Below are 72,089 nucleotides of genomic sequence, written 5' to 3'. Positions count from 1 at the left end.
TTATCTGTTGCGTCTCACCAACAGCGAAAACCTTTTTCAGACATTACAACCACCCGGAGACTTTGCAGTATAGGACAAACAACTAAGAGCCTTGCTATTAATTTGTTATCTGGGAAAGAACGTTTTGCCTTTAAACTTTAGCTTTTTATCGTATTCACTTAGCACTGAACAAGTAGAATTATTTTATTCGAGATGTCTAATGATAGTTCAAATGAGTTCTTCAGTCTGTCAAGTTTCACTGTTTTGTCCAATGATACGACATCAGGAAACATGGCTATGGCTCAATCTTCATGGATGATTTCTGTGTTTGGAGGATTGTCCGTGGTCATCGCCCTGGTCGCTGTCTTCGGAAACTCTTTGATCCTCGCTGCTATCTTTTATGACCGTAGACTCCTAACTTACACCAATTGTTTCATCGTTGGCCTAGCAATCTCTGACTTGTGTAACGGGATCGAGGTTGGTTTTCGTAGCGTGAATACCTTCATGGGATACTGGCCATTTGGAAAAGTTGCCTGCGAGCTGCTGATGTTCTTCGCCCACTATACTGTCAATGTAACTTACGGGCTCATTCTTGTAATCGCCGTCGATCGTTTCCGCTCCATACGGAATCCCTTCAAGCACTTACAAAACAAGACTTTAAAGTTTGCCACATGTCTTATTTCTTCTGTCTATATCACCCTACTCTTCGCAATTGCCTTCTATCTGTATCTCTTGCCAATAATGTTAGGGATGGAACTCACCCTAGGGGACGAGATATGTCTGAGCCGCTATCAGGGCACGAATTTAAAGATTTCGATCTACTTCATGTTGGTTACTCGATACATACCCATTATTTTCACCGGTGTGCTTTACATCGTAATCTACGCCATCATCATCCATCGCAGAATCCTTAAGAAATCGTCAGCCTCTGCTCTCTCCACGGCAGTGGGAGGTAAGACATCTGTAAAGCCTTGTTGTCAGACTAATGTCGATATTGGTGACATGTACTCCAGCTACTACGAATTGTTAGAGTCTTAGAGGACAAGTCCATCTCCATATCATACATGAGGATTGAGTGAACGCAGAAATATTAGTAAAACACTTTATTGTGAAACTTTGAGGGAATCCGTTCAAAAGTTAGGAGTTGATAAAGTATCTGGGCAGTCACTGCTGGGTGAGAAGACTACTACAGTGTATGATGTCACATGCTTAGAACGATATAAGGAAAACAGAAAGAGATTTTCACAAAAGTTTGTTTTTGATTTAAAAAAAAAGTATTTCCCTGACTCAGTGACTGAACGTTGTTTAGATGTTTAATGAAATGTATTTCTCATTTGTCATATGGTTGTTTTGGTTTTGTTTTGTTTTTGTTGCAATTAATCTTTACTTCCTATCACAGGGTACATTTACTGTTTTAATATGAGATTAATGATATTATGGCATACAAGTAGTTCAGTGCTCTGGCTTTTGTTTGAGCCTTATATCTCTATCTAACTTGTCCTCACTCAGATTCGCGTAAGACGGACCTGACCACCCTTCAAAGTGACAATCAGTCCTGCACTAAGCCAGAAGGCCTGGACATTCAACAAGTACACCCAAAGGTTCGGTCTCCCATCACTGAGAAGAAAGACATAGAAAGTGGAAAGAGAGGCAACGCCCGTGCACAGCGCACTCTGACCAAGATATTCTTAGTGCTGTTCCTGTCCAGCTTGCCGGGCATTGTAATTTACGTCACTCACATCATGTGTAACTTCTGCATACCTTTCGGCACCATCGGAAATGTATGTATATCTAAAATGTTGCCTTTAATCTCTACCGGTTTTGAATCTATATAATACATAGATAGAAAGCAGCACGTTCAATGACATAAACCTGCTTACAAGGAACTCAGCTTCTTCGTCGAATACGAATCTACAAAAAGTAAATAAGAATGTGAAATATGTACCCACTGAGGGGATTGTGCTGTCATTTTCTAAAGCTAGTTTTAGAACTGAAAATTAGATATGGAGCGAAATGATATGATACATGAAGACAAACCATCTCTTTTATCAAATTCATTGTTCTATAATTCTAGTCCTTAATTCAGGATTCAGAGGTTGAAGCTAAGGAATCAGTGAACCTCCTGACCTCTTTGTACTTCATCAGAAACAATAAACTTTGAACGTACGCATATCACTAAAAACACAAAACGGACGAAAATCACATAATAATGGACTTTATGTACTTGCCCGATAAATTACGTAAACGTCAGCAATGACATGATCTCTTCTTCCACGTCTTTTTTCTTCTTTTTTTTTTGTCTCTACTCTCGCTTCACAAAAATCATAGCTAAAGCTCAGCATCTATTTCTAATGGTCCGGGGCCACTAGAGAAAGATGTTGGGCTACAATATTATCTAAGTAATGATGTTATGTTTGGTGGTTTGACAAGGCCACCGATTTGTGAGTGTGTACATTGTTTTTGTGTATTTGTAATAAAGAGAGGGGGAGAATTTAGCTTGTGGTTCAGTGCTTGCTAACTGGATGTACATGGTTTTACCGTGCGTATAAAAAGGTAGTCCAATTTGGAGGGCTGCTATTTCATAATTGCAGCTAAAGAGAGCACAATGTTATTTATGAACAAAGATGAGCTCTTCCTCTTTCCATTAGTACCTAATTATATTCACAAATGTGCATGACTGAGCAAATAGACTTTTAAAGATAGTGATAACAACTTGCACTTTTTCCAGGATTGTGTGTTATTGTGAAGGAACAATGCATGTCTGACTGCATGGATGAGATATGTCATTGAAAGTGTATATAAGCCATGTAGCCTGTACGTCAATGCAGGTTTGTGTTTAGGGTTTCCCCTAACATTGTATGGTTCATACCCTGTAACATGGCCACATGTCCGATAAATTGGTCACTCCCACAGAGCTAGGCCAACCAACACAGTCCATTTTCTCTGTTCATCATATTCAACACAGCCCGCTGCGACAAACCATGTCTTGAATATTAATTGAGAAAAATGGATAACAATTAAGCCTTTATAGGAAGGACCATGTAATCGACAACGTGGCCATGTTGAAGGTTATGAACCCTCGAAGGACAGGGTAAGGAAAAAAACCCTAAACACGAACCTGCAGTCGTGCAGGATGGCCCAATGATTTTACCGCTTCCATTGACAGATCTCATTCATGTGTTCATGTGCTCAGGCATGCATGGCGTTTGTTAATGTGATTAGATACCAGTGGAAAGAAGAAGAGTTCCCTTTTCCTTACAATCAACATTGCACTCTCCGTAGCAGACAATTTCAAAATAGTAGCCCTCCAAACTTAAGTTACATTTTGTTTTCGTTTTGATACAGATTGTATTTCAACCAACTGTTGCGACAAAAAAAAAATGCCTACACGCGACTAGTCTTCACGGTCAAATCCTGCAAAGTTATGTTTATATGACGGCCAAATACAATCCATCTATAGAAATAAAAGTAGTTTAGCTAACGAAACACGTTGTGTCAAGGAAAAAAAAAACACCTTTAAGTCTCAACTCGATATCGCGTGTGTTCGTCACAGTTATTTGAAGTCCTTGCTTATTATACCTGTCCATTTTCGCATAATGGTCACAGTTGGTAATTATTTTGATCTTTTATCAAATAATTTCGTTGTCAACTTTTCGTTCTTTCTTACTTCGTAGTTTCAATTATATACGTAGTATCTAAAGCACCTTTTCTTTTAGTAGAATAAGACATCATACTGTGCAAGGTGAGGCCCTGTACCTCACGGAGGCCCCTCTCTGAGGACTATGCATCTCATGGTACAGCCAAAGCAATGGGAAACTCTTTATTTCTAGAATGAAAGCCACCAGATTCTATGTGCAGGTGAAGAAGAAAAGCTTGAATGTTTCACCAACATTTCATATGAGAGTGATACATGATTTAAATAGAACTAAGTTGTTTGAATTATAGAGGTTCCCATTTTTTTTTCAGAAAGCATTATTCCGTATGTCTCCCCCTTCCCCCCCCCCCCCAAAAAAAAATACAATACGATAACTTTAAAAATAGTGAATCAATTCAAATAAAATTTCAGGATATAAAGATGTAATTTATTACCAAAATTTTACAGAAAACCACATCCGCTTTGTTTCAGTGGTCAAAGAGAAATGAGGATCTTTGTCATATTTTGTAGAGCATGCCAGGAATCCCTTCCCTCCCATTTCTGTCCATTGTGTTCACACATGAATATGCAATTCCAAAAGCATCCAAGTGCCATATACTTCGAAGAAATAGACATGACATGTTTTACAACGATCCACTTTCACTGTGACCACTCAACCAAATTGAATGGGGATTCCTGCAAAATATAGGTAACATGTTTTTTTAGTATAATTCAAATTTTATTTCATTTTTTTGAAAAGAACGTAGACATTTTACTTCATATTCTTAGACCCTATAGCATTTACACAGTTCAATCGTATTGAAATTTATCAATGCAAAAATTGGATTGTAAATTTTATTGGGACATACAATATAGGTCTCGATTGCCATTTCGTCTTTTCAAAAATATTTGCGGTCGGCATCTGAGGCAGTGGACATCACAGGTACAATATTCTTATGAATAAACCATCAGAAAGCACATCAAGATTTTATCGCTTTGATATGTAGTGTAGAAATGCACTTCTTGTCTACCCAATTGCCTTTATCATTCCAAAATGGGTGTCACACTCATAATTCGCAAGGTGGGTTTTGGATTTGAGGCTATGGATAGTTTTGTTCGGCCAATAAAACGTGTAACGGTATCATCACCGGTAATAGACAACGGCTTGTGCTGTATACGAAAATACACTGCAAAAAGTCCGATGTTAAATAGTGAACACCGAGCTGGTGTTAAATTTTCGGTGCTCATTTATGGTGTTAAATTAACACCTCCGGGTGTCATTTCCAAATTTTAAACTGTTTTTTGAAGAGTTTCTTAGTAACTGCACTTCTTGTTGATTTTTAATTTAAACAAGACGATCAAGAATTTTACATATAAAATACTAGATTTTTGAAAAAATGTGAAAATAAATTTACACCAAAGTAACACCAGCTGGTGTGGTCTCTTATTGAAGCTGGACGGGTGTTAAACCATTGATATTAACACCAACAAATATCAAATCAACACCATGTGGTGTCATTTTTGAATTAACACCAGTACAGTGTCAAAATAACACCAGGTACAGTGTCAAATTAACACCACTAAGTGTCAGGTGAACACTTTTCAACACCATCACAGTGCATTTTTAACACCTGTGGGTGTGGTCCTTTATTGAAGTTTGATCGGTGTTATATTTAACACCCGTGGTGTTAAATCTAACACCGATGTTTTTGCAGTGTAGATACTACGGCCTGTTATAAACACTAGTGTATTATAGTACAATCTGTGAAAAAAAATAATGCACTAGTATAGGGATCGTGTTCAGTTTAGCTGGTGGCTTGGAAACAGTAATGGGTTATCAGGCTTTAATTGCTGTGCAACTAAACGCCCACAAACCTTCGTGTTAAGGGATACGGTTTACTGTGCAGACCAATGGGGTGGGGGAAGTGGACGATCAGTCGGCAACCGGTTACCTACCTTCTTACCACCAAATGACAAAACAAAACAGCAACAATCGTTTTGCTGACAAACATGGTCGGCTTAATGTTTTTTCATTTCATGCAGAACCTATGAACCGAAGGCTGAAAAATCATTTGCCCACTTTAAAAGAAAAACTAATAGAGATAATGGTCAGCGATCAGTATCTGCCTTTGATTGTCAGGAGCGCATGACAATTGAAGAAATCGAAGTTCATTGATTAAGTTACTGTAGGTTCAGCATTTGATTATGTCACGCCTGATTTTATAGTAAAATATACTCGTATAGGTATATCTAAAGGAGAGCACATTATGTCTGTTGTGTTTTACTTTCAGGCGATAGTGATTATCATGCACCTGAGTTTCGCCATCAACCCAATCTGCTACGCGACTGGGAATCCGCTCCTCAGAGCTGGAGTCATCAACTTCTTATGCCAACGAAAAGGGGTGAAGCAACGACCATAGACCGCCATGGTTTAAATTCAGCAAAACGCTATTTGTGTGTGTGTGTGTGTGTGTGTGTGTGTGTGTGTGTGTGTGTGTGTATGTGTGTGTGTGTGTGTGTGTGTTTGAAGTAAGAGAAGTAAGAGATGCACACACCCACCACACACAAACACGCTAAATACTCCAGTACTCGCACGTTTTCATTCAGTGTTCATAGGCACGCTCAATTGGTAGCACATGTGCATTTCTTGCCTGATTTGTCAGCTGTAAGCACAGAAGTCATGGTTTTTATATATTTACATTAAACCTCAACCAACTAGTAAGTGGTACTCTCGGGCACAAGAGTTATTGATGATGCAATGTAGTTATAGATAACATTCAACGAAACTGAGGATACACGGCTTGAGCTTCATTGATCCTAGCAAAATCTTCGTTGAAGTAACTTCTGTGATGATAGTAATTGAACAATGCGTTTTATTCAATGATAATTTCTTTTGTTGGGTAATCCTAGGTTTCACTTCATTACAAAATATGGGAAAATATTGAAATTTCTAGAATAGAAAATAACTAATTTACTCTAATAATGTTTGGTAGATGACGATTGGCTTACTTTATTGTGTAACAAAGGACATTCATGACACATTTATATTGTTTTCTTGTGTTGCTCTATTTATACTTGGTGTATTTTGCATTAATTGTTTCTGTGCTTCGTGCTCCTCTAGATTAGCAGTGTAAACCTATGATGGAGTTACTAAACCTGGGTAAAGAATACTGAATACATAAACAAATGGAAAAAAATAAATGAATTATAGCAAGTGTACATCTGTTCAATAAATAAAATACGAAAGTACACGAAAAAAATATTGAACAAACCTGAACTTTAACTGAAACATACCAACAGGTAATAAAACATTCATTCTCATATCTATACATTAAGCCGACTTTGACAATTAAATGAATGACCATTTTATTGAGTGATTAATTTGTATAATTATCCATTGTAATTGACTTTCTTTGGTAAGAATAAAGTTGATTTTATGTATTATGACATTGGCTATTATCTGGCAGCGTGTATGCGATAATAGTAGGGGGAGATTGAAGTGAGTCTCTCGGATATAACATGTCATTCTCTCAGACAATCTCGGAGAATATTGATTTAAGATCTTTTTAAGATTTCATCGTGTAGTTCAAAGAGGTGAAATATATTGAGAGATTAAATCGATCAATCCAAGTCGCTGATAAAATATCTCCCTTTTCTCCTTTTTCTGAAAAAAAAAAGAATCCACAAAAACTTGTACTATTTAACACTTTACTTGGCTTTTATATAAAAAAAAAACTAGGGAAAAGGAAAAACAAATATGCTAAAACTACAACGATTTCTTTAAGAAACATAACTCAGCTTTTTCGGCGCACGGAAATCAATACCCAAGATTGACCTTCAAACTATTCATTCGGAGCTTTTAACTGCGTCATTTTGTGACCTTTTAAGTGGAAAAAATCATCACCACCACTCAGTCAACCTTTGTCATATAATGAATTCTCTTTCCTCGTAAAATGGATGCAATTAAGTGTAAATGTCTGTCCATTGAAATGAAAACTTTGCTATGATATATGCACAGGTCCTAAAAGCTCGATCGATAGCTCTGAACAACCGCAGTTCGAAATGAAGGCGTGGAGTAGAGGTAACTACATCGGCGTATGTTATGTACTTGTACGTTATGAACAAATACTGCATCTAAGCCCAGGAAATCGCCAGTCGATATCGGCGTGAGGATAACAATACACCGCTCGCTATTCTACCACGGTCGCATTGTGGGTGCTGAACTATACCTGTATCTAGACTTTACTCCGGGGCAACGATTCTTAGCGGTGGGAATGAGGAAAGCTGGAGAAATTGATCCAGCTTTAAAATCTAAATCGCGACGTCAAATCGTGAACTTATCCTTTTAACGTGTGTAACTTGGAATGTTGAAATGCAGATATAGCTAATAACAACCATAAAAGTTAATTTCATACATTTCATTTTTCCCTAACGTAGTTATTTTTTTTATCATTCCCACAATCGTATTTGTTTGAAGAAGGCTTACACTCCTCCACTAGCTGTTCCAAATAAAAGAAGTAAGAAATGTTTGTATTATCTTACGAATGATACAGATATAGTGCACTATTTGTATTATTCTAATGGACTTTCTCCTATAACCACCTTCCCACTACAGGACACCATAAAAATAATTTAGGGCAACTTCACTCCACCCATGAGTAATTCAGAGTTGTCATGGTTATATCATCATTGTTTTGTGTTGCCTAAATATGTTATTTTGATTCAATATGATCTTAAACAGTACGTGTGAAGATTGGAAGAATGAAATAAAAAAAAAAGTTTTCATTTTAAGTGCTTATATGATTATATCAACAAATCGACAAGAAATAAAGTGGTAGAGACTGATCATGGTTAAATAAAACGGTAGGTGAATGTTATTATTCGTGGGCATGATAATGTACGAGCATCCATATAAGGTCGTTTTGCCATCAGCAATCTCTCCCTCTCCCTGATCCCATGACAAGATATCCGTCTATACTCTAAATATTTATTTATCTATCTATCTATCTGTCTATCTATGTGACTATCTACCTCTCTATCTATCTATCTATCTATCTATCCATTTCTATCTATCTATCTATCTATACTATCTATCTATCTATCTATCTTTCTATCTATTTATCCATTTCTATCTGTCTATCTATCTAAATATATCTATCTATCTATCTATCTATCTATCTATCTATTTATCCATTTCTATCTATCTATCTATCTATCTATCTATCTATCTATCTATTTAATCCATTTCTATCTGTCTGTCTATCTATCTATCTATCTATCTATTTTTCTATCTATCTATTTATCTATCTCTTTCTATCAGTCTATATATATTTGTTCAAATATCAATCAATCCATCTTGTTTAGCACAGTACGAAACAACCAATGTAACGGTATGTATATGGATACATAGTATGATATAAACCTCTCCGATGTAAATGACGCAACAATCATTGTGTAGTATGTGTGTCTTCGTGTTTGCTTGTTTATTTTATGTCATGTTAGTGTGAACGTGTTTATCACGGATCCTCATTGCGATGTAGAAAACAAACCTTGTCCGCATGACCATGAAAATAGAACGAATTTGAAAATAAAAGGACATGCCAAGTCATGATGTCATCACTAAAACAAAACAAAAATTGTGTTGATGTGTTTCTCTGCACATTTTGTTAATCGTTTATTTATTTCATTTATTCATTTACTCATTGTAAATTTGGTGATACATGCAGCTTGTATAAATTTCATCTATTAGATTACTGCACACATCAATTTCCTTTCTTGGAATATACACATTGCAATCATTATTTAGATGTTTTCTGTGATATTACTGAAAAAAAAAAAAACTGGTTTCTGCATGAAATCAACAAACAAACTAACTAACTAACTAAGTAATTAACTAACTGATTCCGTTGAGGCTGGATCGAGATTTATTCTTATTGGATGAGCGTATACGAACCATTAGAACGAACTAAGAGTTCGAGGGATACCATGGCTCTCCAGACACACATCAAGATTGTAATCTGCATCACCCTTTATCCCATCTCTTTCTCTCAGAGACGTACCGCTGGCCCATGCCGCTCTATTTCAAAACATAACATTAATACGGCGCAGCATCAGCCAGCGTAGCGTTACTGGGAGACATGTCATGACATCAAGCTTGGCCACCATCTCTGAAGACAACAATGGATTGGACCCTGACATAGTGATTGTAATATAAAATACGAATATCATTATAATATGTCTTGCCAACTGATGGTAAATTGGCAAGCTTACATTTTGTAACATCATCATTTATTTCTGGATTCATCAGCAGCTGGGACTGAGGAGGCGGGCTTCTAGGAGTGCTTTCCCATAATGATCTACGTCCAAAACTTTAATATTTTGATATGTACTGTAACGTAACCACTTTCACCACTCGGGTTGGGGATTCCAATCTGGATCCCGTGTTTAAATTGTCATTGCAATTATCCCTCTCACACCTCTCCTCACTCTCTTTGATTCCACAGAGAATGATTAATGCATCCAGCACACAGATGATGTACCTTTATCGTTCCAACTTCAGCGTTTATTCCTTTCCGTCTCGTGTCCCGGCCTAGTAGCCTGACATCGCTCGCTAGACACATCCAATCCCTAGTAGACCGGGGGCCCAGAGCATTTATTCAGCTGAAAAGGGTCACACTTTTTGATGGTCTTATCGTATAAGGATGTGGCCAAGGGTCAATAAAATGAATTGCTGGCAAGTCACATCCTGTACCGTAAGCCTAGGGGCGACAAAAAGGGACCCCGAAAAATGGATTTATCCAGCCGAAGGGGGTCACGGACAAAAGTTGGTGGATATTGTTCCTTTGGGTGTACTTATCATGAAAACAGCAATGCCAGCTATTTTATCCTGTACGGGGCCCCAGACAGTAGCCCCAAAGGGCCCCACCCCCCATAGGCCCTACGTACAAACACACACAAACATTGACTCGAGTACCACGAGGTATGAGGTTACTGATATTGTATCTGGTTTGAAAAACGAAAAAAGTTCAGGTTATGATGACATAAGCAATATGATTTTGAAAGGAGTTATATCTTCTGTTGCGGGTCCTTTGGCACATATTTTTAATTTGTCAATGTTTACGGGTGTGTTTCCGGAACAAATGAAAATAGCTAAAGTCATCCCCATATATAAGAATGGAGATAAGTTAGATGTTAGTAATTATAGGCCTATTTCTTTATTATCTTGTTTTTCCAAGATTTTAGAGAAAATTATATATAAAAGGACGATGAATTTTCTAAAAATGTATGGCGTTTTTACAAATTCGCAGTTTGGGTTCCATGAAAAGCATAGTACCTGTCACGCTTTGTTGAATTTTGTTGATAAAGTAGCACATGCTTTAGACAATCACTCTCATTTGATTGGTATCTTCCTGGACTTCTCTAAGGCCTTCGACACCATAAACCACGATATCTTACTTTACAAGTTGTCTCATTATGGTATACGTGGGAAGGCCTTGGAGTGGTTCAGGAGTTAGGCCTATCTAACTAATCGCAAACAATATGTTTTTCTGAACAATTATAACTCTGATATGAGAGAACTTCAGTGTGGCGTGCCACAAGGCAGTTTATTGGGCCCGTTGTTGTTTATTATTTACATTAATGATTTTTGTGCTTCGTCCGATGTGTTATCGTTCATACTTTTTGCCGACGATTCAAATGTATTCTACTCACATGAAGACCCAAATACTCTTGTGCAGACAGTTAATTCTGAATTACAAAATTTATGCTTTTTAGTAACACTTTGGATAATTTGAATGTGGACATTTGTTTTGGTGACGCTGTCTTAGAAAGTGTTTCCCATATAAAGTTTCTCGGTATCACAGTTGATAATAAACTTTCTTGGAAATTTCATATTGATAATGTCTGCAAGAACATTTCACGTAATATAGGTGTTATTAATAGAGTAAAATTTCCCATTCCTCAACATTCTTTGTTTACATTGTATTCATCTTTGATATTGCCTTATTTAAATTATGGAATTTTGGTATGGGGAAATATGCATCAATTATTGTTGGATAGGGTTCTACTGTTACAAAAGAAGGCTCTTCGCATTATTTGTAATACCGTTCCATATTCTCATACAGATCCTTTGTTCTTTGATAATAAGATTCTGAAAATTAAAGATTTGTTTTTATTACAAATGGGGCAATTTATGTACACTTATAATAATAATTGTCTCCCGCTAATTTTTAACTCTATGTTTATGCGTAATAGGACATACCATAGATATCCAACTAGACAGTCAAATGAATTTCATTTACCTCTGTTAAGAACCTTGCTACCTCAGCAGACTTTTATCTATGTAGGTCCTAAATTCCGGAACTCCCTTCCCATGGATATAAAAAAATGCACCTTCATTAAATTCTTTTAAAAAGAGATTAAAAATGTTTCTTTTGAAGTTTTATAATGTAACCGAATGAATTTAATTTTGTAGGCACGTCATTGTCTTCTATTCTTTCACTATAGGCTGCGTTCTCTTTGAGGCATAGATATTTTTTACTGCGTGCTAGTATTCCATACGTGCTCTAGTCCCACAGTTACAAACTCTTCCGCTGGAAAGCACCTCGACAACGTATCACTTTCGAAGACGCTTGGCTAATTGTCTCTGTGGGCTTTCGCCCTTGGTGATTGCATCAAAATTATTGAGAATTTTCTTTCTTTCTCTCCCTCTCTCTCTCTCTCCCTCTTTCCCCTCTTTTTTGTTTCCTCTTTTCACACATTTGCTTTTTTTTCTCTCTATTCCCGACTTTCCCAGTTTCCCGCACTCTTTGTAGTTGTAAGCTTTTCACCCCCCCCCTTATTTCCCCTTTCCCAGAGGTACCCACATGATATAAGCCTGGTCTTTTGAGTGGGTACCTCCACTTTTTTTTTTTTCGCAGAGTGTATATAGAATGTATGTATCTTTTTTGTACTGATTATGTAGATATGAACATGTTGTTAATCCTGTCTGGTTATATATATATTATTTAGACATTCAACGTGTGTATTGGGTTTACCTGGTTGAAAAGTTATGAGAAAATCGGAAATGGTGGCTATTTCGAAGCCATTTTGGATTTGTGAAAGAGTTCAATGGGCTTTTATCAGTACTTGTGTGTTTCAAAATTGTTTATTTTTTTTTCCTTAGTTCTATATGCTTCAAAACTTATAGCTACATTTATAAATATTGTATTACCTACATGAAAAGTTATGAGAAAAAACATTAAATGACGGCTATTTCGGATTTCAGGAAGAGCCTGAGTGGTTTTTATTGGTGCTATTGGTTTCAAAATCTCTGAATAAGTATTTTTGGGTGTTCCATGTCTCTCAAAGCATATTGATAGACATTAAAAATGTGTATTTGTGATAACTATTTGCAAAGTTATGAATAAAACATTAAATGGGAGGCAAGTTTTGGATTGCAGGTGTTATGAGGACTTTCAATATGTTATTCTAGACACATTTCTCAACACATTTCTAGACATATTCTTTAAAAATCAGCTTCTTACTAAAATATTTAGGTTCAAGCCTATGTTGACATAAAGCTCTTGGCCCATTAGGCCATGGGGATAACTATAAAACCAGGAGAATTAAGCCCTGATGCCCGTCCACTATTATGACTTGAAGATACAATTATTGATTGTGAACTTGGGTCGCGATATACAGAACGATCGTGCAATAAGTTTATGTCAACATAGGCTATCATATAGGCACGTTTAGATCCACGTAGGTGTTTTAATCGTTCCCAATACCACAATGAAAAGGTAACTAAATATATAAGAATATGATATGAATGCGTAATTGAACATTAGGTGAACAAATTTCCGTTATATTTCCTGCACTTCCTTTCCGAACTGGAATAGACTGTTTTGGTAACGTATTCAAATTCTATGCATGCCTTGTGAACAAAAAGTTGCCCAACCACAAAGCTTGCCTGAGAATGGTCGGGGCTTGTCGGAGGCTTGCCGTCCTTAGTAACATCTAAGTGCATTCCTATCAAAAGAATTTAATTGGAGGGAGCAGGTGATTGATATTGTTAGAGGATGTAGAGAAAGAAACATTCATTCTTTGGATACGTAAAAAACAAAAATGTTCATTGCCTTTTCATATTTTTAATACCTCTTTTCACGGACGGCTGATTTAAGTCGAGCTTTTGCAAACTCAAACAAGCTAGTCCGAGTTCAATAAGCCACTTCAAAGTCAGCACTATATAGTCTGCACTGACTACTAGTTGTCTAGAACCTCAGACTTTACAAAGCATGGAAAATCTTTTAGAAGAGCAGTTGAAAACATCCAAGCAGAAAACGGTAATTTTCATATAAATGCCGCATGAATGTCTTTCGTTAATTTGATTGAAAAGAATACACATGCACCTATGCATTCCAATAAGCACCTGGTTCTGGACTTCATACATGAATGTTTATAAACATTTTTCATGAAGACCATGTATTCAGTTTTTAAATATGTTGGTTATAAGTCAATTTCCAGAGAAGGTCTGTAATGACCTCTATGTGTTCATGCTCAGATTGTAAATGTGAACTTATGAGCTTAATGTGACTTATTAACACTTTATAGTTTATCCGTACTCATAAACACAAGTTGATATATATATATATATATATATATATATATATATATATATTGTGACGAACTCGCCTTCTCGTCGTGAATTAAGTGAGTGTATTTGACTGTCTGTACAAATGTCTCCGCGAGCTGTGTCAGGATGGCCGAGTAGGCGGGGTTCGTTTTGTTGCAGTTTACAACGATCCCTTTAAGTTATCAAAATTACTAATCTGTACGCTACCATGTATTATGTTGTGTCAGAAGCAGCTCACCAACACAAGCGGCACACATACCAAGTTCAGCATCACTTAAAGTATGTCACTCCCAAGCGTCACTTGTAGAGGATGTTAAGTTGGTATACTTATTTTGTTACCAACTTTTGCTACCAACTCTTGCTACCAAGTTCTGCTACCAACTCACGTTACCAACTCAGTCACGCTAACGTGGAACACCTTTCACAACCATATGGTGGCACAGGCATCGTTGATGGCACGGGGTTAAGTGCTACATCGCACCGTTACCAACTTCCTCAGGCGACGACTGGAACTTGGATTGGGCACGGACTATGCGACAAGTCACATTACCAATATACCCGAAATCCAACGGCGACGACTGGAACTTGGATTGGGCACGGACTATGCGACAAGTCACATTACCATTGTACCCGAAATCCAATGACTTGCTAGTTGGTCTTCTCTGGAACGGCGCTCCAACTCAGGAAATTGTACCACCACTATCCAAGCTGTTGTATTGTGATGGAACCCTCAAGAAGACACAATGCAGTCAGCAATTCAGGAACATATGTACAGTTTATTACACATAGAAGTGAACATAAACAACACATTGGAAATGAATCATACACGGGCTGCTTGTCGCGGACGATGTCACACAACGGCCAGTTTATATGCCTCCCCTCCTATCGCGGATAAAGGAGGCAATCCCGCACAATCGTGAGCGACGCGGAAAATACCCGCAGTAGTGGTTCAAAGTATTTACAATGTTGGCGTGGTTACAAAATTCGTACAATGATTACACGTTTTAACAGTATCTCTTGTACATGGTTACTATAATTCGGCATGTATCATCGGTCTAAACCGGAGTTGGTATTGAAATAATCCAAACTTGCCCATGACAAACAAGTAACCACAAATTTAATAATAAATGTTAAAACTCATAATAATGCACTACCACATTACAGCATTTGCCCAACGTTCCCATAGTGCCCCCTTTCTATGCTATAGGCACAATCGATCATACCAAATTATAATCGAAACGGTTAAATCGAATCGGTTCCACCGAATTTCGTTACAATATATATATATATATATATCTTCATATAATTTAGCCCTCACTCGTTGATGTTTTACACGGACGCCACGGTTCAGATTCACGACTGTTATTTCGGAGCAAGTTTTTTTCGAACTGTTATAATCTAGATCTACAATCTACAATTTACACTGAAGTAATAGACCATATCACTCAGATGTTTAATTTCGAAACGGCATGTTCAAGTCAAACCGGTTTTACATGAGATTCTAACACCCCCTCCCCCCAAAAAAAACCCAACAACAACAACAGGCAGGCAGGGAGTTGATTATCAAAGGGGCCCTGTGCATTTCTCCGTTACCCCTCTTCCTTCATAGTAATTCGACGCTGCTAGCTCATTATCATCTGGGTATGGTGGGAGCTAGGGGATTACTGACTGATATTTTCAAAATTTTATACGCAATAACATTTCAATATTAGTTCATTCTTTGCGATGCTTTACGCGACATGTCTTCAAATCAGCGTATAACGAAGAAATAGAGACCTTTGCCTTTTTCACATTCCTTGTCTCAAGGAAGTCAGTTTCTCTTCTTACCATTAGTACGACAGATGTATTCTAACTTTGTACATTTTAGCATGCCTAAAAATGGATTTGAAAGAATGAATAATGTTCATTTATCGTATATGACACTGTCTTTACTGCGTTGCCACATACCAAAGTAGAAAACACGGGTTACTTTGCCGAGTATCCGTATGCTGGTTTTTTATCAATACATTTTGATACAACGAAAGTTGTTGGTTGTAGGCCCATATTGATGCGTCCGTTACTACACTTGAATCAAATATTTGAATCAAGGTTGTAAAATCAAAACAGTTTTCACTTAACTCTGCTTGTAATTGATAAAATGCCTAAGATTTAGATTTCGAAATTCGTTGCAAACATGCAACTCTCCTCTTAATCTCTAGACTTGCAATTTCATATTTTTGGCCTCTAGGTCTTTCCTGTATCGGCGTGGATCGGACAACGAAACATTGTGGTCATATAAAGGTTTTCGAACTCACGAGGTCTACTGCAGTAGAAGCAGAGTCTGCCAGTCTTCCCGCCTGAGCAATTCGTTTCACAGAAGGTATCTGAGGATGGAGATATAGAGAAGAAAAACATGTCAAGTGTGAAAATTTTGACCGTCGCAGAAAAAAAAAAAGAAATAAAGCAGCGGTGAAATTCAAGTATCCCCAGACTGTCGAGTGTCAACTGCCTTGACGGTTTCATGCCTGTCGTGTGCTCAACTTTCAATTTCGACACCTTCGTCCCTGATACGATTTCTGTGCCCGTCCTCGCACGAAGTGGCGAAAAGGGCACAATCACTGTCATGCCTATAATTCTATTTGATTATGAAATTACCTAAACGTTACTGATCGCCAAAAAAACTCCAACCCCCCCCCCAAAAAAAAAAACAACAACAACAAAAACAACAAAAAAAAAAAAAATAAAAACCGGGAGTGCTAAGTGTAGTCTTTAGCTGCAAGAGAAAAGAAAACATGAAAAATAAGGAATTGGAGACGAGACCACATAGACGTATTCAGTAACAATGCTGAGCAGTATAAATCAATGTTACCAATTTTGAATCATCTATTGATTTATGCTGTCACCAGAGCGCTGTAGAAGTTCGCATTAAAGCTTACACTTAAATGCATACAATCTCACAGTTCGTTGTATTTCAATACTTAATCATTCAATATGTGATTATTCATGTTTCTAATATGCCCTATAAAGTTTGTTAAAAGCAGCCGTAATTCGACCTCTCAATCAATGTTTAATCTCATGAATAAAGAAGATAAACTATCAGAGTTAGATGAAGAATATGGTTATTAACTCTTTATCAAACACAGATATCAAAATATTTTAATGAGCTTTGCGATACTAGTATTATGTCACACTATATTACCGAAAAGGTGACGATCAATAACCTAGAAACAACCCCTATCAGCCTAAGCTAAGGTTAGCATAGTAAACTGCCTGGGCACAACGTGAGACGTTGGGAAGTGATATGCAATGTCATCAAATGTATTGCATTATTACACGCATTTATTACATTTTTGGAGTAGAAATAATTCAGAAGCTTCGAGCAAATAAAAGCAGATTATAAAACATTGCGCACATAATACACGGAAAACTCCTAGAGGCATCGACGTTGAATTATAAAAACTGTGTTTCAAAGTGTTTCACCTCACATTCAAGTTATAGACGGCAGATAATGTTATTAAGCAGTCGACATTTAGTCTTTATCAAAAATATCTGAATATGAATATTTCTTATCCTTAATGTGACTTACTTAAAACCAGAAATTCTGCACAATTAGTTTTGGTGTAATCACAATTTTCCGGTTTGTCGCTATTGCGAACGCGACCATGATAAGGAATTGAATCAATCGGAAACGTGTCAGGTTTCCATGAGAAATGCAACCCCCAACAAACAAACAAACCCAAGGCTCTCGATACGGGTCTCACACACTTTTCTCTCTTGCAACTTCATTTATTGGACCGAAAAATCAACCTGTTACAGGCACAAACGGGTGTGGTAAAAGTGTAAGAAATGACTTGAAAACAAAAATAAGGTATTGAGACTCAATAAACTACAATTTAACTTTTAATTAGGAATATGAACCGTTTTTTAACATGAACATTTTGTGAAAAAATACAAGAAACATGCTTTAAATCGAAGAATGCTACAACAGATGGCTTTATTATGGAAAACAGAACTGACACGAACCCAGAGTGTATACTGACTGACATCACACGGAGGAAAGAGAGACAGACGGAAATATGGAGAAGGACAGATATCGATCGTAACTTGTAATAATGTCAAAAATTGATTTCAAAGAATTGTATTCAAAAGAGGTTTTTTTTAATTTTTCCCACTACAGGATATTTTAGTCAAGCAACATCACCGCGTTTTCGAGGAAGGAAATTAACCTCCTGTAAAACACGATATTTTTTTGCTGCATGAAATTTTCGAGAATTTGGGCTGACGACCTTTTTCGTGGCATTGATTTTCGCGAGTTGCCTCTAACATTCAATGCGTATAGTGTAGCTACAACAACTTTCATGTGCATTTTAATTTTGCGAATCTTTGCGCTCGAGAAATTCGTAAAATTAAAATGCACGTGAACATTCCTCCTTTTACTATAGAGAGAGGAAAGGATGATATAATTTCTGTATGCTTTTACACCTTAATACACACATTTAGTCATATGGCAAGATCGTGTGAGCATATTTTATGTGTGCGCTTGTGTGTGTGTGTGTGTGTGTGTGTGTGTGTGTGTGTGTGTGTGTGTATGTGCTTGGGTGTTAATGTGTATGTGTCGATTTGGCTGTGATTCGATATAATTTCTCCACATTGGTTGTTGGAATGCCAGTGTTTTCGTTTGTATACGAAAGATCTGTAAGATCGGAAATCCATGAATATCATGTGTCGAGTATAGTTGCCCAGAATATTATACAAGTTAAAGGATACAACGTTTTCAAACACCAAATATCCTATGACATAAAACAATGCAGAGTATGGCTCCTTCGGAAAAAATAATCAAAACCAAAATAATCCGAATTTAGTGTCTTAAATAAAGGAAACAAAAGCTAAAACATAAATATTAATTGCCTGAAAGCAGCAATATCAGTAAGGTAATATACTTATATGAATGAAAGTTTGAAAAATATAAGATAATGGATTCAAAAGTTATGAATTTCTATATTCTCGCTACCATAATCGCAATAATGAGATTACAACACTTCCTGACCTCATTATGGGCAGCATGATATAAATAAAATATAATCCGCAAATTTAATATGTTTTCATTATTCTGCTATAATGAGAGAGCATTTGACTTACCTTTTTTCTATAAGCAGGGATAATGATATTACCCTTAACCTAAGTCTGCAACGAAGCGATTGAAAGCGTACTTGTAATGAAAAACAAATTTTGAAGAATTCTGCTTTCACTTAACCAACACTTATATTTTGACATTGTTTTCCTTTGAAAGTGATAAACTGAGTTGCTCATAAAAGATTTGTGAAGTTCACAAGGTCATTACCTACAGGTCTAATCATTTCTTGTCACATGCTTATTATATACATTAATATTAGTGTAAAACACACACAACCGGTATCACCTTATCGTATAACACGAATAATGATATTTGATAATATGTGAGCATATGAAACACATTGCAACATCGAATGCCCCTTTCTTTCCCCCAGTAGGGATTCAAACACACGAGCGCACACGAGCGCGTATTATTATCATTATCATAATTACAAATACCTACATACATGTACATACGTTTATGACAAGCATACAAATTTATTCACGTATTGCCCGAGTGTGCGGTCATACGTACATGTAATGCATTGAGCATTATACATACAAGTGGAAAAAAGAACCCCTATAACTTAACAAAAATACAGTCGTCAGAAGTTCAAAATGAATACAGGTGAGTGGTATTTTGAAATGGCAGTCGGAAAATTTACTTTATACAATGCTATCTTAATTTGTAAAAGAAACATTGACAACGAATGGAAGATTACCATACCGAAAGCACTTACTCATTGTTACGAATGACCGAATTCCTCTAGTGATGTAACTCGTTTAACCACCCTGCATGGTTTCACAAAGATTTTTATCACGCAAGACATAAATTGCTTTTAACATCTATAAGTCATCGCGTCAAAGTGGTGCTGGCAGTTTCCTCCTTTCTCTCCCTCCCTCTCTCTCCCTCACACACACAAACACAGACACACACACACATACACTTTTTTGTTTTATGATATTCTTTAGTTGAGTTTCATTCAATATGAAATCCATATTAATGAAATTAATATTACCAACAACAAAAAAGCAGCTGTATTCTTCTTTCTTGTACTGCTAAATCATTTTTCAAGCATACAGTACAATATATTTGGGTCTTTTTACCAAATCATACCCTGTTTTTATAAGAAAAATGACATGAAATTCTGCATAATTCTCAGAAAAAGCTATTTTGATCAGCCTAATCAAGCCAATCCGAATGTGCCCTATCACTCACACACCCAATAAGAAATTTGTGCCAGTAATCACTTTTTTAATGTAACTTCCTTCTTCTTCTTTTTTTACAGAGCACACGCTATATACATAAATATATCAGATAAAGTATAACTCTTAAAAGGGAAAAAAATGTCTTGATCAACTTGATCAGATTGCTCAATATCCACTTCATTACAAAAATTCTCTGACACTCTCTTGAGAATACAGCATTTCCCGAAACATATCACACTCACACACACTCAAACACACACACTCACACACACATACACACACATACTCTCTCTCTCTCTTTCTTCCTTTCTCTTTTTTTTTTTGCTGATCTGTTTCGTTGAATTAAATCAATTTCTAACTTTCGTCTGGTGCTGTGAAGTATGCTTCCGCTCTGTCTACACCCGAGTTTCCACCGTCTGTAATTCAAATTGCATCGGGGTAGAGCACTGTTATCCAATGGCATCACAGACACAACTTAACCCCGCCCCCATAATCATATCGCGAAATATGTTTTGGATAACAAAAAAATCCTCACAAAAAGCAAGTTTTCATGTCGCAGATTATTGTAGCATAAATGGTACAATGAGCATTGAATGATTTGGCACATGCGCATTGCTGTAAATCGTGAAAAATAGAAACTGAACGGCACTTATGAAGCTCTATGAATGGTTTGCAATGAAATAATACTGGTGGAGTGATCGCATGAAATGTCCCCATACTCACTCGGAGCCAGCCCTTATTAGGTTTAAAATCTGAAGTATTTTCAAGAGTTTTCATTCCTTCACTTTCCCACTTACCTTATCTGTTGCGTCTCACCAACAGCGAAAACCTTTTTCAGACATTACAACCACCCGGAGACTTTGCAGTATAGGACAAGCAACTAAGAGCCTTGATATTAAATTGTTATCTGGGAAAGAACGTTTTGCCATTAAACTTTAGCTTTTTATCTTATTCACTTAGCACTGAACAAGTAGAATTATTTTATTCGAGATGTCTAATGATAGTTCAAATGAGTTCTTCAGTCTGTCAAGTTTCACTGTTTTGTCCGATGATACGACATCAGGAAACATGGCTATGGCTCAATCTTCATGGATGATTTCTGTGTTTGGAGGATTGTCCGTGGTCATCGCCCTGGTCGCTGTCTTCGGAAACTCTTTGATCCTCGCTGCTATCTTTTATGACCGTAGACTCCTGACTTACACCAATTGTTTCATCGTTGGCCTAGCAATCTCTGACTTGTGTAACGGGATCGAGGTTGGTTTTCGCAGCGTGAATACCTTCATGGGATACTGGCCGTTCGGAATAGTTGCCTGTGAGCTGCTGATGTTCTTTGCCCACTATACTGTCAATGTAACTTACGGACTCATTCTTGTAATCGCCGTCGATCGTTTCCGCTCCATATGGAATCCCTTCAAGCACTTACAAAATAAGACTTTAAGGTTTGCCACCTGTCTCATTTCTTCTGTCTATATCACCCTACTCTTCGCAATTGCCTTCTATCTGTATCTCTTGCCAATAATGTTAGGGATGGAACTCACCTTTGGGAACGAGATATGTCTGACCCGCTATCAGGGCATGGAATTAATAAATATTTCGATCTACTTCATGTTGGTTACTCGATACATACCCATTATTTTCACCGGTGTTCTTTACATCGTAATCTACGCCATCATCATCCATCGCAGAATCCTTAAGAAATCGTCAGCCTCTGCTCTCTCCATGGCAGTGGGAGGTAAGACATCTGTAAAGCCTTGTTGTCAGACTAATGTCGATATTGATGGTATACACTCCAGCTACTACGGATTGTTACAGTCTTAAAGGACAAGTCCATCTCCATATACATTAGGATTGGGTGAATGCAGTACTATATGCAAAATTACATCACAGTGAAACTTTGGGGGAAAGGTTCAATCCGTTCAAAAAATATGAATTTAAAGTATCTGCACAGTCTATGCTGGGTGAGAAGACTACTACAGTACATGACGTCACATGCGTAGAACGATATGAGGAAAATATAAAGAGACTTTCACAAAAAGTTTTTTTTTTTTGGAAAAAACCCACATTTCCCTGACTTGTCACTAACGTATGTTGAGGGGAATATTATTGTTGTCCCTGCATTCTGAGAGAGGCAAGTCAATTCTTCTTTTATAGTGGTAGAAAAGTGAAAATAAGTTGAAATCTCTTTATATTTTCTTTTTATATTTGCGATTTTTCACATGTGACATCACAAGCTGTACTAGTCTTCTCAGTGACTGAACGTTGTTTAGATGTACGTATATTTTGCAAATAACTTTTGAACTCCTAAAATTAGTCCTGCAATTAAAGTTTGACACATCATATTTCTCTTATACCAGCATTATCTTCATTAAATATGACCTCATAAGAAAGCCTGATTAATTATCTTTGAAATGACACCTCACTTGCTATTACTGGGAATTCCTGGAATGCACAGTATGACTGAGTATGAGGAAAGGTCAAATGTGAAATGTTGCAAAATAGAGCAAACGTGTTACGTCAAACAGTGTAATTCCCATTTGCTTTGTCGTTTCAAGGAAGCGATGTGCTTGAAAAGAACGCATTGTGAGATTGTCATTAGATTCCAGGCTTCATCCATGAATTAAAAACTGCAGTAGTATCTGCAGATTAAAATTGAACATGAAGGTTTACCAAACAGCCATCTAATGTTTAGGAAATGGGAGTTTTTGAAAGTGCTGCCATTTCAGCATTACTCATTCCTTTGGCCTTTTTTTCATCAAAATTAAACATTATCAATAGCAGAATTGTTGGGACTTTTCACGTTTGATCTGTCCCCATACTCAGCTGTTTTGCACATTCCAAGAACACCCAATCATGGCAAGTGAGGTATCATTTTAAAGACAATTAATCAGGTTTTCTTATAATTTCATATTTACTGGAGATAATGTGGGTATAAGACAAATGTGGTATATCAAGTTTTAATTGCAGAACTTATTTTGAGGAGTTATGCTATCACAGCGTACATTTACTGTTTTAAATGAAATAAATGGTAATATGGGGTATAAGTAGTTCAGAGCACTGTATCTTGTTTGAGCATTATATCTCCATATATAACTTGTCCTCACACAGATTCGCATAAGACGGACCTGACCACCCTTCAAAGTGACAATCAGTCCTGCACTAAGCCAGAAGGCCTGGACATCCAACAAATACACCCACAGGTTCGGTCTCCCATCACTGAGAAGAAAAACATAGAAAGTGGAAAGAGAAGCAACGCCCGTGCACAGCGCACTCTGACCAAGATATTCTTAGTGCTGTTCCTGTCTAGCTTGCCTGGCGTCGTAGTCTACACCACTCACGTCTTGTGTAACTTCTGCATACCTATCGGCACCATCGGAAACGTATGTATAAAATCTAAAACGTTGCCTGTTATCTCTACCGATTTTGAACCTATATAATACATGGGTGGAAAGCAGCACGTTCAGTGACATAAACCTGCACTCAAGGAGCTCAGCTTTTCCGTCGAGTACGGATCTACAAAAAAAAGTAAATAAGAATGTGAAATATGTACCCACTGAGGGATTGTGCTGCCATTTTCTAAAGCTGGTTTTAGAACTAAAAAATAGATATGGAGCGGAATGATGCGAACTTTGGAGGTCTACTGTTTCATAATTGCAGCTATAGAGAGCACAGTGTTGTTTATGAACAAGGACGAACCCTTCCTCTTTCCATCGGTACCTAATTATGTTCACAAACATGCATGACTGAGCACATGGACTGTAAAGATAATGATATCAACTTGCACTTTTCCCAAGTTTGTGTGTTATGGTGAAAGAACAATGCATGTGTGACGGCATGTTGGGTGAGATATGTCAATGAAAGTGGCCAAAATAAGCCATGTAGCCTGTACGAATGCAGGTTTGTGTTTAGGGTTTCTCCAAACATTCTATGGTTCATTACCTTTAGCATGGCCACATGTCCGATGAATTGGTAACTCCCACAGAGACCAAGCAACGCAGTCCATTTTCTCTGTTCATCATATTCAACACATAGCCCGCAGCGACAAACCATGTCTTGAATATGAAATGAGAAAAATGGATAACAGTTTAGCCTTTATATGAAGGACCAAGTTATCGACAACGTGGCCATGTTAAAGACTATGAACCATTAAAGGACATGGTAAGAAAAAACCCTAAACACGAACCTGCAGTCGTGCAGGATGGCCTAATGATTTTACCCCTTTCATTGACAGATCCCATCCATGTGTTCATGTGCTCAGACATGCATGAAGTTTGTCAACGTAATTAGGTACCAGTGGAAAGAAGAAGAGTTCCCCTTTCCTTACAATCAACATTGCACTCTTCGTAGCTGACAATTATAGAATAGTAGTCCTCCAAAATTAAACAACCTTTTGTTTTCTTTTTAGATACACATTGTATTTCAACCAACTGTTGCGACAAAAAAAAAAGATGCCAACACGCGACTAGTCTTCACGGTCAAATCCTGCAAAGTTATGTTCATATCACGGCTAAATACAATCCATCTAGCAATACAAGTAGCCTAGCTAATGAATACGTTGTGTCAAGGAAAAAAAACCACCTTCAAGTCTCAACTCGATATTGCGTGTGTTTGTCGCAGTTATTTGAAATCCTTGCTTATCATACTTGTCTATTTTCGCATAAAAGTCACAGTTAGTAATTATTTCGATCTTTTATCAAATAATTTCGTTGTCAACTGTTCGTTTTTTCTTACTTCGTAGTTTCAATTATATACGTAGTATCTAAAGCACCTTTTCTTTTAGTAGAATAAAACATCATACTGTGCAAGGTGAGGCCCTGTACCTCACGGAGGTGGCTCTCTGAGGACTATGCATCTCATGGTACAGCCAAAGCAATGGGAAACTCTTTATTTCTAGAATGGAAGCGACCAGATTCCATGTCATTTCATATGAGAGTGATACATGATTTAAATAGAACTAAGTTATTTGAATTATAGAGGTTCACATTTTTTCAGAAAGCATTATACTGTATGTCCCCCCTCAAAAAAATAAATACACATGGTACCTACCGCAACGATAACTTAAAAAATAGTGGATCAATTCAAATACAATTTCAGGATATGAAAGTATAGTATGATTTATTACCAACATTTTACAGAAAACCACATCCGTTTTGTTTCAGTGGTGAAAGATAAATAAGGATCTTTGTCATATTTTGTAGAGCATGCCAGGAATCCCTTCCCTCAAATTTCTGTCCATTGTGTTCAACAAATGAATATGCAATTCCAAAAGCATCCAAGTGCCATATACTTCGAAGAAATAGACATGACATGTTTTACAACGATCCACTTTCACTGTGACCGCTCAAACAAATTGAATTGGGTTTCCTGCAAAATATAGGTAACATATATTGTATTTTTTCAAAATAATTCAAATTTTATTCAATTTTTCGAAAAGAACATAGACATTTCACTTCATATTCTTAGACCCCATAGCATTTACACAGTTCAATCGTATTGAAAGTTATCAGTGCGAAAATCCGATTGTAATTTTTATTGGGACATACAGTAGAGGTCTCGATTGCCATTTTGTCTTTTCAAAAATATTTGTAGTCGACATATGAGACATTGGACATCACAGGTACAATATTCCTATAGAAACCATGAGACAGAAAGCACATCAAGATTTTATCGATTTGATGTGTAGAGATGCACTTCTTATCTACCCAATTGCTTTGATTATGCCAAAACGGTGTCGCACTCATAATTCGCAAGGTGGGTTTGGATTTGAGGCTATGGATAGTTTTGTTTGGCCAATAAAACGTGTAACGGTATCATCACCTGCAATAGACAACGGCTTGTGCTGTATACAAAAAAGATATTATGGCCTGCCTTAAACACTATAGATTGTATAGTATGATGGGGGTTGTGTTTTCGGACACTTAAGTTCGCGCGTGAAAACTTACCTAGTTTACTCAAAGACTTGATATAGACTCCTCCGATTGGGTGCGTCATTTTCATTACAGACGGTCCGGTCCGGTCCGGTCCGGTCCCACAACGCTTGGTCATTACAATCTATGAGAAAAAAAAATAATGTACTAGTTATAGGGATTGTGTTCAGTTAAGCTGCCGCTTGGAAAGTGGTAATTGGTGATCAGGCTATAATTGCTGTGCAACTGCAACTAGACGCCCACAAACCTTCGTGTTAAGGGATACGGTTAACTGTGCAGATCAATGGGGTGGGGGAAGTCGGCGATCAGTCGGCAACCGGTTACCTACCTTCTTACCACCCAGTGGCGTACCGTGGGTCAAGACATTGGGGGGGGGGGGCACCTCATGGCAGCAACATCAGAATTGCATAACGGTACAACTAAATGCGAGCTAGCGGAGCGAGCGAGCTTGAAAAATTTTGACAATTTACAGTCCCCAAACTGCCGTTTGTTGATATACAAAAATATATCTTTTTGCTTTGGAAATTAAGGGTGTTGCACCGGGAGCAACTGCTGGCAATTGCTGGCAGTAACATCGGGAGAATGGCATAACGATTAAATGCGAGTGAGCTTGAAAATGTTGACATTTTACAGTCCCCAAACTGCCGTTTGTAGCTATATTTTTTCACTTTGGAAATTAAGGGGAGGGTGCGCACCGGGCGCAACTACTGGCAATTACTGACAGCAACATCAGGAGAATAACAAAACGATTAAAATATGCGAGCGAGCGAAGCGGGCGAGTTTGAAAATTTTGACATTTTACAGTCCCCAAACTGCCGTTTGTAGCTATTTTTTTTTTCACTTTGGAAATTAAGGGTAGGGGGCGCACCGGGCGCAACTGCTGACATTTACTGAGAACAACATCAGGAGAATAGCATAACGATTAAATGCGAGCGAGCTTGAAAATTTAGACATTTTACAGTCAAAAACTGCCGTTTGTAGCTTTATTTTTTCGCTTTGGAAATTACGGGGAGGGTGCGCACCGGGCGCAACTGCTGGCAATTGCTGGTAGTAATATCAGGAGAATGGCATTATGATTAAATACGAGCGAGCGAAGCGAGCGAGCTTGAAAACTTTGAAATTGTACAGTCCCAAAACTGCCGTTTGTAGCTATATTTTTTCACTTTGGAAATTCGGGGGGGGGGGGGGGGCGCACCGGGCGCAACTGCTGGCAATTACTGGCGGTAACATCAGGAGAATGGCATATAACGGTTAAATGCGAGCGAGCGAAGCGAGCGAGCTTGAAAATGTTGACATTTTACAGTCCAAAAACTGTCGTTTGTAGCTACATGAATATTCTTTTTTCGCTTTGGAGGGAGGGGGCGCCCGGTGCGCCCCCTGGATCCGCCACTGGTAGTCAAGGGCGTCGGTTTATGTTCATGATTAGGGGAGGTATGACCAGCGAGGGGGCGTCGAAGTGACCAAGCGGGAGAAGGATGTCCAAAATCTGCACCTTATATAGAGCATCCCCTAATTGTTTGTTTGTGAGTGTGTGTGTTTCATATAGATGGAAAAGTTAAGAAATGGCCAAGGTCAAGTCTTATCATTGGCAATGCAAGGCATTTTAATATAGACTAATATGTAAAGCAACACTGCAAAATCAATGATCTAGCTTTGATAGCATTTAATGTGTACAACCTAGTCAACCTACATCACATTGCGCAACATTGCAGCGACTCTTTTTGCCGTTCCGATGTTCTGAGTACACTGCGCACATCCTGCTTATATTAAAAATGCCAACCAGGAATCAACTGAATCACAATCTTTTGTCGTCTCCGGGCTTTTTGAACAATGTTTCACTATTATATACCTCTTTAATTATGGTTAAAAGAAATTTTAGGAAAATATATTTTTTTCTTGATCACCCTTTCATGTCGATTTCAAAAGCAGTTTACTAGCCTAACCCTTGAATTACCATTTTGGTAGGTTTTTTTTTTTCTTTTTTTTCTTTATTTTTACCAGCGGATTGGGTTGGGGCACGTGCCCCCCCCCCCCGTAGTCACCAAATGACAAAACAAAAAAGCAACAAACTTTTTTGCTGACAAACATGGTCAGCTTAATATTTTTCATTTCAGGCAGAACCTATGAACCGAAGGCTGAAAACAATTTGCCAACTTTAAAAGAAAAGTTAATAGAGATAACGGTCAGCGATCAGTATCTGCCTTTGATTGTTAGGAGCGCGTGACAATTGAAGAAATTGAAGTTGATTGATTAAGTTACTGTATCACAGGTTCCGTGGTTGGATATATCACGCCTGATTTCAGTAAAATGCATTCGTATATGTAAAGTCCATGGGCCAGGCCAGACATTGGTACCATCTGAGGTGGCAAAACCTTTTTGGTGTCATTTTGTTGGTCGGGCATAGATATGCTTATCAAGCTATGATAGCATTTCCAAATGAGTAGCTTAGTCATAGTAAATGAATTTTTAACCAACTTGGTCCCGTTGTTATATCCCTATACTTCTGAATCGAAACTAACCGCTATACAAAGAAGAGACTGTCTTCTGTATGTTCCATAGAGCTGTAAAATGCAGCTCTATGGTATGTTCACAGGTGTCCTATTGTAAACGCTGTGCGCTTAGTCTTTATTCAAGGCAGCGAAGGGAATATCCAAAGGTTATTTTGTCCACAGCGCTTAGTCTTTATTCTAGACGGCGAAGGGAATATCCAAAGCGTATGATACAGTGTATATCCTTTTATCTAAAAACAACAACAACAAAAGCAATTTCTCGTGAATTTTACCGTATCTTTCAATTATTTATCATTTTCCCGCGACAACGCTACGGTGAAAACGCTGATACCACGCCAATGTCGCTTTATTTCCCTCCAACAATATAAGATAATGCAAAAACAATGTACCGGTACACTACGATACATTATAATGAATGATATTGTAAATGAACAGAGTGATTTTTGTTTAAAACTGATGTATTTGTTGATAGGGTATAGTATAAAAACAGTATAGATAATCCCTTTTATGAGGAACTTTAGATATGATAACGGTACATTGGTCTAGATAAAGACTAAGCGCACCGCGTGACAGCTGTGGACATCATAACCCTTTATTCCCTTCGCTGCCTTGAATAAAGACTAAGCGCACCGCGTTTACAACAGAACACCTGTGGACATACAGAAGGCAGTGCTCTTCTTTGTATAGCGGTTTAGTTTCGATTCTGAAGTATAGGGATATAAAAACGAGACCAAATTGGTTAAAAATTCATTTATTATGACTAAGCTACTCATTTGGAAATGCTATCATAGCTTGATAAGCATATCTATGCCCGACAAACAAATTGACACCAAAAAGGTTGTGCCACCTCAGATGGTACCAACAACCTATTTTTCGGGTCTTGGCCCATGGACTAGTAAGGGAGAGGACATTATGTCTGTTGTGTTTTGCTTTCAGGCGACAGTGATTATCATGCACCTGAGTTTCGCCATCAACCCAATCTGCTACGCGACTGGGAATCCCCTCCTCAGAGCTGGAGTCATCAACTTCTTATGCCAACGAAAAGGGGTGAAGCAACGGCCATAGACCGCCATGGTTTAAATTCAGCAAAACGTTATTTGTGTGTGTGTGTGTGTGTGTGTGTGTGTGTGTGTGTGTGTGTGTGTGTGTTTTAAGTATGAGATTCATTTTTTGCTTAAAAACTAATGTGTTGCCAGCAGAAGTTTAAATTACCCATTAGCATAAAACAATACGAGCTTCTATGCACACCCCCACCACACACACATACAGTACATACGCTAAATACGCGCACGTTTTCATTCAGTGTTCATAGGCACGCTGAATTGGTGGCACATGTGCATTTCTTGCTTGATTTGTCAGCTGTAAGCACAAAAGTCATGGTTTTTATATATTTACATTAAACCTCAACCAACTAGTAAGTGATACTCTTGGACACAAGAGTTATTGATGATGCAATGTAGTTATAGATAATATTCAATGAAAGTGAGGATAAAGGGCTTGAGCTTTATTGATCCTAGCAAAATCTCCGTTAAATGAAACTTCTGCGATAATAGCAATTGAACATTGCGCTTTATTCAGTGATAGTTTCTTTTGTAGGGTAATCCTACATTTCACTGCATTACAAAGTATGAGAAAAATACTGAAATTCCTAGAATAGATGAATTCGCTCTAATAATGCTTAGTTGATGATGATTGGTTTACTTTATAGAGTAACAATGACCATTCGTGACACATTTATATTGTTTTCTTTGTGTTGCTCTATTCTACTTGGTGTATTTGCATTAATTGTTTCTTTGCTTTATGCTCCTCAAGATAAGTAGTGTTAACCTTTGGTGGAGCTACTAAACCTGGGTAAAGAATACAGAATACATAAACAAATAGAAAAATAAATGAATTATAGCAAGTGTATCTGTTCGCAATGTAAAATACGTAAGTACACGAAAAAAATGCTGAACAAACCTGAACTTTAATTGAAACATACCATCATGCAATACAACATTCATTCTTAAATCTATATATTCAGATGACTTTAACAATTGAATCAATGACCATTTTATTGACTGATTGGTTTGTACAATTATCCACTGCAATTGACTTTTTTTTTGTAAGAATAAAGTTGATCATAATGTAATAGGACATTGCCTATTATCTGGCTGCGTGTATCCGATAACAGTACGGGGAGATTGAAGTGAGTCGCTCTTTATCATGTCAATCTCTCAAACGGTCTAGGTAGGAGAATATTGATTTAAAATCTTTTGAAGATTTCGTCGTGTAGTTCAGAGGTTTATCCAAGTCGCTGATAAAACATCTCTGTAAAAAAAATCCACAAAACTTGTACTGTTTAACACTTTACTTGGTTTTTATATAAAAAAATAGGAAAAAGGAAAAACCAAAAATCTAAAACAACAACGATTTCTTCAAGAAACATAACTCAGATTTGTCAGCGCACGGAAATCAATACCCAAGATTGACCTTCAAACTATTCATCCGGAGCTTTTAACTGCGTCATTTTGTGACCTTTTAAGTAAAAAAATAAAAAAAGAATCATCACCACCACTCAGTCAACCTTTGTCATATACTGAATTCTCTTTCCTCATAAAGTGGATGCAATTAAGTGGAAATGTTTGTCCATTGAAACGAAAACTTTGCTATGATATATGCATAGGTCCTAAAAGCTCGATCGATAGCTCTTAACAACCGCAGTTCGAAATGACGATGTGGAGTAGATGTAACTACATCGGCGTATGTTATCAACAAATACTGCATCTAAGCCCAGGAAATCACCAGTCGATATCGGCGTGAGGATAACAATACACCGCTCGCTATTCTACCACGTTCGCATTGTGGGTGCTGAACTATACCTGTATCTAGACTTTACTCCAGAGCAACGATTCTTAGTAGTGGGAATGAGAAAAGCTGGAGAAATTGATTTTCCTCATCGACTAAAATCTAAATCGCGACGTCAAATCGTGAACTTATCCCTTTAACGTGTGTAAATTGGAATGTTAAAAAGCAGATATAGCTAATAACAACCATAAAAGTTTATTTCATACATTTCGTTTTTTACCTAAAGTAGTTTTTTTATCATTGCTAAATCACATTTTTTAAAGGCTTACACTCCTCCACAAGCTAAATAAAAGAAGTAAGAAACATTTGTGCTATCTTACGAATGATACAGATTTAGTGCACTATTTGTATGATCCTAACTGATTTTCTCCTATAACCACTTTCCCACCACAGGTCACCATGAAATAATCTATTGCAATTTCACTCCATCCATGAGTTATTGTATCATATTGATGCAGTCTTCAGAATTGTCATGGTTATATCATCATTGTTTTGTGTTTTGCCTATTATGTTATTTTGATTCAATATGATCTTAAACAGTACGTGTGAAAAGATTGCAAGAATGAAATAAGAAACGTTTTCATTTTAAGTGCTTATGTGATCATATCAACAAATCGATAAGAAATAAAGTGGTAGAAACTGATCATGGCTAAGTAAAACGGTTAGGTGAATGTTATTCTTCGTGGGCATGATGATGTACGAGCATCCCTGAGGTCGTTTTGCCATCAGCAATCTCTCTCTCTCTCTCTCTGATCCCATGACAAGATATCCGTCTATACTCTCTCTATCTTTCCATCCATCTATCTATCTATCTATCTATCTATTTGTTTATCCATTTCTATCTATCTATCCATCTATCTATCTATCTAATTATCTATCTATCTATTCATCCATTTCTATCTATCTATTCATCCATTTCTATCTATCTATCTATCTCTATCTATCTGTCTATCTATCTCTATTTATCTATCTACCTATCTATCCAATTCTATCTATCTATCTATCTATCTATCTATCTATCTATCTATATATCTATGTACCTCTCTATCTATGCATTCATCTATCTATCTCTTTCTATCAGTCTATATCTATCTGTTAAAATATCAATCAATCCATCTTGTTTAGCACAGTACGCTTGTAACGGTTATGTATACATAGTTTGATGATAATAAACCTCCCTGATATAAATGACGCAACAATCATTGTGTAGTATGTGTGTCTTCGTGTTTGCTTGTTTATTCTATGTCATGTTTGTGTGAACGTGTTTATCACGGATCCTCATTGCGATGTAGAAAACAAACCTTGTCCGCATGACCATGAAAATGAAACAAATTTGAAAATAAAAGGACATGCCAAGCCATGATGTCATCACTAAAACAAAACAAAAACTGTGTTGATGTGTTCCTCTGCATATTTTATTAATCATTTATTTATTTCATTTATTCATTTACACATTGTAAATTTGGTGATACAATACAGCTTGTATAAATGTCATCTATTAAATTACTGCAGACATCAATTTCCTTTCTTGGAATCATACACATTGCAATCATTATTTTGATGTTTTCTGTGATATTACTGAAAAAAAAAAAAACTGGTTTCTGCATGAAATCAACAAACTAACAAACTAACTAACTAAGTAATTAACGAACAGATTGCGTTGAGGCTGGATCGAGATTTATTCTCCTTGGATAAGCGTACGAACCATTAGAACGAACTAAGAGTTCGAGGGATACCATGGCTCTCCAGACACACATCAAGATTGTAATCTGCATCACCCTTTATCCCATCTCTTTCTCTCAGAGACGTACCGCTGGCCCATGCCGCTCTATTTCAAAACATAACATTAATACGGCGCAGCATCAGCCAGCGTAGCGTTACTGGGAGACATGTCATGACATCAAGCTTGGCCACCATCTCTGAAGACAACAATGGATTGGACCCTGACATAGTGATTGTAATATAAAAATACGAATGTCATTATATTATGTCTTGCCAACTGATGGTAAATTGGCAAGCTTACATTTCGTAACATCATCATTTATTTCTGGATTCAGCAGCAGCTGGGACTGAGGAGGCGGGCTTCTAGGAGTGCTTTCCCATAATGATCTACGTCCAAAACTTTAATATTTTGATATGTACTTTGGTTGATCTGATACAAACAAATAATTATCTTTTGCCTCTGAGATTTAATGTTTTGTCATTTCTTTTTTTCATTCTACAATTGAAAATATTTAACAATGGCTTCATGTTTAGGGAAATCTAAAATAAGATTTTTTTTTTCATTCATCCTTTTTCATCATTCATTTATCGATATATTGAAAGACAGTAAAATGCACTCTTTAGGATTATATCAGCTCAAGACAATGGATTTTTACCTGGCTATGTATGAGGATGATGATGATGATGATGATGATGATGATGATGATACTACTATACACTGCAAAAAGTCCGGTGTTAAATAGTGAACACCGAGCTGGTGTTAAATTTTCGGTGCTCATTTATGGTGTTAAATTAACATCTCCGGGTGTCATTTCCAAATATAAAACTGTTTTTTGAAGAGTTTCTTAGTAACTGCACTTCTTGTTCATTTTTAATTCAAACAAGACGAACAAGAATTTTACATTAAAATACTAGATTTTTGAAAAAAATGTGAAAAATAACACCAGCTGGTGTGGTCTCTTATTGAAGCTGGACGGGTGTTAAGCCATTGATATTAACACCAACAAATATCAAATCAACACCATGTGGTGTCATTTTTGAATTAACACCAGTACAGTGTCAAAATAACACCAGGTACAGTGTCAAATTTAACGCCACGAAGTGTCAGGTGAACACTTTTCAACACCATCACAGTGCATTTTCTGCACCTGTGGGTGTGGTCCTCTATTGAAGTTTGATCGGTGTTAGATTTAACACCCATGGTGTTAACTCTAACACCGATGTTTTTACAGTGTACTACTACTACTATTTACTACTACTACTACTACTACTACTATACTACTACTACTACTACTACTACTACTACTACTACTACTACTAATGATGATAATAATAATAATAATAATAATAATGATGATGAGGATGATAATAATAATAATAATAATAATAATAATAATAATAATAATAATAATAAGAGAGTTTGAAGTCATTACCTCACCTTATCTGCATTTATAAACCTGTCCGACAGCTTAGGAGCTGAATTTAAATCTGCTTCTTTTAAATTTTCCTTTTGCCATATGAAAAGAATAGCATATATCATTGATCAATCTAAATGACTGATGCACTTGTTCAACTTGTAATACATTACATGACTTCCTTAAGGTAAAATAAGACCTCACCAAGAAGCGAAAAAAACCCCCCAAAAAAACTTAGAACATCCAATGGCCTCTTCAATCATAACAACTCAACATTTTCAGCGCAGGGAAATCAATAGTCAAGCTTGATCTCTCAACTTTTCATCTCAGGAGCTTTTAACTGCTGTATTGCGTGAGATTGTTGAAAAACACGACAATATATCCCCATCTTCGTCAATCTTGTTACATCACCACACTCTCTTTTTTTCACAGAATGTATTTAATTTACCAGCAACGATTGCTCATTGAAACGGAACCTTCGATATGAACACAAATGTGCATCCAAACATATTCATTATTATTATTTTTTATAATACGTATGAACGTCTCCTATGACTATGCGGAATACGTGGTATAAGTGACAAATACACTTGTAATTAAGATTACTGTTCATTATTCTGATTGCTTGTTATTCTCAAGGCTCGTAAATCTGAAGGTGCGTCAAAGCACATTTCATTCATTTTCGGATCAACGAACCTTCTGAATAACGAACCTTGTTTCATTTTTTGGAATTAACAAACTTTAGGAATAACGACATAAATGTTCTGATCAACAAACTTTTTTTTTTCACTTTCGTACAAACGAACTTGTGGGTATAATATATCCAAAAGTTCGTTTTAAATTCCTTATATTATAGGGAATTTGTGTGTTTCAGAATGATGAACTTCCAAATAACGATCGAACCTGTGTCTTTCCCCATATTTCGACAATTTTGTTGTTGTTGCTGTTTTACGCTCCGTCATTTCACTATCTATAGCCATTCATCACTGTGTGTATGGCAACTTTGATTAAAATGATTATGGACAACGCTTTTAAAGTATGAGGTGGTTATATCCATGTGCTACTCGACTGTTGCCTTTCTACAGAGGCTCTCGTTTATTTTGACACATCATTATGCAGGGGCGGATCCAGGAATTCTGTAAAGGGGGGGGGGGGGGGGGGGGCGTGACTAATATTTCTGGTGCCACTTCCGGGGTTCATTTCATTGTTTTTCTTTTTATTTCTTTTGTTTTTTACGAAAAATAAAGGAGGGGGCGTGCGCCGGTTGCGCCCCCCTCTGGATCCGCCACTGATTATGAGATAGAATTCATACACATGAAGTATTTTACAGATGACATTAGCTAGAGAGAACGCCTTTTGTCTGACTGTGCATGCAAGAAATAAAGAAATGGAAATGATTCCCTTGATTTCATGACCTCGTTTTCAAAATCCTGTTGGAAAATATGGGTGCGTATCGTCTTGCTATTGAAAGGGGTGACAGATATTAAAGATATTTAATCGGTGAGTCTTAGTCGCTAATGTAGGCTAATACTTCTGTAGTTAGACTTGTAGTTGATACTAATTACTTTGCCTCTAATAAAAACAAAAAGAAAGAAAGAAAGAAAGAAATGAATGGAAAGTTGGAAACTTACACAATGTCTTCTTAAAAGTCAACCTTGTCAGCGCCGAGAAATCAATATTCAAGCTTGATCTTTTTACTTTCATAAAATCCAGGGTTTTTTTCCGTTCCCGGGCCCCTCTCCCCAAAACAAGATAGGGACACCCTTAATGCTTAGATTTGTGTTGTAAATTCTGAATCATGAATATGCATCGGTTGTGTGTCCATTAATTTCTTTTTCAGTCTCATGAAAATATTCATTGATTAGAAGCGCCGAATAGGGATAAAAATGGAGAAAGTCTATTTGTACATTTCTGTGTGATACGTGTACCCCCGGCCGTAAGGAGGTTTTCGTGAGCTTGGTGACCAAAAGTGGGCGGAGCTAGCAGTGGCCAGTGGCTAGAGAACCTTCAGCAAGATGGCGCACGTCACGGGAGACTGGAATCCCCTGGGCGATGTTTTCTATCGGTAAGGATCCTAGAGAGAATATGAATCTTAATTCGAAGAAAAAAGACAATGACAATTGCGAGGAAAAAGCAATGAATTTCTCCAGAGATCGGGATATTGGCCGAGTACGTTGGAACATAATTTGTTATTTCTCGCGTACCTGAACATAGTCCCACACATTTGTATTTGTGTAAGTGACTTGCTAACCAATAAATGTCAGATTATTTTTGAAAAGCAATTTTAATTCAATTTCAATTTAAAACTATTTTCACAAACCATTCACATGTAACACAGTGGGGACAAGTACGGCAATTGTTTTGTATGATTACATAAAGAATTGAAATATGTATAGGATGATGTTTAAACTTACATGGGATTTTGCGTGGGAGTGGGACCTTGAGAAAGCACAGCTTTGTTTGGACCTACTAGGCCTAGGCCCTAATACACAACATATAGTACAAATACTGCACCGATAATGACCCCTCAAAAAAGAAATATTGAAGATGCAGATGAGTGGATGTTATATGCTGTGACAGTGTATTGCAAAATAGCTAATAGCTAAAAGGCTGAGATGAGTTCTAAACAAAAGACAAGATGGGGGTGGGAAATAAGAGAAAAAAAGAAATAAAAACGGAGAGAGTAGTGACATAGGTTGATACTAATTACAGTTGGACTGTAGGCTTATCGGTACACACATTGTCAGTGTATTATTCCAGTAGTGTCTTTCCTAGTGCTTTATCATTTTCATCGGCTTGCAAGTTACTGGCATATGATGAGCTTTTGTTTCCTCTTTTATTGTACTTAAAGCTACTTCAGTGTTCAGATGACTACTCCTCTTACTGACACTGTGCACTGGGCACGTATTATTTCATCCTGTTGAATTGTCATTGTTTACGTCCCGCTATGCAAAGGATAGTCATGTCTGCTTAATTTTCCAGGAAAGTTGAGTTGTACACAATGGATCGGATGTGGCAGGAGGTTGCTGATCTGAGGAAGTTCAAAGTAGCCGTTGCTCCTTTTGGTGGTCCGATAGGTAAGGTTCTTGGTTGGCATGCTTCCTAGCTTCTGTAACTAGAACCTATGATTAAATTAAGATGCCCAGTTTTGGACTGGCTAATATGGCCTTCGTAATGCATTAATTGTATTAAAAAAAAAAAAACCAAAAACCAAACAAAAACCATATGCTATTCTTGGATTGAAACTCAACCAATATATCGTCGCTGGGGTGAGAAGACCTTGTAAGTATCTGCAATTTTGGTGAAAATGACTTTTTTTGGATTGATAGTCAGATAATGGGTTAAGTGATGACCTGTCCAAATCCCAACTGTCTTACTCCAAAAATGAAGCCACCATGGTACGGTATGCCAAGGGAAAGGCTATCCCATTCGCTATAGTGCTTTGGCCGTAATGTTTTTTGGCTCTCCTGAACATTTAACATTTTGTAGATACGAGGTCTTATCGCCCCAGTGACGATATAAGATATGTCATTGGACTGTTATTTTTCTCAACATTTTACAGAATCATTTACTTTTTAATTTTGATGAAGCATGTATTCAAGTGCTTTATTAGATGGAATTGCCACCTTATAATTTCCAATGTATTATTATAAACAATTATTATTATTTCAATTATTGTAATATACCAAAAAAAGAAAGAAAAAAGGTATCAATGAGCTATGTTGACCTTTCCTGCAAACCTCTTTCATCTCTTTTTCACAGCCGGTGTATGAAAACATTGACACACTCTCATTTTATACCTCCACCATGAAGTGGTGCCAGAGGCATTATGTTTTCGGGTTGTCCGTCCGTCCGTCCGTCCGTCCGTCCTGTCCTTCAGTCTGTGATCAATTTTGTGGACAGCTAGGGTAGCAAAAAAAACGTTCGAGGTATCGTAATGAAACTTGGCACGTATATGAGTGGGTGAAGTTGTGCCTTTCAACTTTTGGGTGCACATGCTTAAGATCAAAGGTCAATAGGTCAAGGACAAATGCTCAAAATGTAACTATTTCCCCCATATCAATGCCTGAAGGTATTTTCTTGAAACTTAGTGTATATTGTACAGTACTCTCCGCATAATCGGGTAGGCACTAGCAGAGCGTTTCTTACCCGATTAAGCGGAGTACCCGATTAACAGTAGAACACGTCTCATTCACAATTGACATACACAGTGTGTATATACCTGTACATGCATTGTACACTGCACCAAACGCCTACACTGTATGCTTAAAACGCGTGCTTGCACAGCACATTATACATACCTTACACTTGCTCAGTCACGAGCAATAATTTACACTCTTTTTATGGACAAATCAATGTCTTTAGAAAACTTTGTCATTTGACTATAGATATAGACTCCTCGCTAACACGCAGGCATTTTCCGAAACGAACACGTCTCTTTGCGTGCACTAGTCACGTAGAACATTGAGTTACTTTTCGAGAAGTGACTGAAGAAAAGCAAAATAATGGAGCAGTGCATGGCCTGATTTTCTTTGCAAACATCTCATATTGTGAATGTTGTTGCATGGAGCTACCTTGTAGCTCCATGCAACAACATTCACAACCATGGAGCTACCTTGTAGCTCCATGGTTGTTGCGGAGCAAGAGAGGAGCGCAAGTGTGTTCAACTCTTGTCTGTCTATGCAGTTGTGAGTGCCAGCTATGTTAGTTTACGTGTGGAAAGACGGTACTGGTACATGTGTACGGTCTTCTTTGCAAATCAAGCAGAGAATGCGATTAGCAGTGGAAAATTTGACATTCATGATTTCTTAAAGTGTTATATCTGCTATGAAATGTGGGTAGAAATTAGATTAGAAGAAACTGTTTACCCATTTATGCGGAGAGGCAACCCGATCATCAGGTAATTTTAATGTGCATTAGAATTGATTTTGACATTACTACCCAATTAAACGGAGTACCCGTTTAAGCGATACCCGATTACGCGGAGAGTACTGTACTACCAAACGCTTTTCTCCATATTTCGCAAATGGTTCTTCATGGAACTTAGTATATTTATGTGCATGTACTGACTGGCAGTGATTATCTAGGGAATTGGGGGGGGGGTGTCATGGGTCAAAGGTCAAGGTCCACTCCTCAAAATGTCACTTCTTCCTTCATTATTTATGCAATGCCTGCAGGATTTTTCTTGAAACTTGATATATACAGTGTACATGTATTACCCAATAGATATTCTATGGGAGGCTGCTTGCCAAAAGGCAAAGGTCAAGTGAAAGGGCTAAATTTCCCTTCTTCCATATCTTGAAAATAACTCAAGTTATCATAATGAAACTTACAGTAATTTCATAATCATGCATGTTCTAGCCAACAGTATTCTCTTTTGAACTTTAGGGTCAAAGGCTAGGTTTAATACAAATATTTTACTATACTGAACATTTCTCCGTACCTTGTAAATTACTCAGTGCATTAACTTATTAAAGGGTCAGAGGTCAGGTAAAAATCCTGAAATCCCCAAATACTTGCACTCTGACAATTTAGTAATTCATCCAATTAAGCCTAGTTCAAGGAAAGTGAACATTCAGCACATTTGTGACAAACCTGTCATTTTGATATTTTGCCAATTATGTGAAACTGTCATCACACATTGTCAAGACATTGTATTTTAGACCTACATTTGTATTAGGAGAAGCATGCATTATGGCGGAGGCATACCAGTCGCCGTAGCGACATTTCTAGTTCTTTATTTTATCTCATTACTATCGTGAGAAATGAGGAAAAAATCAACAGGCAGCATAGACTTGCTGTGCTATGTCGATTTCAAGGTTCAACTTTTATGATGATCTGCAATATTCTGGATTTATGCTATTTTTGCAGTGGAGCTGTACATATTTAATTTGAAATTTGTTCATAGCCCTGTGATAAACATATATTTTCGACTCGCAATTTAGACTCGGTGTCTGCTTGTTTTGTTTCATTATGGTCATAACAGTCTTAAGTGAAATGGAAATATCTGTGTTATGGGCAAGATTTTACATCTGTCCTCTTTCATACATGTTAAGAAATACAAATCTGCATTATTCATAGTATGTAGCCCTTTCAGTACCACTTGCTCCTTTTTTAACTGATCGAGGACCTGTAGGCTGATTTCGCTACAACACATATTTTCAATAGACACCTGCCTGAGTATATTCGGGACTCATCTTAAATTGATTAATATTTAATTTGTATAAATACAAGCATTACTATGCACAGTAATTTTTGACACACACTTGTGAAATAAACATACCAGACAGTAAAAACTGAAAAAAAAAAAATGTAATTTATTTTCTGCCATCAGCTCTGATGAGAGATAGCAGGAAAGTGACACAAGTGAGAGGAACATCTCATCTGATCATCTTTATTTTCTCTGCCGCTGGAAGGGAAATCTCAAGAATCAATGTAAGTTATTGAAAGTTTTTTACCCTTTACAAGTCTCTAGCCAAGGATATAAGAAGGGAAACCTTCATTAACTTGGAAGTTTTTTTTTTAAGGAAAAAATAATGTAATCCACAGTAAATAACATTATGAGCTTGCCAATGTGACAAGTCATTACACCCCATGCTTCTTTTTGCATTCTGACATAGTCGGCTACTTGTAACCATACTATTAAGCAAAATACAGTTCAAATAAAGAAGAAAAGAGGCGGTTGCATGTCTGTGCAGTCAGATATGACATAATTTTCTGCTTGTATTTCCATGATCAGTGGGACAGTGGTCATGTGATTCACATTGGCTGGTCCACAGCGGAGGATCTGCTGTGTATTCAAGAAGATGGGACTGTCTTGGTGTATGACATCTTTGGCAAGTACCAGCGAAACTTTAACATGGGCCAGGTAAGTGTAAATAGCGTTTCCAGCCTCTGTTGACCTGTTAAAGATGGACTGTTTTTCTTATAACATGACTTTCCCATTTACCCCAACCTAAGAATAATCAGGACTAGTCTTCAATTGGTTTAAAGGGTACTATCAATCATACATGTACCCCATAATTATTGTTTATTGGAAAGAAAGGTTGATTTCAACTTGTTTTAATTGATTTGTTTGATATGATGACTGAGTAAGCAATGAATGCAATAGCAAACAACCACAGGACCAAAGGCTGAAGTTGCGTGGTAAGGATTTCAGTCCATGTGTTGGTTCCAGTATGCACTACAAGAATGCCAAGAATTTACGTTGATGTAGGGCATTTGTCAATCAGTTGCAAAAATAGCATCATCGTGTTGCTGTAATGTCATTATCTGAAAACCTGAAGAAGACGAATGATGTATCAAAAATTTGGTAAATGATTAAAAGTTGTTGGACGGTAATAATGCATTTAACTCTTTTGTTTTTCTTTTTGATATAGCATTCTACTCATGGTCTTTCAGAGTACAGATATCCAAGAGCAGAATCAAAACTGATATTTATTAGAACAATGCTTAAGTCTGAGTAAAACAAACTTTGCAGGAAGCAAGAGAGTCCAAAGTGATAGAAGCCAAGGTATTCCACAACCCTTCCTATGGTGGTACTGGTGTTGCTGTTCTAACTGGAACCTACCGGATCTACATGGTAAATGATGTACACAACCCGACTAGTAGAAAGATGATGGAAGTACCTGGTAAGTCTTCTCTAACCAACATTGGACTTTGGCCCTTCTGGACTGAAGCAAATCTCTCTGTATGAATTCTGAGTTCATTTCCCTTGGACAAATAAATCACCTCAGTAATCTGCCATTTGTTTGATTGTTGTTGTTGTTGTTGTTGTTGTTGTTGTTGTTGTTGTTGTTTTTTTTTTTTGGGGGGGGGGGTTAATTAACAAACAGTACATGCTGCTGTATGTTTGCAGCCATGTAACTGTTGATTCTAATTTAGAGGTCTGAAAAACATGTACAATATGTATCATGTAGTTTTGTTACTAGTTGACATCTCTGATTCCCATTACCATGTCATTTTAAAGTAAGATTTGGAAGATTTGATAAATTGGTTTTATTTTTTTCTTAGCTTAAAGGACATTTCATTAAATAGGAAAGAGAATTTACAGCTAAGCTCAACAAATATAACCTTTATCTATCCCCTCTTTTCATTATACCCCCGCCAAACGAAGTTTGAAGGGGGTATATAGGAATCAGCAGACGGTCGGGCGGTCGGGCGGTCGGGCGGTCGGTCCGTTGCAAATCTTGCGTCGCGAACTACTTCCTCAGTTTTCAACCGATTCCCATAAAACTTGGCACAGATGTGTGCCTTGGGTTGTAGATGTGCAAGACGTATTTTTTGACAGTACCCAAAAGTACTTTGCCATGGTAACGGCATATTATGGGCAAAAATGAGTACAAATCTTGCGTCGCGAACTCCTCCCACAGTTTTTGATCAATTTTTATATAATTAGGTACAGATGTTCATCTGAATATGTTAATGTGCAAGACACATATTTCCACAGTGGCAAAAAGTGCATTGCCATGGTAACGGCATGTTATTGGTAAAATATAGGGCAAAATGCTTCATGGCAAAACTGCTTCATCAGTGTTCTTCCAATTCTCATGGAATTCATATTGAATGTTTGTCTTAGGATATAGGTCAGCATGACACATTTCTTGACAGTGACAAAAAGTATGTTGCCATGGTAACAGCTCACATATTATGAGCCAAAATGATGGAAAATTTTGTGTTGCAAACTACTTCCTCAGTTTTTGCCCAATTTCCATGAAACTTGGTACAGATGTGTGCCTTTGGTTGTAGATGTGCAAGACGCATTTTTCGACAGTACCCGAAAGTACGTTGCCATGGTAACGGCATATTAATGGCAGAAGATCAAGGAAAGATCTTGCGGATTTAACTACTTCCTCAGTTTTTTGACCAAAGCTTATGAAATGTTGTTTTGACCAAAGCTTATGAAATGTTGTTTGGCGGGGGTATAACCAGTCGCTGTAGCGACATTTCTAGTTTTCTTTATTTCCCCAGGAACTTTTCATTCAATTATACATTGTATGAGGTTATTCTGCAGGGGACAAGTTTTTTTTTTTTTTTTTTTTTTTTTTTTTTTTTTAAATATATATTTCCTCCAGTGTCTGCATTTTCTTTTTTTCGTCATTTTTTTAGCAATGTGATAAAACATAAAGCAAGTTGAGATTTTGGTATAATATATCATATCAAGAGTTATCAATCAAACCACGAGTAGCCCAGGTGATTTTTATTCTTGGTAGCAGATTGTTAGTAAAGTTTGTTGAATCAACCCAAAGCCTGATTCTGAATGTATGACAACTTGTGCCATCAGTCATATTAATGCATTTGAGTATTGCCTAATCATGAATATCATGGCAATGTGGACTAAATTATTTTTTTTGCATGAATATAAACTTGTAAACACTCAGGATTGGATGCTCCGCCCAGTAGCTGGTGTGTGATTGGAGGAGATCGGCAGAATCACATCCTATTGGCTAGGGACAAACGTCTATTCAAACTTGACCGTAGTGACATACAACAACAGGTTCGTGTTTTATCACTGTTACCTTTCCTATTATAAATCTTTACCTTTGTAAATCTCTTTCACAAAATGTAGCAAAATAACCACCCCTCTGCTCCCCCTTGAAAATGACAATGTACTCGCCCCCAAACCATGGCAATAATTGTTATTGTTGATGTTATACATTGAAATAGCCAATCAGCCTTTAGAAGTTTTGGCTATTGCTGTGGTAATTGATAGCATTGTAAGAGTATTTGCGCTAAATCCATAAAGTTATGTGCAAAATACTTGTCCTAGACATGATGTATTGGATATTCAAATTATGAAATAATCATTGATTTGTGTCTGATGTCTGACAATACAAGTCTTGCTTTGTGAGTCACACAATTTCAAAAACATTATTAAACAGAGGCTCCTACTTTTGCCTTCGGTTAATACCATCACTTTAGTAAACATATTTTACTTTACCAAAAGAGGAGATGTCATAGTTTACTCTAGTCATTCCGTGGCTTGTCATCTCTCGTCATCAATTGTCATTTGAACAGATTTTGGAAACAAAGACCAAAGAAGTGAATGCATTCATTGAGATGGCAGTGTCATTTGACAACCGTCTTCTGACACTGTTTAGTGACACAGGACTTCTCTGGATTGGCTCCTCAGATTTACAGGTGAGATGATTTCAAGCCAGATTAAAATTTCAGTGTCTACTTAGGCAATTTTCACATTTATTGTTTGGGGCATGGTAAGAAAGACATTCTAATGATCATGTTTTGAGATTTCTTGAGGATGTGATTAAGTTTGTATATTCAAGGAGGCCTAGTTTGGTTATAAGATCCACTGCAATTTGAGAAAAATCAATATTTCTTTCACATTAAGTACTATGATATTGCCAGATTTCATTTTGGGCTGAATTATAAGATATAAAGTGGTATCACTATAAATGCCAGAATAACGCGAACTATTGGTAAGAGATTTAACTTGAAAGAAATCACATGCAACAAAGTGATGCATTGATCTACACAAATGGTTTGACATCAATTGATGTAGAGAAACTTCAAACTATAATGGGCAATTCCACGGTAACTAGGACACAGGTGCCAAAAATTCAAAATGATATTTGTTTAAAACACCATACATTTTCAAACAGTACTTGAGTTGAAGTTTTAAGAATCATTATGTTTTTCAATAAAAGTGGCCATTTTGATGTTCAAAATGGCTGCCAAAATATGCCTATAACTCAATGGTGAAAAGAGTGTATTGTCGCATAACTTACTCTCTGTATATCCACTTTATTAGTACTCTAAACAGCAATCTTTCATATGTATGCAGTAACCAGAGAAGTCTTTCACCACACGATAGAAAAAAAGCTGGTAGCTTTAAAGAATTTGATAAAAACTGTTAATTACTTTGATAATGATGGATGTAACGTCAGTTACCAAAAACAAGGAATTTTTAAGTTTATTCATCAAAGGAAGTGAGCTGTATGATGTAACTTGGGATTTCTAATGTATGCCCATATGCCTTTATTTTAATACCAGAAATAAGGATACTTGGCATACTGGAGAGTCAAAATGAACACTACAAGATGTGTAACATCAGTTACCGAAACGTCATACACGAGTATGTAACGTCAGTTACCATGACAGTAATTATAACTGAGGCAAATTTTTTGACTTTTGGCCATTTCAATACATCTGGGAAGTCAACTTACAACAAAGAGCAGCAATCCCTTTCATAGGAAATGATGTCATTACCATGGTATGTCCATGGATATTTTTTTTTTAATTTTATTTTATTTCTAAATTCATTTATTCATTCATTTACCATGATTATCTTTTTTTTTTGGGGGGGGGGGGCTTGAGCTTTCGATTTTTGATTCAGCACAAGTTTAAGGTTAAATCATCTGGAAGTTTAGTTTGCCACATACATTATATGCACTCAAATTAGTACATTCCCAGTCCTACGGGATGATAAAGCTACCAAAGTTTGTAGGCCTAATCAATGACATGATTACATGTTAACCACATTTTCCATAAAAAAAAACAAACAAACAAACAAACTTCTGCACAGCTGTATACCAACAGTTTAACAATCTTCACCAATGTTTGCTTTTGCTGGCATTTTTTTTTTCAGGAAGCTTAGTCAAGTTTCTACACCTCAAGGCAAATGCACAAACAGATATTTCTTCTCTTGCACTTAAATGTGTGGTGTAGTTAACATGGCTCATCTTGTATTATGGTACGTAAGGCATGTACTCATTATTGTTTGAAACTTAAAACTGATGTTGCTCAAAGTGAGAGAGGATTCTATAGGGTTTAAAAAAAAATTGTTCATACAGTGTGTATTTGTTGATTACTTTATTCTATTCATGCAGGGACATTTTGTAATACAACACATGATAATTATGAACAGGAAGAGTTTTTTATCGTATTGAATTTAGTATTCTTTCGTTGCAAAGTCCGATTTCTTGGTATCTCGAATGTATTTGCAAGCCGTGATATATCAGTGAAAAGGAAAAGAAAAACAGTTAAATTACTTCAAGCTAGGAATAAAACAATAATGCTCTTTTGACCAAAAAAGCATTTATTTTTCTTCTTCACAGAGAAATATTAAAAGTGCGACACTTTTCATTTAAATCAATTGATGATGGAGATCATCAGGGGTTAAATAAAGAAAAGAAGGAGAAATACATCACAATAGATTTCATACATATTTATGCATATTTATGAGTTGATACATGTTTTTTCCCCATGACCTGGAAGATATTTTGATATTTTTTTCAAGCACAAAAATATCCATGTTTTGTGTAGTACTACAAGGTATTATGGGTGGAGCACTCTATGTAGATAAAAACTTTCCTGTTCATTAAAAAACAAACAAACAAACAAACAAAAAAGCCCTTAGTCATGTCAATATATTTATACTTGGAACTGCTTAATCTATTAATGGCTCTGTGTAATCATAAATGTTGAAGAAAAAATAAAATCTTCAGACAAATGTCAAGAAATATCCTCTTGTGCATTTACATTATTTTTGCCCAACTGTGCTATGGCATGGGGGGGGGGGGGGTGCCCCCTAAGTGCCTACCCAATATTATTTGTGTCTTTAGATTTTGTTTTAATTTGTTGCTGTAGTTGCCTGGGATTGTCACTGGTACATTGCAGCAGTGTGATAACCTGTTAAATAAATTAGTTCTCTGTAAACCCCACGGCAAAGTATGTGTAACGTCAGTTACGTAACGTCAGTTACTGACATGTTTACCTTTAAGTTTTCATAGAACACAAAGAAAATGGACTACTGTTTCATTTCATTGTGTATTTATGACTGATGAACCAAGGTATGACTCCATATCAACCAAATCATTCTGAATGGTCAGAATTATGAAATATCACATAGCTATTCCCAATCATGATTTTGCATGTGTAAACCCTATGGCAAATGTAAGCGTAACGTCAGTTACCGTCATGCCTTCACTGAAATTGGCATGGTGGTAAAAGGAGACAACTAAAGTGCACATTATTTTGCACACCTGTTCCTAAGAACCTAGGTGTATTGCCATATCAAACACATAAAGGCTAAAAGTCAGGGACATGAGATATTTCCATTTACATCTACACCATAATTTTCTATGTCCTTTTTCTGTAACGTCAGTTACCGACACATTTTCACTTGCTATGTGATAAGAAATGCAGTTTGAGAGAAAAACTTTCCACCTACTGTATTTCTTCATTCTCATGAACTTATTCATCAATGCTAATTGCAAGCCCAAGGTGCTTTCATTCACAAAACTACAAGGTAAACAATTTCATGAAAATCCTTACGTGTAACGTCAGTTACCGTGGAATTGCCCTAATGTGGATTGAGGAAAGAAGCCCGTGGTGCTGTCTTTCCATTTTCTTCTTTTTATCTTATTAGCAGGACTTATGGCTCTGATGAGGGAGGATACCTCACTTCATTCCTAAGAATTATGATAAAATTATATCAAGTAATCTTTTCTGTGACACTTGCATAAGAAAAGAAAATGTGTTGAGGGTAAAGTTGAGTTTTGCAGACATATTTGAAAACCCAAGAGTGTTAGATTTCAAGGTATTCAAGAAATGGTGTTTGTAGTGTTTGTAGTTAAATCCATGGCCAGAAGTGACTCCAAAATAATGTTATTTACTGAGGGGCGCCACCCTGAAGTGAATGGTTATTGGAAGCACTGAGGCCTGTAGCTTTAACAGGAAACTCGAAATTAGAAAGAGTATTTATTCCATTTTGGATCGAAAATTTTTAAAGAAAAGAAGGGGGTGAAAAAGAATAATGCTTTGCCTTTTATTCTTTCCTATCGAAAGTTTGCACTCTATTGGTATCTGACCTCCAATTACTTGCCACAGAGGCAGTGAACAGAAATTGAATATCATAGTAGCTCTTACACTGCTAGAGTTGCCCATTGCATGCAGTAAAGTTCTCACATGGCCAGTTAATACTCATATTTTGGGGAAGTTGAATTCTCATCACACCCCTAGCTGCAACATCATTTCTCACCTTGTGTACTATGTGGGAAGTATCATAAAAAAGTGATGTCATTTTCCAAATAGTTTAACATGGAGTGTCGAATTTGCCAACATTCCAACATACTTGAAAATACATGTACATATATCACATGAAGGGTTTTCTACCAGATACTAGAGGATAAATTGAAGATCAAAACTGTAATAATGATGAAGGTGAAGACTGTTTGATTTTGATAATGATGCTGATGCTGATGTATTTTCATATTTCTGTGTATAGAAAACATACTGTGAGTTTGACACCAGTAGCCAGATGAGACCAAGGCAGTTAGTCTGGTGTGGGATTGGTGCTGTGGTTGGCTACTGGGAGAATCTCCTTCTTGTCATTGGACCAAAAAAAGACTGGATTAAGTATCCTTTTCCTCAGTGGCTTTCGTGTTAAATTAGTATTTGTACTAATTATTGTATGCATCCATCAGTTGTCTGTCATGTACGTGCAACCCTACACTCTACCAATAGAATATATCACATTGATGACATATTACAAGACAAAATTAATATGGGGAAAGGGGTCTGCATTGGTACATGATGCTTAAAGGCATTTCCTTTCCCTGTCGGATTTGAAAAACCATAAAATGAAACTGTGTACACATTCATTTCAGTTTAAGGTTGATGCAATTAATTGTACCTTACTTACAATATGCTGTGTATTTCTGTGCACAGCTTGTTTAGTGAGAAATCGAGACTTTTTGAAAGTTCTGCAATTGCATCTTGAACAAATCACTTTACTGATATGTTGAAGGATTTTTTTTTTTTTGGTGCAATTTGCTTTTTTTTTTTTTTGTACAGTGGAAAATCAGGTAACAAAACAGGTCATGTCTGAGTTAAATGAAGAAAGGAATTGAGAACAGTTTTGACCGACTAGCCTTTGAAAATCAGCCTGTAGAAACCTTAACCCAGACTGACCAGATACAACATGGACACAGATGCTGTGTTGGTCCCAGAAAGTGACAGTCTTCACATCTTACAAACTCACACACATGAACTACTACAAAGAGTTCCAGGTAGGTAGAGGATGACAATCAAACGTCATTGTCTTCTACTCATTGATAGCTGCAGTCACACTGGCAATAGACTATGAAGTGTAAAATTGTGAAGTCTTTGCGATCTTTGGCCTTTTGTACTGTACTGGCAGGCAAACTTCTTGATCTTTGGATTGAGCAGTTTGGGTCAATAGTGGTGCATGTGTGCAAGAAAGAAGAAAGAGTGCCATTTGACAGCTGGTGATTGTGACATCATAATACACTCCTGTTCATCACAGTGACCACTTACTTTGGAGGTACAGGCCAAAAACAGGTGGAGAACTGCTCACATGACAAACTTTGTGAAGTTTCAGATTCTTATGCTCACACTGGCATAAGATTAGGAAGTATGGTTGTAGTGGGGGAAATATCCCTTGTTTGATTTGGAAGTTTTGCAAGAAGTTCCATGAGAAGTTCTGTGGGAAGTTTGTTGTCACACTGGCAATCAAAGTTCATGATCTTTTGCCAGTGTGTATGCAGCTGTTGATATAGTAAACAAAGAGTTAATACACTAACAATTGCTTTAATGTGCTTTCTGTCTGAAATGAATGTGGCCCAGATTCATTATATCATTTTAACAAAATAATATGAATCTGAAATAAAATTTCATCTCAGACTCAAGAAGACAATGTATCAGTGTTACATGTACAAAAGCTACTTTGATATATAAACACCATGTTCATTTTGTGATTATTATACAAGACACATTTAAGTGTGGAGCAGGTCATGTGAGTCAAAAACACATCTTGCAAAGTATCTTTTGTGAAGGTTAGAGGCAAAGTTACTTCTGTTAAAAACTGTTCATAAAGGAACTTTATCTCCCAGTTTTGTTCATTATAAAGTCTGAAGTATTAAGGGTCCCAGAAGTAGAAAGATTTGGCCATCTAGGGTATGAAATAAACAAGATTTATCTGTTACCACAGCCTAGGAATAACTCATGATGTCTATAACATTTGTTGTAATCATGTAATCCATTGACACCGTGTGTCTGTTTAGTGATAGTCTATTATCAGATTTGTGTTTGTTTTTTTTTGTATTCTCTGTTGCTAAGGGATTGTATTACATTTCTTTGGTAGGTGTAGTTGAGGAGATCTTCAAGATTGGGTCGATGGCTCCTGGTGCAATGCTGTATGAAGCCTCCAGAGAATTCCAGGTAAGAGCCATGCCAACCACATTGGCCCAAATTCACAAAAATACAAATCACATTTATATGTTCAATTTTGTACATGGACTAATTTACGTGATAAAAGGAATACCTTACCTTTGTGTATGTACAGTGTACAAGCCTGTATATGCATGTTCATCATTGGATGTCTGTTGGTGTATATGATTATTTTACCATGTTTATGCAGTCAAACTTTGTATAATCCATAGACTAAATTCAAATTGTCTGACTGTATGAATTCTGGCCATAATGTCACATGTCTCTCCAGTGCTATTTAATGCTATACCCTTTGTCACAGCTTTGTTGAGTGCTGTAAGATGTGACACAGATTCATGCTACATACTTTGAATACTTGACTAGTAAAACAGTCCTCATGGAACAATGTAAGAATCATAGATAGCCCTGCAACTACTAGTGATTTTATTTGAAAGAAAAAAAAAAACTTCTTGTGATGTAACGTTATTATGGTTGTTCAGTATATATCGTGAAAATGCAGCTTTGCAGGTTTGGAATTAGAGTCCTTTTTGTGTGTTGACAGACGAACAGACACTTTATTTCAAGTCACAAGGAAGGGAAGGTTGCATTTCACATTTCGAGACAATGAAATGACGAGTACAAAACTTTTTTTTTTTAAAGATGAATTCTTGTGTTCAAAGTGGGATATGTACCAAGTGATGTGATTCTTAGATGTTTTACATAGATATGATATGTCACTCATGCAACAAGAGGTTTATAATGCACTTGTTAAAGAGAATGACAAAGCTAAATGACAGTTTTGAGATGGAACCATGTCACCTTTAATAGAATTAAATTCATGAGATGAGGTCAAGTATCCTTGAAAGAATCATGAGCGATGCAAAAACTTGTAAGTCTGTTTGTTTTCAATATTTCTACTGCTAGTAGCACATGAGCTAAAATTGCAGATTAGTTCATTTGTTTTATATCTTTGTCAGCGATTATTTTGTGTCAATTTCAGCTGTAAAATTTTCTAAAGTAAAACTTTACTGGGTGTGTTAATTTCTCTCATACAGAAAGAGAGCCAGAAGGCAGATGAGTACATCCGTATGATCAAAGACCAACTGAACCTTGCTGTTGAACAGTGTATTGAAGCAGCAGGTTCAGAGTATGAACCCAGCACACAACGGCTTCTACTCAAGGTGACACTACTCTCATTAGAGTTCTTAGCATCTAACGGACATCTTAACCCACTGAAGATGAGCAGATTTTCCTGTATAGCCTTCATCAAGTTAAATAACTTACTGTACACATACAAGGTGTTAACTATATTACAGAGAGGAAATTTTTGATACGAGAAACTGCTTTGAGAAATATACAGGTCCTACAAAATTACGAGCAGAAGTAGTAGCTTTCAGTTACCATGAAGAAAGTGCTTTGCAGATAACCCCGCTTTATTGATATCATATGTAGAAGAGAAAATATATATCTCAATGACCATAATGCCCACTAAAGTGTGATGGGGTTGATATATTAAAAGAAAAATTTGTATTCATGAATTTCTGAAACGTCAAATATCGAATTGAACTGTAGACCTATATTTTCGAAAAGAGCTTATTCATGGTATAGAAGATGGCGTGATCTATTGACCAGCTGATATTCTGTATTTTTTTTACCCAAGACATGATACATTTTACATCACACCATGGATGTATTTTCTCTCATCATGTGGTTGCCAATGTGTATTGAAGTATAACACATGTCTACATGTCTGTTGACAGTATTGTCTGATGTCACATCACAAATTTAAACCTTTTCCTTGGCTCCCCTTATAGGCTGCATCCTTTGGCAAGTGCTTCAGTGCCAGTGTCAATGCAGACAAGTTTGTTAACATGTGTAAGCTGCTGAGAGTGTTGAATGCAGTCAGGGATTACCAGGTTGGGATTCCTCTCACCTACGAACAGTATCCTTGTCACAAAGGCTGTGCTACAGTCACAACACAGCGATAATGGCACTACATACAGACTGTTATTCTCTTTTGTAATACTGCTCTTCCAGAAGACTGGGAATTCCAGCTTATAGTTATCACAATGCTTCTTTTTAAAGTATGTTTACAAGATAAGCTTTAGTGTTGTCTGAATTATAGGGATTTTGCCGCCACACAAAATACTTGAGATAAATTGCAGCCAGCTGTGGGGGTGCTGTGGCATAGTGGATACTACTCCCGACTCTTGATCGGGAGGCCTGAGTTCAAATCCCGCCCAGTGCTTACGTCCTCGGACAACATGATTTTACCCACCATGTCCCTCTCGAACCAGGTGTATAAGTGGGTACCTGGCAACGCTAGGGTAATAATAGTGGCAGGGCCATCTGGTAGAGCAGTGGCAACACTGAAGAGGCTACCCTGGGTAAATAAGATGTTATTATTGTTACGTTTATTCTGAATTTGTGATTAAATTCACTAAATTGCCTTTTCATTACATGTGATGTACATAGATGCTGTGGCATTCTATTGATAAATGTACAAGACATGTCAAATAATGTCCATTACATAGGTTTAAAACCATATATCTTCTCAGAGCACCTTCCAAGTTGTGTGTGTGGAGTTGTGTGAAATACTTTTACCATGAGACATGGGCATTTTGTCATCCACAATCCCCCTCTCTTCTTTTTCTTTCCTTTTTTTTTTTGTTTACATCTGTTAAGCTGAAGTTATGATTTCCTAACTGTACTTTCCACAGACTGAAAAGGTTGACACTGCAAGTTTTGATTGACAGGTAATTTCATGAAAGGATATTACAGACAGGGTGTTGGACTTATGTTATAAAATGTATTGGACATATATTATGCCTATCATGCAGAGTATATTGGATTCATGTGTAAGATACAATTCTTTAGGTGCCAATCTAACTTGGCCTTTGGCAAAGGTCATTTGTAAGATAAATAACTTACAATATATTATTCTGTTTCCTATAGTTCTGCAAAGTCTGAAGTTTTCAAGTTTTCTTTAGTTCTGTAGCAACACAGATATGTCACTTTATTTGGTATTATATTTGTGTGTGTGTGTGTTCTCCTTCATTGCCTGTGTGTTATCTGTAACAGGAACTAATGATTTTTAGGTGTTCATTTATACCATGTTGAAATGAATATTTCAGGCTGTGTTTGTTTAAAGAACCATGGGGATGATTATTCCATTCCACTTTTGCTGATCAGTCTAAAACTTATTTTCAAACACATTAGCAGCTTTGGCATGATGTAGGAAGCTTATTAGCTGACACTTATAAATCAGTTTTAGTGTGATTATCTTTGCACATGAGCAGGAACCTCACTTAGTGTCGGTTTTTGTGCTGAAACAGAATATTGCTTAAGTTCATAAGATTCTTCCAGCAAGTTGTTTGTAATTGCAACTGATTGACAAATTGCCCTACATCGATGCAAATAAGCACTGAATTGATCAGTGTTTTAGTAGTAACCATGCACGGCAAGTTTTTAACAATTTTTAAACATTGACATTTTACATGGATGTAGGGCAATTTGTCAATCAGTTGCAATTAAAAAAAAAAAAAACTCGATGGAAGAATTTCATCACTTTTGAAGAATTATGCAGCACATGGACAGTTACTACTATGTATATTTGTTCATTCAAGATGTTGGTTGCAATGCAAAGGTGTTGTTTGATTTGAAAGAGGCAAGTCTCTTATATATTTCTTTCTTACCAGACTAATTCTTAGGAGACAGTGGGCTCTTGCACAACAAATCAGCCAATACCTGAAGCTACCCGAGGCTGATGGGGAGAGTCGCATTCTGGGTCACTGGGCTTGCTACAAGGTACATATACCGGTGACACAATATTTGCTGCTGCGACAATTACTCCTGTCTTATTTTCTCCAAGGACTCAGGGTTTGGGTTGTGATAGGGTTTTAGTTTTAGTTTGATGTGAGGATTATGCTGAGGGTTAGGGTTGTATTTGTGGATAAAATTTATGTTTGACTTTAATCGTGTGTAGATATTACATGGGAGCAATTGTCGCATGAGCAAATGTTATGGAACCACACATACTGTCCTACCAAGCTAACACATTGTATATCAGCCAACTGTGACAACAATTCATTTTTCTTTTAAAGTAATAATTGCCATCTCAATTCATACACATTGTTGGACTCTGTGTACACAGAGAGATTAAAGGATTTAGTTCAGACACAAAACATGATGTAAGACTTCTGTATCAAGGCCCTACTCCCATTTTGCTATGACAGGACCACATATAGTTTACTCCATAACAGAACTAATTTCTTCAAATTCATGACGTTCTGAGTCTGATTCATTTGTTGTCAAGCCCACCGGAGGTGAGGGGAGACTAAGAGATCACCTTAGGCGTCTGTCCATCCGTCGTCCGTCCGTCCGTCCGTCCATCCGTCGTCTGTCTGTAATGCTGCAAAAACTTCAATAACTCGTTACTCTGGGCTTCAATTGCAATCAAACTTCGAGGGAAGAGGGGTCATACAAAGTTTCACATTTTAGCGTGTATGAAGGTCACCTTAAGGGCTAAGCTCACAGGCAGGGGTCAATGATCTTTAGGGCCCAATGTTAAGTTTTTATGGCGCATTTCTATTATGGGTCATAACTTTTGATCCATAGGTCCGTTTGTGACCAAACTTGGATGGTAGATGTCCCTTGGGGAGTGGATGATCACCACAAGGTCAAAGGGCACAAGCAGGGGTCAACAAACTTTTAGAGCCCAATGTTAAAGGGATAGTACAGTATTGGTGGAGATGAGAAATGGGCATTTAACTTTTTGCGAGATACCAAGAAAACAGTTATGATAAAGTACAGAGCATTCCACTTTAAGAGGAATTCAAAGTTTATTTGATGAAAATCGGGTTTGGAATGACTGAAACATCCAAAAACAAATTAAAACGAAGTGATCGTAATAAAGTGTGGGTCCCACACTTTATTGAATTGCTCTTTTTTTGTATATCTCAGCCATTTCATAACCAATTTTCATCAAATAGACATTGAAATGCTCATAGAATTACGTGCTCTTTCATATTTCCTATTACAGAGGTTTCTCATTATCTCACCCAAAATTGTTTGAAACCTGAAATATGTTCTCAACCAAAACTATACGATCCCATTAAGTTTTTATGGCGCATTTCTTTTATGGGTCATAACTTTTGATCCATAGGTCTGTTTGTGACTTAACTTGGATGGTAGATGTCCCTTGGGGAGTGGATGGTCACCACAAGGTCAATGGTCACAAGCATGGCTCAACGAACTTTTAGAGCCCAATGTTAAGTTTTTATTGCGCGTTTCTATTATGGGTCATAACTTTTGATCCATAGGTCCGTTTGTGACCAAACTTGGATGGTAGATGTCCCTTGGGGAGTGGATGGTCACCACGAGGTCAAAGGTCACAAGCAGGGGTCAACAAACTTTTAAGGGCCCAATGTTAAGTTTTTATGGCACATTTCTTTTTTGCCATAAATTTTTACCCTTTTATATCTCCTTTTATCTGTTGTATCTCTTTTTATCTGTTATATCACATTCGCTTACAATTTCTTGGGTGAGACACATTATGGCACTTGCCTTGTGAGAAATGATTTGTTGAGAAATTGAAGTCTGACTGTGTTTTTTTTTTCTTTTTTTTTTCGTTTTGATCATGTAAAGCTTTATCATTCATCCCGTGAAGATTCTGTAATGGCTACAATATCAATGATCGATTATCTTTTTGTCTTGGTTTTAGGAGAAATTATCACTTCAGAGTCTTTCAGATTACTGTTTCATGTTCAAAGTTTCCTGCCTTTATTGATGCTGTGGCTACAGAAGTGAAAAGTGGTTGTTACCAGTACATGCTGTGGTATATCGAAAGCAGTGTTTTGTTTGTTGACACAAACCCATGTCCAGGTTGAACAGAAGCACATACCAGACGAAGCCATAGCAGAGAGCATCAAGAACAAACTTGGAGACACGCCTGGTATTGCCTACTCAGAGATTGCTAAGAAGGCCTCAGAGTGTGGGAGGACCCAGCTGGCTGTTAAAGTAAGTTATCCAAGGCATTATCAATAGATTTGTATATTTGTTGTGGTGATGATTAAGATAATAAGTAAAATTGTGTTGTTATTATCATTATTCTTATTATTGTTACTACTACTACTACTACTACTACTACTACTACTACTACTACTACTACTACTACTTAACTGCTATTTCTACTGCTGCTATCACTACTACTGCAAAGTGTACTACTGCTACTACTGATACTAGTACTACTACTACATGCTGTTAGAATTATGATATCACTATCATCATCTTCATGATTTTTTTTTGTGTGTGTGTGCACTGATGTACTAATGATCCATAGAGAGTCTTTAACATAATACAGTCTGTCCATTCAGATAGTGAGATAGATAGATAGATAGATAGATAGATAGATAGATAGATAGATAAATAAATAAATAGATAGATAGATAGATAGATAGATAGATAGATAGATAAATAAATAAATAAATAAATAGATAGATAAATAGATGGATAGATAGGTAGATAGATAGGTAGATAGATTGATTGATAGATAAATAGATGGATGGATAGATAGATGGATGGATAGATACAACTGTAGATGGATAGATAGATAGAGAAAGAGTTACAGCTGAAATAATTGAATACTAGTCCCAAGTATACTCGGGCAGGTGTTGAATAGGAAATATATGTGCTGCAGCAAAATCAGCTCATCCTCAATAGATTGGTACCCTGGTAGCTACTGCTGCTGATTGATGGAAAACTTTGACATACTAAACTGAGTGTGTACTTCATTGTTTAGTGGGTAGAGTAATCACTTATAAATGCAGTATGAGTGAATCCTCCCATGAATAAAGGATTGACAGCACTGCTGTAGTTGATCATGATATGAGATTTACATTGTCTTTTGGTCCTTAGCTTGATGACAGCAAGCCTGTCCCTCCCCCAAGACAAGTTTCTTAAAAATTAAGTAGTCTTGTGCATAACTCTACAAGTCCATCTGTGCTGATGTATGTATGTGCATATTAAATGAATAAGATTTGGTGAAGTTCATCTCTTAATGTTGTTACTTATTTAATCTCCTTCCACCCCATCAGCTCCTAGAGTACGAGCCGAGGGCAGCAGAACAAGTTCCTCTCCTGATGACAATGAGAGACAACAGGACGTCCCTCATCAAGGCCATTGAAAGTGGAGACACAGATCTGGGTACATTGCTGGCAACTTTTGGTGTTGCCAATTCAGAGCTGTGGAGGGATTTTGGTGTTAGATTCTAGACTATATTCAGAACTGAGACCAAAAACTTATTTCGTGATGAATTAATCATGCTAGATGTTGGTTATTAGCAATTCAGTTGTGATTCTGTATTGTGAATTATTTTTTTCATTGGTGGAGAGAAATGTGTAAAGGTTTCAGAACGTCTTTGGCCTTTTGGATCAGAGTAAGTTGTGGCCTTTTAAACAGAAGTGAAATATTAATAATTCTATATTCCCATCTTGGACAAAGCTACAAGATTACGGCAACAAATCACCAATAATAATGGCCAACTCTCCACACAGAGATCATCAAAAGATTTTGATTTTTCACATTGGAAATGCTGTCAAACCCTTTTAAACTACACAGTTGTGTACAGTTCATAAATTGTAACCACAAATATGGCTTTGTATTTCTCAACCTACGATGTTTGCATATGAGAAATTTAAGTCATACTCTTATTCTTTTTTTGTGTGTCAAATTCATGAAAAATTGACAGCTCTTGCACTGAACAAGCCTCAACATGATACAGTGCACTCCTGTTATAAAGAACACAGTTATAATGAAATTCCGGTTACAAGGTAGTAAATATTCAGGCTGGAACATTGCCAACTCTATGTATTTTTATTGTTTATTTGTTTGGTTATAACAAAATTTCAATATAACGAAATTAGGAAACTTGTTCCCGAGGACTTTGTTACAATGGGGGTCCACTGTACATTGTATGTGTGGTGGCGTTCTTTTTCCAGATACATTTTGTGCTGATAATTTTGCACTTAGTCTCACTCAACCCATGCTTGATTGCAAAGTAAACTTTTCATGGAAACTGTATACAGTGTATGTGTTATTGACTTACTAGAGTATTAAATATTACTCTAATGTGGAGGCAATGATTTACCTGTTTTCAATAATTTCTTGATAAGCATTTGTGCCCAAAATAGTAGCATCGAGTTTAGATCATAGATGTTAAATTAATGTCAAAGAGAGAGAGAGAAAGAAAGAGTGAAAGAAATAGCAAATTGGACAGTTGGTGTAGATATATTTGGTCATAACATGGATAGTGAGTACGAAGATACTTACATTTTCAAAATTTTTTGATCTTATAAATCTTGTGCATCTATCCCTCAAAATGTTTTGTTTTTTCTTTAGAATTGAAAAGTGTAAATGATTTGATGCATATTGTATCTCTTCCATGCTCAGTGTACATGGTGTTGTTACGCCTAAAGGAAGATCTTCACATTGGTGAATTCCTCATGATGCTACGAAACCACCCCCAGGCACAGGACCTCTTCATGCAGGTAGGACTGGCCAGGTGGTGTTTGGAATTCATGTTTATTATTCCAAAGGGCGATATGTAGTGGGAAAATGAAATGAAAGTTTGGACTAAAGAAGTTTACTTCATTTAATGATGAACGTTCAGAATTACCAATCCTTTTTCATATTGAATGTAAGCATCTGGCTGTTTTTTGTTGAAAATGAAAGCATATGGCTGTTTTTTGTTGCAACTGATTAACAAATGCTTGTTATCAATGTAAATAAGTACCAATTGACCAGTGTATAGTAGTAGCCATGAGAAAAATCATACACGCTTTCTAGGCATACGTATATACTCGGGCTCAATCCAAACCAACATTCTCCTGATCACCGGACAGGCATCATATTCTCTTTCGGTCTGACAAATCCCATTTCATTATCAGACTACCAAACCTTAGGAGTAACCAACCGTCAAAATAATGAATATTGATAACAACAAACTATAACCGGGCAGGCCAATGTGTTTCAGTGGTTTGCACACTAGTCTTCTGTACCTGAAGCTCATCTTTTATTATCACCATGGTAAAATGCCACTAGTTTCTTTCTTTGAACCTATAGTGTATCTTAATTCTGATGATATGGTGCAAAACTTTGAAGAAACAAATTGTGTGGAGTCTAGAAAGAGAGGCAAAGATTGTGTACTGCACAGGAACTACTATTATGTGGGGGCACTGTGACATAGTGGATAAAACTCTTGACTTTAAATCGGAGGACCCAAGTTCAATGCCCGTCCAGTGCTCACATCCTTGGACAAGATGTTTTTACCTGCAATGTTCATCTCAGCCTAGGTGTATACATGTAGATGGGTACCTGGCAACACTAGGGTAATTATAATGGCAGGCCTGTCTGGTAGCAGTGGCAACATTGAAGAGGCTACCCTGGGTAAAGAAGGCCTTTTTATTATTGTTATCAATATTACTACACAGCGGATGGAATAAAAGATGGCTCATTATGGTAATGAAGACATGATAGAAAACAGCCAGATAGAGCTACATATATCAGTTTTTGTCTGCCTGCAAGGGGAATATCAAAGTATATGGCATGAGCTCAACAGGTGTACTCATTCTCTCCTCTTCTTCTCTTTAAAAATCAGTCAATTAAAAACACTTTCAAGCTATTACGTGAAAAATTACACATTGTGCAGATGATAAAATAGACAGAAAGGCTGCATCCATCATAGATTGAAGGCACTGTTTACCTTTGGGATCAGGGATTTACAAAATGTTCAAGATATCACATTTGTGTTATCTTGAATATATGTGTAGGTCAGTTGTATCAGAAAACATCCTACCATGTAAAAATTTTGCAATAAAGCCTAAAATATAAGGAGATATTACTATTTATCTCAATAAACCATAACTTTACATGGTTTAGTCCAGAAACATTGATATCATAATTATTGTTCACAGTTTGTATATTTATCAATACTTTAGATTAATTATACTGATTCAATTGGTTGTTTCTATCCCTAACTTACATTTTAAATCTATTTTGAAGCACTAAATTTTGGTTTTTGTTTCATTTGCAAATCGTAAATTATGCCTTTAAATCTTGATACTTTAAACTCCCCCTTCTTTGTGCCCTGTACATCATCCTGACTTCAGTTCTGTAGAGAGCAGAATCCAGCCATGCTACTAGACATCTACAACCAAAATGATGATTTCCAGGAGATGGCAAGCATGGCGGTCAAGCGCAGCAGTCAGCTTCAGGTAGGTCCTGTAATAGTGTCCTCTATATCAACTTTGCTATTACTCATCTTTGTATTTAACCAAACACACCATGAATTATATGGTATGGTATGACAGGGAGGAATGCATTTAGAGCAAAGTATGGCATATCAGATATCAGAGTGTGCATTTTGGTGTCCAATTTCCGGCTTTGTGATATTATTTCCGTCTGTGTGGGAAAGCCGGAAAACACGAGAAAGAAACAAAGAAAGAAAGAAAGAAAAACGAAAAAATATGATCATCTAAACTTACGGGACATTCACTTTCACGATTTCCGTAGTATGTTTCGCATATACTTGGGCATGAGAATATCACAAAACGACTGTCATGCAAAACTGGCGCGATGTTGCTGCTGCTAGCTTGGACATGCAACACGTGCGATGATAGCGATCGAACAGTGTGTGGTGTTTCTATGCGATGTACTATACTGTATGTGCGGTGCATGAATCATACTGCGCTCTCGCTATAGCTACAGCGCTGAGACGGTGTGGTGAGTCGATTGAGTCTGCTGAACGAAGCAAAACTACGGATTTTACGGCACTAGGACTTCTTTAGTTTTGCTACAAATTCCTTTTTTTTATGCCTCCGTCAATGAAGTGGCCGGAGGCATTATGTTTTCGGGTCGTCCGTCCGTCCATACGTACGTCCGTCCCGTTTTGTTTTTGTCGATATCTCAAGAACCGTGTGGTGGTTTTACATCAAACTTGGTATGAGGGTATATCCCGGGGGGATAATACTTTGTTTAGATTTTAGGGTCACGGGGTCAAAGGTCAAAGGTCACAGGTTATTTTGTGAAAAAAAGGTTGAAAATTCATGTTTTTCTCCATATCTCGCAAATGGTTCAAGGTGTCTTCATGGAACTTAGTATATATGCTTGTTCCAATGGGCAGTGTATCTAGGGAAGTTGGGGGTCATGGTTCAAAGGTCAGGGGGTCAAAGGTCAAGGTCAACTCCTCAAAATATCACTACTTTCCTTATATTTATGCAATGCCTGAAGGTTTGGGTTTTTTTAAAACTTGATGTATACATGTATTACCGGGTACCCAATATATATTCTGTGGGAAGTTTCTTGCCAAAAGGTCAAAGGTCAAGTGGAAGTGCTGAATTGCACTTTTTCCTCCGTATCTCAAAAGTAACTCAAGGTATCATCATGAAACTTACATATTTATGCATGTTCAACCTAACAGTGATTCTCTTTGGAACTGTGAGGTCAAAAGGTCAAAGGCCAGGTTTAGAAAATGCTATTTTTCCATTTGATACTGAAATTATACTTTTTCTCAAGACCTTGAAAATTACGTAATGCATAAACTTATAAAAGGGTCAAAAGTCAAGTAAAAATCATCAGTTCCCCAAATACCTGCACTCTGACATTTTAATCATTCATCCAATTGAACCTAGTTCTAGGAAAGTGAACATTCAGCACATTTGTGTCAAACCTGTCATTTTAATATTTTGCCAATTGTGTGAAACTGTCATCACACATTGTCAAGACATTGTATTATAGACCTATTAGGAGAACCATGCATTATGGCGGAAGCATATCAGTCGCCGTAGCGATATATCTAGTTTTTTCTAGAATACGACCACATTATTGTCTGGAAAGCGTTATACCAGCACGTGCGATCGCGATCGAACAACGTGTGGTGTTTCTAGACTAGTAGGCGATGTACTACTATATGTGCGGTGCATGGATCATGCTGCGCTCTCGCTATACATTGTAGCTACAGTGCTGAAAGAGTATGGTGAGTTGATTGAGTCAGCTGAACGAAGTAAAACTATGGAGTTTATGGCACTAGGACTTCTTTATTTTTGCAACAAATTCATTTTGTTGTACGACCACATTATTGTCTGGAAAGCGTTATGGAACATCCAAACGATGGAGTTACAGTAATGTTTACCGTTAGTACCGCATCGGAACTTCTTTACAAATTTTCAGATTCATTTCTTTATCATGTTAGGAGATGTTTATTGGATAGGTACCACAGCACCACTTGCACAGCGTCTGGAAAGTGTGACAGAACATTACAGTAATGTATCATTTTATCAAAATGTTATCAATGTTAGAATTGTTATCTGATGAGTGATGTTATCAACTCTATTATGTCTTCTTTGCACCTTTAGACAGCATTAGACTTGAAATGTACATCTTAATTCTCTTTTCATTATCTGGATCACACATTAATTTATCTCAAATTTATCTGGAAAGTGGCTCAATTACCCAAAATATTACCCATAAACTAGGAATAAATTTTAGGGAAAAAGGTCCCTGAAATACACTCAGATTGCAGGAGAGAGCATCTAGAACCCCAAAGCTTCCAGGGCCCTTAAGCGGGCCCTGGACCCCGGCCGATGGGACTTCGCATCGTGATGTGCGCTTCGCGCACATTTTAGCTCACCAAATTTTTTTCAGGCCCTAGAGCCATTTGCCACTGGCATCCCTGATTTCTATTGTTCTCATCACTTTTGAGAGTTATTGTATTTTTTGTTTCTATTCCTACCACATGAACTTACAGATGACTACAGATGAAACTTTTGACAAATATGAATTTTCTAGTAATTGTCATTGTGATTTCTGATGTCTTAGTTTATCATCATGCCAAGTAGATATGGAAAGTGTTCCTGAGGAACACATACAATTTTTTCCTTCAAAGGCAAAGATCGATATTAAATCAGACTCTTAACAGTGATCCCTGATGATTGCTTCAATAGCACATTTCTGTGTCTTCTTTTCAGGAGCTTCAAAAGAAGTTAGAGCAATTAAATCTTGCCCAGGAGAACTACAAGAAAGCTGGCAATGAATTTGCAATGAAGGTGAGAGCAGTCAACATCTTACACATCTTGATGATTGTACAGTATATGGACTCAAAACAATTCCTTGTCCAAAAATTGTTTGTGAAAAGAGGTGATAATGGGCACACATGTTTGGTAGATGGAAAGTGGCTGGCATTAGACTACACAATTTTGCCTGAAAAACTGAAATTTGATGGTTTTGACCAATCTTAGTGATCTGCTTTCAAACTCGATTTTCTCTGCTCAGCCGTCAGCGACTTTCTGATCCTTTCGTCGTGGCAGGTCACATATAGTCTGCACGTAAAAACATGTGACATACGTATTGGACAATTTTTGAGCTTCCTATTTCATAGGTCCCATCATAATATGTGTGATGATTGTAACTAACTAGTATACATTACTTGGCACTCCGTTATACACTTAATACACCACACTGACCCCATCAATTTACCAGTGTACACTACCATGGTACATTTAGCCAGATATACGTACAATGTATGTGGACAGAGTGAATGCAGCAATATTAGCAAAAGACGATGACATTTTACAGAAAGTTTGACAATCCATTAAAACATCAGACTCTCCCATTTTCCTCAAACTTCTCTGAAGTATTCTACTACTATTTCTGAATTCACATTTATGTTTGAAGAGTGGCCTCTAAGACATACCTGATTAGTCTACTCTCCCCCAAAAAAGGGTTGTAGAAAAACTTCTAAAAACACACTTTTCCATTCATGTTGACATCCCAAACTGAAGAAAAATGTAGAAGATAGGTCTTCCAGAAAATTTGAAAAACTCAAGATTGACTTGGTTGAACCATTTCACATTTTTTGAGTCCTCGTGTAAAATCAAGGGGTGCGACTTTTTGTTTGTTTTGTGATGCACGGTCGCATATGATATGTCACTCAGTGCATCTAGACTGAATTTTATCTTAATTTGTCCATCTTATGACAGGCTACTGAGGAAGAGATCAAGTTACTAGGATACCAGGCTCGTATGCAGGAACAATACCGGGAGCAGTACCTCTTTCTTTCCCTCCATGACACCATCCACAAACTCATTTCCAAGAATCTTGGCAAGATGGCAGAGCAGCTTAGGAAAGAGTTCAAAGTACCAGACAAGAGGTCAGTGTAGATCAGCAGCAAACTCTGGGATACATTCAGTGTAGATCTGTAGAGAACTCTGGGATACATTCAGTGTAGATCTGTAGAGACATGCAGTGTAGATCCGTAGAGAACTCTGGGATACATGCAGTGTAGATCTGTAGAGACATGCAGTGTAGATCTGTAGAGAACTCTGGGATACATGCAGTGTAGATCAGTAGAGAACTCTGGGATACGTGCAGTGTAGATCTGTAGAGAACTCTGGGATACATTCAGTGTAGATCTGTAGAGACATGCAGTGTAGATCTGTAGAGAACACTGGGATACATGCAGTGTAGATCTGTAGAGACATGCAGTGTAGATCTGTAGAGAACTCTGGGATACATGCAGTGTAGATCAGTAGAGAACTCTGGGATACGTGCAGTGTAGATCTGTAGAGAACTGGGATACATGCAGTGTAGATCTGTAGAGACATGCAGTGTAGATCCGTAGAGAACTCTGGGATACATGCAGTGTAGATCTGTAGAGAACTCTGGGATACGTGCAGTGTAGATCTGTAGAGAACTCTGGGATACGTGCAGTGTAGATCTGTAGAGAACTCTGGGATACGTGCAGTGTAGATCTGTAGAGAACTCTGGGATACATGCAGTGTAGATCTGTAGAGAACTCTGGGATACATGCAGTGTAGATCTGTAGAGAACTCTGGGATACATGCAGTGTAGATATGTAGAGAACTCTGGGATACATGCAGAGTAGATCTGTAGAGAACTCTGGGATACGTGCAGTGTAGATCTGTAGAGAACTCTGGGATACGTGCAGTGTAGATCTGTAGAGAACTCTGGGATACATGCAGTGTAGATATGTAGAGAACTCTGGGATACATGCAGAGTAGATCTGTAGAGAACTCTGGGATACATGCAGTGTACATGTAGATCAGTCGAGACATGCAGTGTAGATCCGTAGAGAACTCTGGGATACATGCAGTGTAGATCAGTAGAGACATGCAGTGTAGATCTGTAGAGAACTTTGGGATACATGCAGTGTAGATCTGTAGAGAGCTCTGGGATACATGCAGTGTAGATCTGTAGAGAACTCTGGGATACATGCAGTGTAGATCTGTAGAGAACTCTGGGATACATGCAGTGTAGATCAGTAGAGACATTCAGTGTAGATCTGTAGAGAACTCTGGGATAAATGCAGTGTAGATCTGTAGAGAACTCTGGGATACATGCAGTATAGATCAGTAGAGACATGCAGTGTAGATCTGTAGAGAACTCTATCTGGGATACATGCAGTGTAGATCAGTAGAGACATTCAGTGTAGATCTGTAGAGAACTCTGGGATACACGCAGTGTAGATCTGTAGAGAACTCTGAGATACATGCAGTGTAGATCTGTAGAGAACTCTGGGATACGTGCAGTGTAGATCAGCAGAGAACTCTTTGATACATGCAGTGTAGATCAGTCGAGACATGCAGTGTAGATCCGTAGAGAACTCTGGGATACATGCAGTGTAGATCAGTAGAGACATGCAGTGTAGATCTGTAGAGAACTCTGGGATACATGCAGTGTAGATCTGTAGAGAACTCTGGGATACATGCAGTGTAGATATGTAGAGAACTCTGGGATACATGCAGAGTAGATCTGTAGAGAACTCTGGGATACGTGCAGTGTAGATCTGTAGAGAACTCTGGGATACGTGCAGTGTAGATCTGTAGAGAACTCTGGGATACATGCAGTGTAGATATGTAGAGAACTCTGGGATACATGCAGAGTAGATCTGTAGAGAACTCTGGGATACATGCAGTGTACATGTAGATCAGTCGAGACATGCAGTGTAGATCCGTAGAGAACTCTGGGATACATGCAGTGTAGATCAGTAGAGACATGCAGTGTAGATCTGTAGAGAACTTTGGGATACATGCAGTGTAGATCTGTAGAGAGCTCTGGGATACATGCAGTGTAGATCTGTAGAGAACTCTGGGATACATGCAGTGTAGATCTGTAGAGAACTCTGGGATACATGCAGTGTAGATCAGTAGAGACATTCAGTGTAGATCTGTAGAGAACTCTGGGATAAATGCAGTGTAGATCTGTAGAGAACTCTGGGATACATGCAGTATAGATCAGTAGAGACATGCAGTGTAGATCTGTAGAGAACTCTATCTGGGATACATGCAGTGTAGATCAGTAGAGACATTCAGTGTAGATCTGTAGAGAACTCTGGGATACACGCAGTGTAGATCTGTAGAGAACTCTGAGATACATGCAGTGTAGATCTGTAGAGAACTCTGGGATACGTGCAGTGTAGATCAGCAGAGAACTCTTTGATACATGCAGTGTAGATCAGTCGAGACATGCAGTGTAGATCCGTAGAGAACTCTGGGATACATGCAGTGTAGATCAGTAGAGACATGCAGTGTAGATCTGTAGAGAACTCTGGGATAAATGCAGTGTAGATCTGTAGAGAACTCTGAGATACATGCAGTGTAGATCTGTAGAGACATGCAGTGTAGATCTGTAGAGAACTTTGGGATACATGCAGTGTAGATCTGTAGAGAGCTCTGGGATACATGCAGTGTAGATCCGTAGAGAACTCTGGGATACATGCAGTGTAGATCTGTAGAGAACTCTGGGATACATGCAGTGTAGATCAGTAGAGACATTCAGTGTAGATCTGTAGAGAACTCTGGGATACACGCAGTGTAGATCTGTAGAGAACTCTGGGATACATGCAGTGTAGATCAGTAGAGACATGCAGTGTAGATCTGTAGAGAACTCTGGGATACATGCAGTGTAGATCAGTAGAGACATTCAGTGTAGATCTGTAGAGAACTCTGGGATAAATGCAGTGTAGATCTGTAGAGAACTCTGAGATACATGCAGTGTAGATCTGTAGAGACATGCAGTGTAGATCTGTAGAGAACTCTGGGATAAATGCAGTGTAGATCAGTAGAGAACTCTGGGATACATGCAGTGTAGATCTGTAGAGACATGCAGTGTAGATCTGTAGAGAACTCTGGGATAAATGCAGTGTAGATCAGTAGAGAACTCTGGGATACATGCAGTGTAGATCTGTAGAGAACTCTGGGATACATGCAGTGTAGATCTGTAGAGAACTCTGGGATACATGCAGTGTAGATCTGTAGAGACATGCAGTGTAGATCTGTAGAGAACTCTGGGATAAATGCAGTGTAGATCAGTAGAGAACTCTGGGATACATGCAGTGTAGATCTGTAGAGAACTCTGGGATACATGCAGTGTAGATCTGTAGAGAACTCTGAGATACATGCAGTGTAGATCTGTAGAGACATGCAGTGTAGATCTGTAGAGAACTCTGGGATAAATGCAGTGTAGATCAGTAGAGAACTCTGGGATACATGCAGTGTAGATCTGTAGAGAACTCTGGGATACATGCAGTGTAGATCTGTAGAGAACTCTGGGATACATGCAGTGTAGATCTGTAGAGAACTCTGGGATACGTGCAGTGTAGATCAGTAGAGAACTCTGGGATACGTGCAGTGTAGATCAGTAGAGACATGCAGTGTAGATCTGTAGACAACTCTGGGATACATGCAGTGTAGATCTGTAGAGAACTCTGGGATACACATACATGCAGTGTAGATCTGTAGAGACTCTGGGATACATAGAAGTGTAAGGCTTGGGTAAAAAGTACTGTTTGCTGTGTGAGGCTATTGCCCTTCAAAAATCCACATGAGATTCTATGGGCAAGTCCATACATATTTTTACTCTCACTACAAAGGGATGCTTTTCCTTAGACTTCGTGTGAAATACTATCACTGAAAATATTCAACTTTTCTATCAAAGTTTTTAACTGTGCATTGGCAATTCTGAGTAATAGTCCCATACTGGCACACCCTTTAATGACCTCTCTGTTGTCTTTCTTTTTTAAAGAAATGTTAACATTTCTTTGGACAGTTTGTTGTACAGAAGTCAAATAGATTGATCATTCCATCCTTTGCCAGTCGTTTTGTAGTTTATGTTATCCATAATGAGAGGAAGAAAGGCACACATCCTCAAGAAAAGGTAGAAAAATGATAAAATCTAGAATACCATGATCAATATGTGACATGATCAAATGTCCCAAAGAAACATCAAATTAATCGTTCTTATCAATGTCTAAATGACTCAATATGTAGAACACCTTGCTATCTCAAATGGTAGATTCTGGTGGCTGAAGACAGATGCCCTTGCAGGTGCATCTGAGTGGATTGAGTTGGAGCGATTTGCCAAGAGCAAGAAGTCCCCTATTGGATACGAGGTAAGCTTTCATTTTGCAGAGTCTTTCATTCACTTTTAGCCATTTGTTAATTACTGTAATAGTGAACTGTTACCAGACAAGGAGTGAGGCTTCTTCAGGCCTATATTATACACAAAAGCTTTATAGCAGACACAGTGCATCAGCTTTTGATAGTACCTCGTGCAAATAGTGTATACCCAAATTGATTATGTGTCACTAGCCTAGTCTTCCTGCTGCTTCATGAATTATCAGACAGTCATGTGGTAGCATTTTGTCATGATAGGACATTCAGGGTATACGTAGCATGGTATGAAATACATCGATTTGTTATTTGACTGTGCTAGATATATCACCTTTCTGTTAATCAGTATCATTCACCATTTTGCTAATTACTCGGCCATAGATCGTACAACAACATGTGATCATGATTATCCATTCATTGATATGTGTTTGATGTACATGTACCTTTAATTAGAGTTTGCCCTGTTCTTTTTCTTTCTGCAGCCATTTGTAGAGGTGTGTATGAAACATCACAACAAGTATGAAGCCAATAAGTATGCAGCCAAGGTAGCCCCAGAGCAGAGGGTCAAGATGTATGTCAGAATGGGGTAAGTTAAGTGGAGGTGTAATATGTTGGATATCTTGTTATATGAAGCAAAACAACACCATGATAATCAAATCATTGATCCATTCAGAAATGTACCCACCCCCTCTTATAAAATGTACTTCAGTGCTATTTGACATACTTTTGTTTGAAAAAAAATCTTTCATTTAACCTGGCTAACTTTTATTTATGCCACTGCTCTTCTTTTGAGCCTTTCCTTCTTACAAATCTTATTAAGGTTATTGATATCTCTGTTGGCTGCTTAACCCATTGAAGACAAGTCCCGAGTATACTTGGGCAGGTGTCTACGGGAAATACGTGTTGTAGCAAAATCAGCCCGTCCTCAACGGGTTAAAGGAGACCTCTGGATGATTTTCAGATTTTTGCATTTGAACAACTATAAATTAGTTATACTGAGGACAGAGTTTCAGATTTTACGATAGCTGAGATGAAGAATAAGAATATTGTCAAAATTAAGAACAAATTGCAATGAACAAGGATGATGACATGGCAGAGTCACCATAAGTATGCATGAGTTGGGGCTCAAGGAAGCAGAACAAAAGAAGAAGGCATGCATAGATTATACACAGGTGAACTTTCAAGCAAGCAGTATTGTAATGGAATTACACTGCTACATTTCTGAAATATGTGAACCTCCTATGTCATCATCCTTGTTCAGTGCAATTTGTTTGAGGTTTTTCAAAGTATTGTTTCTCTGATCAAAAACCACAATAAATTCCACAAATCTATACATGGAGTTGTCAATTTATGTACTACACGATGTGAAATTATGAAAATCGTCTGGAATGTCCCTTTAACTTCAGCCGTCCTTTATACGCAGTTCAGTTTGCTATTCATCATACCACTTTTAAAATCATTCATATGCTTACCATATGCTAGTGTTTATAGTGGTGAGTACAGAACACACACTTAAAACAAACCATGCCTGATTAATTGACAAGAAGATTATACCTGGGCTTCTTCTCCTATGATCTACCTCTTTGGTACAACTCGTATGTTTTGTTTGTTAGTTGCCAAGATGTGAGTACATTGTCAACTTTCAGGATTTTCTTTCTGGCATCTTTTCCCTTTACATGGGCACCTTGATTCAAGAAAAGTGTGTTCTGATGATAAGAGCAACACTTTTTGTATTCTATTTCCAGCTAAATCAATAGAGACTCTTGGGTAAATTTCTATCATTTATAGAAATTGAAAACTGAAATATCTCCATTTGTTTTCAAATGTAGCCAGTTTGTTGCCAGTTTGGGCTTTGATCTTCACTTTTGTCAGCCACAGTTTCTACCTGTAAGTAAGAGTGACTTTATGTATCTCTCTTTCTTTGCTCAAGGGCCCTTGAAGAGGCAGCTGAACTTGCCTTTCAACAGAAGAGTGAAGAAGACTTGAACGTTGTTCTGAGGCACTGTTCTGGTAACAGACAACTCTCAGCCAAGATCAGCACCATGAAGCAGCAGCTTCAGAAGAAATGATTGATGTTTGAGTCAGCTAGGAGTCTTGGCTGTACATGTGACCTCACCATGTCTCACGCATAGTGGATGTGACCTCCTTGTCCATACATACGTGCACACACATCGGCACATTCCAAGGCAGCTTTTGTGTTGACATTTGACATTTCTTTCAAGAGATTGAAAGGATCTTCTGCAGATAGAAATGGGGTTATGTGCTATATCTATACATTGTGTATGATACCTTGTATGAGATACCCAGTAATATGCATGGACGTGTTTACAGGCATATTGCTTTTAGATGGTAAGGGGTGGGGGGGGGGGGGGATGGCGAGGGAGAAAGATCATAGAGAAAGGAGTGTTTTGAAACTTTGATAGGGAACAATCAAGATTCAGATACACAATTGGAGATACAGACGAAGTGTAACAATGGAGATGGCACTTGCTGA

General features: G+C 37.4%; 3 protein-coding genes across 3 annotated transcripts; all 3 read left to right on the top strand.

Annotated features, from left to right (window-relative positions):
- Positions 1-270: 270 nt before the first annotated feature.
- LOC139739019 (muscarinic acetylcholine receptor DM1-like) lies at positions 271-6,033 on the top strand. Its single transcript, XM_071649634.1, has 3 exons — positions 271-931; positions 1,489-1,760; positions 5,905-6,033. The coding sequence occupies exons 1-3, from the start codon at positions 271-273 to the stop codon at positions 6,031-6,033; spliced, it is 1,062 nt and encodes a 353-aa protein (XP_071505735.1).
- Positions 6,034-21,593: 15,560 nt separating this feature from the next.
- On the top strand, positions 21,594-30,024 carry LOC139739018 (uncharacterized). The gene is made up of 3 exons (XM_071649633.1): positions 21,594-22,257; positions 23,631-23,902; positions 29,896-30,024. Exons 1-3 carry the CDS (start codon positions 21,594-21,596, stop codon positions 30,022-30,024), a joined length of 1,065 nt encoding a protein of 354 aa, XP_071505734.1.
- A 6,924-nt stretch (positions 30,025-36,948) lies between these two features.
- On the top strand, positions 36,949-71,718 carry LOC139739025 (vacuolar protein sorting-associated protein 16 homolog). Its single transcript, XM_071649640.1, has 23 exons — positions 36,949-37,008; positions 37,926-38,020; positions 41,278-41,378; positions 41,683-41,811; positions 42,424-42,574; positions 44,324-44,439; positions 44,961-45,083; positions 49,189-49,319; positions 49,878-49,972; positions 51,067-51,143; positions 52,187-52,312; positions 52,946-53,073; positions 53,852-53,887; positions 54,830-54,938; positions 57,015-57,149; positions 58,226-58,334; positions 59,580-59,677; positions 61,298-61,402; positions 64,154-64,231; positions 65,165-65,334; positions 69,498-69,594; positions 70,078-70,181; positions 71,526-71,718. The coding sequence occupies exons 1-23, from the start codon at positions 36,959-36,961 to the stop codon at positions 71,662-71,664; spliced, it is 2,502 nt and encodes an 833-aa protein (XP_071505741.1). The 5' UTR covers positions 36,949-36,958; the 3' UTR covers positions 71,665-71,718.
- The last annotated feature ends 371 nt before the right edge of the window (positions 71,719-72,089 follow it).

Source organism: Diadema antillarum, unplaced genomic scaffold (assembly GCF_040938485.1).
Source record: "Diadema antillarum isolate AM-2024a unplaced genomic scaffold, OU_Dant_1.0 seq00000779_RagTag, whole genome shotgun sequence".
Taxonomy (NCBI): Eukaryota; Metazoa; Echinodermata; class Echinoidea; order Diadematoida; family Diadematidae; genus Diadema; species Diadema antillarum.
Note: the sequence above shows the minus strand (reverse complement) of the source record. Positions and strands in the feature narration are given on the sequence as shown.

Excerpts from the sequence above, each read along its gene's own strand:
- LOC139739018 (XM_071649633.1), top strand. The coding sequence starts at position 21,594 with ATGGCTATGGCTCAATCTTCATGGATGATTTCTGTGTTTGGAGGATTG. Across the intron at positions 22,258-23,630 it reads TCTCTCCATGGCAGTGGGAG|ATTCGCATAAGACGGACCTG; the intron begins GTAAGACATCTG and ends GTCCTCACACAG. Across the intron at positions 23,903-29,895 it reads CTATCGGCACCATCGGAAAC|GCGACAGTGATTATCATGCA; the intron begins GTATGTATAAAA and ends TTTTGCTTTCAG.
- LOC139739025 (XM_071649640.1), top strand. The coding sequence starts at position 36,959 with ATGGCGCACGTCACGGGAGACTGGAATCCCCTGGGCGATGTTTTCTAT. Across the intron at positions 53,888-54,829 it reads CTGCAAGTTTTGATTGACAG|ACTAATTCTTAGGAGACAGT; the intron begins GTAATTTCATGA and ends CTTTCTTACCAG. Across the intron at positions 65,335-69,497 it reads TTCAAAGTACCAGACAAGAG|ATTCTGGTGGCTGAAGACAG; the intron begins GTCAGTGTAGAT and ends CTCAAATGGTAG.
- LOC139739019 (XM_071649634.1), top strand. The coding sequence starts at position 271 with ATGGCTATGGCTCAATCTTCATGGATGATTTCTGTGTTTGGAGGATTG. Across the intron at positions 932-1,488 it reads TCTCTCCACGGCAGTGGGAG|ATTCGCGTAAGACGGACCTG; the intron begins GTAAGACATCTG and ends GTCCTCACTCAG. Across the intron at positions 1,761-5,904 it reads CTTTCGGCACCATCGGAAAT|GCGATAGTGATTATCATGCA; the intron begins GTATGTATATCT and ends TTTTACTTTCAG.